Here is a 67,585-nt window from a genome sequence, read left to right on the forward strand (position 1 = left end):
ATGTGCAAGGCACTGGGTTTGATTCTCAGTATGGCATAAAAAAATAAATAAGATAAACATATTGTGTCCATCTATAACTAATAAAAATATATTTTTAAAAAAGAACACAATGCCTCTTTTGCTTCTGGAGCATCAGTGATACTGGTTTCCACATAATGTTTGGGAGATTTACATTAAATGATTATTTGTGACTTATCTGAAATTCAAATGTAACTGGGAATTCATATTTTATCTGGAAACCCTAACAATACATGACTACCTCAGAGCACATGTCATTCCTATGATGGTCCAAGGACAGCTACCCATCCGTAACAATAACCTATAACACACCTATGAGAGATTCAAATTCCTTTTCAGCTCCAAAGCCAAAGGAGGCTTATGAAGTCCAGTTTCTGGACTTTGCCAGCCACAGTTTGGACTGTTTACTTCAGGGACACTGATTAAGTCATATATTACAAGGAAGCCTCCCATTGCCCCTAATTCAAAACAGCTGGACCCGTTTTTCCTGCCAGCCTCGCCTCACAGTGGGAGCCTGGGGATGGGACAGTGTTTAGGAGGAGGGCAACTGGGGGAAGCTTTAATATTAAGCAAGGACATCCCTTAATGCCTTTGTGGAAATGCTCTTTATAGAGCATCAGGTTACAAAGCCTCAGTCAGGGGGTGAGGAAGGACAGAGTATAGAGGGGTGCTGGAGAAATCACCGCAACTTTTGAGGATCAAAGAATTCAGCCTGTCAAATGCTGTGATTTTTTTTTTTCCAGTGAAGAAACAAGCTCACATTTTCCCCCTGGGGGCTGAGACAGAAAAGGCAAGGTTCTACTAAAAAATTTTAAGATTTTTTTTTAAAGCTGTCCAAGTGTGTCTGTACATATATGCTTTGCTTCTATGTAAGCTTTTTTTTCCCCTTGAAATTTGGGGAGCCAGAGAACATTTTTGGGGGGAGTTATGTTGGTCATAATCAGATGAATTTGGCCATTTTGGAATGTTCACAAACTTTCATTTGGTGATCATAAATCTGGTGAATGTGTTTATTTTCCAAAGCTTAGTCTAATAACAGAGAGGATGTTTTACCTAAATCTATGAGGTGGTGAAGGGCTGGCTATGTGCATGCATGTAGCTGAGCCATGCTTCCTGTTTCTTGTTTGCTTTTCTTCTCAGAAGCTTACCTGCACCACACCGAGTTGGAGGAGAGGGACTAGGGTTTGGAAGGCAGGAAAAGGCTGAGAAACGGGAAGAAGATTGCAAAGAACAAGGTATATGCACTTCCCCTCTTTCACAAATATTTCAAGGTTTGCTTTTTGGAGAGAACCCAGATTGTTTTAACCTCATTTTCCAGTAGACAAAGGTTCTATGAACAGAAATGAAAGCGAAGTCAAGGTAAGCACACGGTGAGATGAAATGGACCGGTTCAGAGTAGTTCCACCTTCCTGTTTATTGACCATAAACATGACATTAGCTATGCCAGAGAAAGCGGAAGATAAAATCAAGACACAATCTTCATGTGGCTCCAGGCAAACCCTATATTTGCTTTTGCATGAGGTTTACAATATCTGTTCTGGCCTGATAGATGTTTAAAAAAAAAACAAGAGTCCTTTCAAAATGTAGAGAGAAGTTTTTGAAGTACAGAGTTGCCTGTCGAGATCCAACCTTAGATAGCAGCTAGCTCTGTGGATGTGGAGTGCACATCTATACTGAAGTTCAAGGGCAATGTTTTCATTCTTTTAAATGCCAGAATAATCTTCCATGGCAGGCCCCAAATCTTTGCCATACCCATGAAGAAGATACTGTTATAATGCCCATTAGATAGCAAGGAAGGAAACGGTGAAGAGGCTCCTGCTGAGCGGACCTGAGCTAATCTGCAGAGAGGTCAGAAGATGTGGGAGCAGTACACGGAGAAGGCTAGACTCAGGAGACATGGCTGCTCCTCAAGGTGCTAATGGGAACTCAAAAGATGAACCCAGCACTAACCTGCCCTCTACCCTAGAAGGCCCTTTTATTCCTTTCTTTTTTAAAAAACTGAGGTACAGCTCAAGCATGAATCTAAAGTATAGACCTTGATATATTTTGATAAATATGGCTCATCTAGCCAGCCCCAGATGAGAGCATAGAACAAGGTCTGGAGTTCTGGAAATACACAGCCCCAACCACAACATTCCATAAGTTACAACAGTTTCATACTTTTAAATGCCAGAATAACCCTAGTCCTTGGCTAGGCTCCAACTCTTCCCCATGAAGAAACAGCCACATTCAATTAATTATGATTTAAAAAAAAAAAAAAAAAAAAAACCTTAATTTTGAAACACCAGGCTATGCAAAACAACTGAGAGCTTTTTTGCTTTCACCTTTGAGTCGAGTCAACACCATCCATAGTAACAACAACTCAAGAGCTAGTCCTGTGGCAACCCAACCTCCCCTAAGCTTAGAAAGCTGCAAAAGGCTTTCTGGTGTGGAAACATAAGCATGAGTGATGAGCTTGGAAAAGTAGAGGTAGAATTTGCTAGGCTCCCCCATCCTTCAGAAGGTCTGCAAATGGCCCTTTCATCTGTTCATCACTGCTTCCTGTTTCTTTGGTAACTCTTGATTTTTTTTGTGATTCTTTTTCCCCTAATTCCCAGACTTTTGCCAACTTGGTAATAAAAGATGCCTAGGACGTAGATTACAAAATAATGTGGAGAGAAATGGCATGAGAATGCTGTAAACCCTGAACCACATATTTTATTAGCCAGCAGAGTGTGTGTGAACTTGCTAAGAACTTTGTGCTGCATCCTTGGAGAGTAGATGGTGGAATCCCAGATGCCCTGTTTGTTGTCTTGATGTCTCTTAAAATTCATACCAATTCAGAGAAGCAGTCTCGATTCTGAGACTGGAACCAAGGTTTTCTGTATCATTCAAAATTGGACATAGGTGTAGGAAAGGCTCTGAGTTTAGACCTCCCAAAGCTCAGTGGTTACTGAACTGGGGCAATGGAAAATGGAATACAACTGAAGCAAAATTGTACTGTTTTATTAAAAAGTAGCAAAACCTTAAACAGAGACAAACCTCAGGGTAGAATCTTTCATAAGTCAAATAATTAAATAATAAGTGCTCATTCAATGCCTTTTGTTCATAAATATTTGTTAAGTATCTATAGCACTCAGGATTCTCTAGAGAAGCAGAACCAATAGGATAGTTTTGAACATAGAAATCAATTTTAAGGAATTGACTCACGTGATTGTATGATTGTGGAAGTGCAAAATCTGGAAGCTATAGGTCTGCTGGGAAGGCTAGAAATTTAGATAAGAGTTGATGCTGTGGTCTTTAGTCTGAAATCCATGGGGCAGGCCAACTGATTGGAAACTCATACAGGGTTCCTGTGTCGCAATCTTGAGGCAGAATTCCTTCTTCTTTAGGAAATCTCAGTCTTTGGTTGTTAAGATCTTCAATGTGTTGAGTTGGATAAGAGGCATTCACTTTATGGAAGGTAATCTACTTAAAGTCTACTGACTGTAAATATTCATCAAATTTTAAAAATATATTCACAACATGTAGACTGATATTTGACCAGCCAACCTGGTATCATAGCCTAGCAAAGTTGGCAGATAAAATTAACCATTACAGGATCTAATGTTTCAATTCTATGTCCAGGGTCTTTGGATGAGACCCATGGGGGGAAAAAAGACACAAGGATTAGTAAGAAATAGCCCCTCCTCAGGGAGCATATCATCTAGTAATGCAGAGAAGATATAAACACCTTCCCTTCCCTTTCCAGAAATACAATCAACTAAATAATCTGAAAAACCCTTACCAATACAGTTTAAAATATGATTTAAACAATGATTTCCAGTGATTACATAAGCTAAAAGAAAGTAATAAATCTATAGAATGTAGAAATTTAGAAGCCAAAAATGCATGGAAAGCAGGAACTCTAGGAGACTACTTGTCAAACCCTGGTGACCTGGATTTTTACCGTGGTGACACCTTGGGATAGAGACAGGAGATATAGCTCAGGACAGAACAGATAAGGAACCATAGAGGACTTTCAACAAAAGTGGGATCCTAATTAGAGTAGGAATAGAAACAAGCTCCCTGTACACAGGGGAATATCAAGGAAATTTGACATTGGATGAAATCTTAACTCCTACTACTACTCAAGTAGAAAAGTTAGTTAAAAGTAGTTCCCAGCTATAATTTTCCATATACAACTGACAAAAGCAAGCATAAATCTTTTCTGGAGTTGTCAAATGCAGCCCATATTTCAAAGAATTCTCACAGATAAAGTGCCCAAAACATGACCTTACACTCGAAAATTATAAAACATATCAATAATAAAGGCACCAGAAAGAACATTTGGCATAATTGGGCCTATAAATACTTCAGATCCTAAAGTCACCTGATACTGAATAGAAGATAATTTTAATATATTCTAAGAAATGAGAGAAATATATGAAAATATGAATAAAGAACAGGAAATTACAAAAATGGAATTTCTAGAAGTTAAAAATTGAGTGAATCTGTTGTTAACTAGCAGAATGAACAGATAAAAAGAGAATTAGTGAACTAGTAAGGAGATTTGAAGAAATTATCCAGAATTTTGTTTGAGGAAACAAAAGAGAGAAAACATTAAAAAGTGGCTAAGAAATGATAAATTGAGAAAGTCTACCATAAGTATCATAGGAGTTCTAATTATTTTCATAATTACTGAAAAACCTCAAAGCTGATAGCCAGGAAACCAGTGAATCCAATTAAGATAATTAACAGAAAAACATATCTAGATATAGAAATGGAACCAAGAAATAGTAAACATGTAAAGAAAGTCCTACAAACATCTAGTGAGAAAAGACAGAATAAACATAAAAGAACAAGTAGTACTCAGTGGTAAATTGAAAGGCAGAAGACTGAAATAATATTTACAAAATATAGGGAAAAAGTCAATCTAAAATTTTTATACCCAGAAAAACAAATAAATCAATAAATCAAGAACAAATATGAAATAAAGACATTTTCAGATGAACAGTAAAAAAGAGTTGAATACCAAAGGATTCTCATTCAAGGAGAAATCTCAAGAATGTACTTTGGAAGAAACCGGTTTGAAATATTAGAAAGAATGGTAAGCAAATACCTTATGCAGAGTGTGTTAAGTATTGTGTCTATTTTGTGAAGTTAAAATAAAAACTAGAAAAAAAAAAAAAAAAAGAAAACCAAAGAAGAAAAAAAAAAAACAAAAAACAAAAAAAAAAAAAATAAAAACTAGAACAAAATATTGAACAGTAGTAATTAAATTAGAAAACAGATTATTGGAGTGAAAATGTTTTAAGTTCCTTATATTGCTCAGGAAAAGAAAATTATTAGGTTAATATAAGTTAAATTTATTCATTAAATACTTCAAGTATTCACTGAGAGAAAAGACATACAGTATAATGTATGAATGTGAACATTCAGAGGGGAGAAAATAGAAGAAACTCAATCCAAATATTAGGCAAGTATAGAGGAAAAATAAAGTTAACAGAAGAAATGTCAACTTGAAGGTACAAAATAAGGTAGTAGAAATAAAAGTATACTGGTAGTCAAAAATAATATAAGAAGGAAATCTAACTGTATATGCTGTTCATAGAGCTTCATTAGGACCCAGAAAGGTTGAAAGTTCAGATAGAAACATATCTATCAGGCATTAAAAAATAAGGTTGGTATAGCTGTTTTACTCTCACACAAATAGATTTTTAAGTAAAAAACATACTAGTAGAAAATAGGATCATTACAAAATGATAAAAAGTTTGATACATTAAAAGATATCACAAGTCTAGGGTTGGGGATATAGTTCAGTGGTAGAGCAATTGCCTAGCATGTGCAAGGCCTTGGGTTCAAGGCCCAGTACTGTGATCAGTCAATCAGTCAATAAATAAAGATACTGCAAGTCTAAACTGTTTTGCCCTCGATATATAAGACAAACATTGAGAAGATCTAAATGCAGACAAAAATAAGTGACATAAACCATAGGAGAATAAAGGGAAAAAATATGCTAAATCAGAGGAGGAAGGGGATACTGGTTAATAAATCTGGAAATGTATAGTAGAGCCACATTATATAGAGGGTGCTGAGAGTCAGGAATCTGGAGTCAGCACCACAGCAAACTGATAAATACTTAAGCAGGAAAGTGACACCACAGAAGTTGTTTTATAGGAAGAAAATCAGAAAGTCTGGCTACTATCTGTAAGGTAGATTGAATGGGGAGCTTAGCACCAAGGTGCATACCAAGATAGTCATAATATCTTGAATTTTGAGGCATGGGACAGGGGATGGAAGGGTCTCTCCAAGAGAATTCCCGTTCTATTGAATTTTGTCATTTCCACAGACCAAATCAATAGGACCTGCTGACACTGTGCCATTGGTGGGTTATTTTTGTCTTAGGAAGAAACTGTAGATAAATATGATTCCCAAAGGTGACCAGGTGAAAAGAAGCCTGGATCCTAGCTGATTCCTGGAACGTTCCTCTTTATAAGTCTCAGAAACTAAGACCAATAGCTCCATTTCATTTGGGTCACAGGTTATTTCTATGTGGGCCCTTGGGGATGATTTTTAAATGTTGATTGAGGAGCTAGGGATGTAGCTCAGATGTAGAGTGCTTGTCTAGTATACATAAGGCCCTGGGTTCCATGCTCTGCAAAAAAAAAAAAAAAAAATTAAAATACCACTTGAGGGCTGGAGTTATAGCTCAGTGGTAGAGCACATGCCTTGCATGTGGAAAGTACTGGGTTCTATCCTCAGCACCACATAAAAATAAAATAATGGTATTGTGTCCATCTACAACTAAACCATTTTTTTAATTAAATTGAATGAAGCACCAAGTATGTGGCTCCAGAACCATTTTAAAACCTTTCTACGTTTATTCTCCTTTAACCAATGTGCAAAAAGGAGCATAATCAAGTAGATCCCAGATCATGGGTATTCCGTGTCCAAAAATAGCAAACTTTATTCTCCCTAAATACTTATGTATCAGGTATTTCATCAAGTGTGTGTATCTAAATTATTTGTTTGACAAACTCCATGAGTTTTTTTCCTGAGGTCATGAGAAAATAGCAACCCTTAAACATGGTATTCCAGCAAAGCTCATGTAGGTTAAATACTCCTGAAATACTTGGGAGTGTTTTAGAGTTCAGATTTCTTTTAGATTTTTGATATGTGTATAAACATAATGAGATATCTTGGGGACAGGACCCAAGTCTAAACACAAAATTCATTCATGTTTCATATACACCTTATAGGTTCAATGTAATTTTCTATAGTGTTTTTAATAATTTTATGCATGAAACAGAGTTTCATAGTTTGAAATTTTCCACTTGTAGGATCATGTCAGTACTCAACATTTTTGGATTTTGGAGCACTTGGGATTGGGAATTTTCAAAAATAGAAACTTGTATACTTTTTACTAGTTCTTAAAGAAACCCACTAAGAGTCACATTGGATTACTAGTGGATTTCACAGATTTTCTGTTTGGTAGGATTATTATTTCTGTTTGGTAGAAATATATATTAGTTGTTGATGGATCTTTATTTTATTCATTTATTTATATGCAGTGCTTGGAATTGAACCCAGTGCCTCACACATGCTGGGAAAGCACTCTACAACTGAGTCAAAATCCCAGAATCCCTGGTAGGATTATTTATTAGCCAAGCCACCCACATGAGTCCAGCCTTGATTCTCAGTCTGATCCTCAGGAACAAACTGCACTATAAATACTAGGAGAAAAACTGGGTCTGCAGGAATGGTTTCCTCATGGAGCAGAAAAAAAAAAGCATTAAGTAAAACAGACTTGTTTCCAGTTCTAACTTATTTATGACTCACTTTGAAAAAAAATTGGAAGACTTTTGAATGAACTATGGGCTGGGACTCCTGCTATATGGAAAAGAAAATAAGAATTATTTTATAAACTGATGGCATTATTTTATTATGTCAAACTAATCATCCAAAGAGACCACTGGACCCTGATGAGGGATAATTATTAAAAGAAGGCCTAGCCGTCATCTAATCTAGCTTCAAGATTATTATTTTTGGTAGGTGTTCCAATGTTTATCCGACTCATGCCTAACAAGTTGTTCCATTTTATGCCATTTATTACTCTGAGATTCTCTGAACTCCAACTGGATATGCAACAGTTACAGTTCAACTCAATTCTGACACTACACAGCACAGACCCTTCAGATTAAGACCTCAGTCCCGTGAAGCTACTCTCACTTCAGATGCCAGACCCAAGTCACCAGCCACCCATACATCTAAATGACTGGTTATAATTTAAAGGTTCCTACAATTCCTGCTTGGGGTTTGATAATTCACTAAAGCGACTCACAGAACTCATATGAAGAGGTACATAAGGCAAGATCCAGAAGGATCCTGAGCACAGGAGCTTTTGTCCCCATGGATGCACCTGGATGCATTCACCAACCCAGAAACTCTCTGAATCTTGTTAAAGAGTTATTATAAACTTTAATCTCCAGCCTCCCACCTGCTCTTCCCTCAGGCAGGCAGGTGGCTCTCAAAGTTCCAACCCTCTACTCACTTGGTCTTTAGACTAACCTCATCCTGAGATTACCTAGGGGACCGTAAGTCACTCTGTTAGCATAAACTCAGATATAATTGAACAAAACTTCTTATGAATGACAGAAGGCACTCCTACCTCTCAGGAAATTTCAAGATCTGTAGCAGATTTGTGCCAGGAACCAGGGATGAATACCAAATATTTCTTATACCATAGTTACCCAGTTTTCCAGAGAGGATAAACGGGAGTCACATCGCTCAAGTGTAAGTATTTCAGTACTGTTGCCACAGTTGCTTGAGGAGGTGGAGATGGGTTTCTTAAGGCTTTTTCCCCAAGTTGAAACTCTTGCAACTGCACTGTAGGGAGTAGACTATTGAGTGTTGGTAGCTCACTGGCTTATGTATTAACATAGATTCAAAAGGTTCCTGAGGAGACTCTGCACCTGGCCCATGGCTGCTGCCAGGCTCTCTTCTAAGCATATGTAATATAGCCACATTTTCATTACAACATCAAACCTGCCAAACTAAGTAACAAATGAGATATTTTCCAAAATGATGAAAATAACCAGGAATGAACATTACAATGGGAATCTGTCTGCCACAGTAAACCAGATGTGTATTCAGGGAGACAAAGATTCTTAAAGGTAAAATAAGGAGGATTGAATAAGTCATTGTGATGCAATCATCCTTGGCTTTAAGGATCAATAACAAGGGTATCATCAATCCAGAGCTGAACAGATAATTGCTAGGCAGATGCCTTTGCAGTATTTTTATGTCACATTGTGAGGGCCTTTGTGCAAGGTTATGGCTCTGGCAGAGTTCCTTGAGATAGTTCTTGTTATCAGACATATATGCATGAGATTCCCTGCTTCACAACCTCTTGACCTCTTTGTTGTTGTTGTTGTAAGGTTTGACACGGTGACTCCATTTAGACTCTCAGGATAAATGCCTACAAAGGCATGTAGGTCTATATTCAACCAGAAGTTGAAACTACAATTGAGATACAGAAAACAAAATCCAAGCTCATTGTGAGTTAATATTCAAGGAACCATATCCATGTTTCCCTTTAAGGGAAACATATTTTATTTTTCAAAAGATACTCTATGAAATACTTTTATAATATGCCTATGAATCAAGCAAAGGTAAGCAAAAGACCTGGCCTACATTCCCATCTCCCAACAGGTAGATTTTGCCAAATTGCGTTTTGATGCGATATCATCAGCCTGAACCTACGATCATTACTTTAAAAATAGTAATGAAATATTTGCTATTTTCTAAAGGAAGTTAGAAGGAGGTTATTTTTAAAAATCATATAATGGTCTTTTTATAAAAATCTTGGAAGAAATTCCTGTTCTATTCTAGTGTCAAAAACAATAGTGCTCCACCCCCCAACCTTTTTTTGGTACCAGGAATTGAACCCAGGGGCATTCAACCACTGAACCACATCCCCTGCCCTTTTTATTTTTCATTTTGAGGCAAGGTCTTGCTAAATTACTTAGGGCCTCACTAAGTTGCTGAGGCTGGTTTTGAATTCACAATCTTCCTGCCTCAATCTCCTAAATCGAGGGATTACAGGCGTGCTCCACCACACCCAGCAAACAGTTGCACTTCTGAAGGTGGTATTTATTTTCTGAACAACAAATTACATAATTGACCTTTCATATTATGGCCAAGCATGTGGCCTGCCTATGAAGAATGTGAACTCATTTGAGCCCCAGTTTTGGCTTTTTTCTTATGTTCTTCCTGCTTTCTTTCTTTTCTTTGATCCTTACATAATTTTTGTTTATGTAAAATCCTTAGAGTTTGCCTTACATTCTATATTGAACAACTTTGGTCTAAATAAGTAAATGAACTAAAATGGTTCGAGATACATCCGAGTTTCCTCTGGGGGTCAGGCCCAAGCTATGCTCTGTGGGGCTTTTACCCCAAAGTTACACCTTTGTTTAATTTCTTCCCCTCCTGTTCATTCTGCTCCCACAGAGAAGTACTTCCTGCATGAATGACTCACACATGGATCTTTGTCTCAGGATGGACTCCTTCGCAGCATCTCCCTCACCTTCTACCTTCAGATGACCACAGAGTCCCACTGACTTTGCTTCCTGTGTATCTTTGGGCCTGACTGATTCTTTCCTTCCTCACTGTGCCCACCCCAAGGCAAACCCACCATCTCATTTCCATTGGACAGAAGCAGCCTGGATTCCAATTTCATCATATACAAATCTGTTCTCCACATGGTAGCCAAAAGAGTGTTTCCCTCAACAAAAACCTAATCATGCTATTTCTCTGCTTAGAATTCTTTGGACTTGTCTCTTGACCTTAAGATAAAGCCTAAACCTTTAACTGGGCTTCCAAGAGCCTCCTACAAATCAAGACTCATCTTTTCTGCAGCTTCCTGTCTTCTCACTCCTCCCCATCTGACCCTTCTCTCTCCAGCCTGCCTGACTTCTTTCTTAGCCTGACCTTAGGCCTGGGCTGTTCACTCCTTCCAAACACTCTCCCTCTCCACCTAACTCTCCACATCGTTTGGAGAAGCCATTGAATTAACTTGAGGCCCTGCCAGATACCAGGCCTTGAGATTGTCTCTGCGGCCTGTGGCTAAACAGACATTCTCAAGCTCTTAGCTCAAAGGCCACTTTCTCAGACACGCCCTTTCTGTCTGTCGACCCACACTTGGCTGTGACCCCTTGGGCTTTCCTGAGCTCCCTTAGCACCTATACCAATCATCAGGGTCTAGGCGAATTGCCTGTCTGACATGTGCCTCTAAGCTGTCACTCAAGTGCAAGCTCCTAGAGAGCAGGTGTGGGTCTGTCTTGTTTCCTGTAGCACCCCAGATCATAGCATAATAGCTGGATTATAGTAGGAGCTCAATAAAGAGCTACATGAAGGAATTCCTCTCGTGTTGGCATTATAAAGATAGCTCACATGGTCAGCACTTTTTGCTCCAGTCCCAGATGATGTAGACTCAGGTGCAAGAAGGAGCAGCCTTAACCAGCCCCTCACCCACTTCTTAAACCATCATTTGCAGACAGTTTAGGTTCAGGAATAACCTAAAATGCTTTTGGTCAGAAGGTATATTTTGCCCACTAATTTTCATAACCCTATTTGCTTGAGAGGAAATCTCATCCAGATGTCTCAGATTCATTTACATTAAACTCATCACCAGGTGACACTGTAACAGCTTTTGATGGCCATGAAGTCTTTTTTCACAAACCAGGCAGTTGCCTTTTGCCAGCTTTAAGTGAACGCAGGACCCCAGTTTGCATCTGGGTCCAAATTTAGATTCAGCAAGGATGGGGGAGTGTGAAGTTTGGCAACCCTACATTCTCCTGTCCCTGCTGAGGCACGGATGGGATTTTACAGAATTTGGAACGCAGATTTCCTAACGGTTCAGACGAATGTCACAACGCCATGGTTTCATCCACAGGAAGGACAATGAAACAAGACTCTTCTCTGTCTTTGTGATTTTTTTCGGCCCATTTTAAAAAGAAATGGGAGACAGAGTGAGGATAAGGAAGGAGTTTTGGAAGAATACGCAAACACACCCATGTGCACACACAGATCCATGCACATCCAAAAATTGTAACAACCTAATGATTCACTAGCACACCAGGGAATTTAAATGTGCTAAGTCCCTTGGCAGGCAAAGAGCCCCCTCCCCTGTTCCCTCTCCCTGTGCTTTTCTCTATCCACCCTTCCTCTCTGACATAAGGATATTTTTTTGGCACAAAAAGACGGCTCCTCGTCCCGTTGAATTAACTCAGCACTGCAAAACTAATTCAAAGTGATCTGTAGGGATATTTTATGGCTCATCAAATGTGTGTACAAGGGTGGATCTCCGAAACAACTGGGAAATGTTATCTCAGAGAAGTGAGTTGCTCCCGCCTCTGTTCCCTTCGGTCTCTGTGCTCTTAACATGTTGCAATTTATGTGTTTAAAAGGCTGTTTCCACTAGTTGACTGGTAAGCCCCAAGGACAGGAGTCAGAGCCTTCTGTACTTGACACTTTTCTCAGTCCCTGGCATGCAGTTGCTGCTTAGGCAATGTCTGATAAACGAATGGAGGAAGGGGACCCTTACACTCACCATAGTTTTCAGGTTACTGTACCACCGCCTAGATACAGGTGAATACATAATAGACATAAGAGATAGACATCGAGAATAAGAGGGAATGTGGAAAGAAAAGCATTTAAAAACAGCCTTTTAAACACATTTCTGTAAGTAGAACTGGAGAATTTAAATAACTCAAGCAAGTGGTAGCAATCCATAAATTTAAGCATTTCTATACATTACTCTTTGACAATATTCCATTTTCATGTTAGCAGGCATTTTAGGGTGGCAATTCCTTGAAAACTGACACTTCTCAGCCTTGCAATGATGCCATCATGATAACTTCCCTGCCTTTGGCACAATTGCAGATGCTCCGCAATTCCTTTAGTTCCATACTGACTGGAACCTTAAGTTAACAACATCTGTATGTAAAGAGGGAAAGGACATCATAATTCCCATAATTCTTTAAATCATGTTTTTTTTTCCACGTGCGATTAGATTTCCTAAGACATCCTGAAAGCGACATATTTGCTAGACCACAGCAGAGCTCTAACACAGAAGCGTGGGCCCCTGTCTGAAATGAAGGAAAGGATGATGTCATCCTCAGCCCACAAGGACTGAAGGGATTACAAGATTTGAAGTGGGATTTGGAAAAATCTCTGGTGCTGTGAATATTGGGGCTGCTGGCAGCCTCTTCACCTGGGAAGAAACGCCTTGCCCCCACCCCTCTGGTTATGATAACTGCCCTCTTGGCTCAGACGGTGACAGGTTACCTTTGGTCATTTTTTCCACTCCAGGTTTCAAGGGATTTGACTGTAGATCTTAATTTTTTTCCGCTTTTATTCCAATCTTTTGGACATGATTTGAGATCATGAGCAATCTTAAGTGTGCAGCACTATTAAACGAATGGTGCACTTGGCAACTGAGGAGCTACAATGGAGAAGCAATTACGGAGGCGAGGGGGTCTGTAGTCATTTGGGGATCACTTTGACCTTCGGAGGCCTGTACAGCTGTGTTTGGCTTACTAACTCATGTGTGACGGCAACCAGAAAGACTGCGAGTCAGATTCTTGCATCAAAATGGACCTAAATTATGGAGTATCTGAATTGTGAAAAGGGTCCTACTGGAGGTTGTGTAGAATTGTAATAATTAATAGACCTCTCTGGCCATGAAGGCACTTTCAATCCAGTGAAATCTGTCAAGAACACGTGGTGATTTTGAATTGTCTTAGCTTAGCCATTACCCTTCTCAGAATGCCCTGCTCTGTTTTCTTTGTGAGGGAGCCTCTGTGGTGCCAGGCACCCTGGTGCTACTTATACTGTCAACTGCTTTGTGGCTAGCACATGAGGAGGGGGCCAGCACCTGCACCCACAGTTCTCCCAACTCCTCCTTCAGCTTTTTAAATCTCTTGCCCTTGTTTGTGTTCAGCTTTCCTTCCTAACTACTGCTCTGACACAAGATATAGACACAATGGTCTGGCATTGATTTCTCTTCCTACTTCCTCAATTGTATATGGTCTAATCTCTATATTACCAGCTTCATCCCATGGCATTCATAGTGCTTCTACTGTTATAATCCAACCTTGATTGATATGGAAGGATTTTGGCCTATGTATTAGTCTGTTTCCTATTGCTATAACAAAACACTCAAAGTAGAAACTTTATAAAGAAAATAGGTTTCTTTAGCTCACAGTTTGGGAGGGTGAAAATCCTAGATTGGGTAGCCCCTTTGGTGACAGCCTCATGGAAGATAGCTTCACAATGTTGACAACACATGTGGAAGAGATTGCATGATGAGATAAGAAGCCCAAGAGAGATTCAAGGGCCATGCTTGCTCTTTTATGACAACTCATTCTCACAATAACTCATTCCACAAAACCAGCATTAATCCCTTTCAAGAGGAGTGCCCCAGTGCCTAACCACCTTCCACCAGGTCTCACCTCTAAAAGGTTCCATCCCCCTCATTGACTCACCAAGGACAAAACTCCCAATACATGAATGGCTGGGGGACACACTCAAACCACATCCAAACCGAAGCATTCGATATAAGGGGATCACCAGAGACTCCTATACATTTATGCCTAGACATTGCCTTGTTCATTATGGGACTTGGAAGTCACTTTATCCCCTTGACCTCATCTGTAAAATGAGTGCCTGATTTGGACCCGTGTTTTTAATTTAGTGTGTCATTAGACTCACCAAGGCTCTCATGATGGGGACAGAACCCCAAAAATGACAGTTCAGACCCATGAATTGAAATCTTCAGGGAGTGATCACCAGATTTTTATTCGACAGCAGCACCCCAGCCAGTTTACCACCAGGAAAAGCTGGGGCAAGGCTGACAGCCATGGCCGTGAAAGCTGGAATTCAGCCTATGCTTCACTCACTGTGTGTCCTGGTGTCCGGGAGGCACTGCTGGAAAATGCTGTGTGGACAGAGGTGACACAGAATGGGAGAGCAGTGTCTGAGATTGGGGCCTCTGATGACCTCATGGCTGTGGCTTGCTTGGTGCCTGGAAAAGTTTCTGTGCAAAGGTGCAAGATGCCCAGCTGGTAATGCCCTTCACAAGGATGCTCTGTGCTAGAGTCTTATCAGCCTTGACCTTGATCTTAGGCACACAGCTCCTGGGAATAAAGGAACTCTCTTGGTAGACAACCACAATATTTCACCAGCTCTGCTGCCCCTGAACCTACCTGCCTAAGGGAATCACAGTATTTGAAGACAATAACTTTAAACAATCGACTTTTTTGGGAGCTACACAAAGCTCCTAACAGTGCACTTTGCAACTGCAGAATGTAACTGCAGAATAAGCTGCATAATGTTGCTATCCCTGTAACTTTCCTGAATACAAAGAATAATGTTTGCACAGTCTGTAATCTAATAATGAGGTATATAAATAAAAGATTGCTGGCATAACTCTTTAGTCCTGCTTCTCCATCAGAAAGCAGTACTCCATCTGAGCCTAGCTATATCTTCACAATCTGTGTCTATGAGCCTTTATTTTTCTTTTCTTCCTTTGCCCCTCACTGAAATCTACTAGATTGGCAGCTCTGGTCACAGCAATGCTGGATTATATGGTCACTATGGTCCCATCTATATATGATATTCTATAATATGACACTGTGGAATCTGAATAGTTCAAGTATGAAAGCTTCATTACAAGGTCCTAACATTAAGTTTGCCCCTACTGACACCTTCCTGATAATTTCTCTTGGTGGTTATATTAGTCAGCTCAGGCTGCTTTAATAGAATACTACAAACAGGGTGGCTTAAACAACAGACATTTACTTTCTCACAGTTCTGGAATCTGGGAAGTCCAAGTTCACAAAGCCAGCCTGGTCAGGTTCCTGGTAAGGCCCTCTGCCTGGTTTATAGATAGCCATGTTCTGCTGTGTCCTCACATAGAGGAGATGCACAGGGAGACCATCTCCTTGGTGTCTCTTCTTATAAGACTGCTAATCCCATTATGAGGGTCCCACTCTTAAGACCTAATCACTTCTCAAAGGTCATCTCCAAATGCCATCTCACTGGGGTTTGGAGCTTCAAATATGAATATGGAAGGGGTACAATTCAGTCTATAGCAGCAGTAATTGAACTTTTGGTATCATTACAAAAGATCCAACAGAAACTTACTATGAAATTAACAATGCTTCAAAATTAACTTATATTATTAGTTTATATTATTGGTAATTACAACTAAAAATGTAAGTACACATGTAAAACCTTATTTAAAATACAGAAAGTTGGGGGCTGGAGATGTGGCTCAAGCGGTAGCGCGCTCGCCTGGCATGCGTGCGGCCCGGGTTCGATCCTCAGCACCACATACAAACAAAGATGTTGTGTCCGCCAAATACTAAAAAATAAATATTAAAAAAATTCTCTCTCTCTCTCTTTAAAAAAAAAAAAAAATACAGAAAGTTTCTGGGCTGGGGTGTGGCTCAGTGGCAGAGTGCTTGCCTAGCACGGGTGAGGCACTGGGTTCAATCCTCAGCACCACATAAAAATAAATGAATAAAAATAAAGGCATTGTGTCCACCTACAACTAAAAAAAAAATTTAAAAAAATAAAATAAAATACAGAAAGTTTCTTGTGCACATATAGATTTATGCTCTGCAGGATTTGATGACCTTGAGAATCATTTAAAAGCTTTGTCTTTTGAAATTACATGCAGAACTGTCAAGGAAATTAGTGTCATTACTTTGAGGTTATGGGTCATCTTTCTATGGGTCATAGAAAGGGATAATATCCAGGTTGGTTGCTCCCCATGTTCACCCAAACATATTGCTGAGTAATTTTAATTATTTCCAAAAATTATTACCAAGTAATAATCTCCCCAAATGCAGAAACTAGGCTGGCCTCAAACTCGCATTTTTCCTACCTCAGCCTCCCAAGTCACTGAGATTCCAGGTGCTTGGAAATACATAACACTTTTCAATTGTACACTTAAAAATATCTTGAGAAAATATACTTGAAGGGAATCACAGTATGTAAAGACAATTCTTTTTTTTTCTTTTTTTTATTGGTTGTTCAAAACATTACAAAACTCTTGACATATCATATTTCATACATTAGATTCAAGTGGGTTATGAACTCCCATTTTTACCCCAAATACAGATTGCAGAATCACATCGGTTATACATCCACATTTTTACATAATGCCATATTAGTGACTGTTGTATTCTACTACCTTTCCTATCCCCTGCTATCTCCCCTCCCCTCCCCTCCCATCTTCTCTCTCTATCCCATCTATTGTAATTCATTTCTCTCCTTGTTTTTTTTCCCCTTTCCCCTCACAACCTCTTATATGTAATTTTGTATAACAATGAGGGTCTCCTTCCATTTCCATGCAATTTCCCTTTTCTCTACCTTTCCCTCCCACCTCATGTCTCTGTTTAATGTTAATCTTTTCCTCCTGCTCTTCCTCCCTGCTCTGTTCTTAGTTGCTCTCAATATATCAAAGAAGACATTTGGCATTTGTTTTTTAGGGATTGGCTAGCTTCACTTAGCATAGTGCCATCCATTTCCCTGCAAATTCCATGATTTTGTCATTTTTTAGTGTTGCGTGATACTCCATTGTGTATAAATGCCACATTTTTTTAATCCATTCATCTATTGAAGGGCATCTGGGTTGGTTCCACAGTCTAGCTATTGTGAATTGTGCTGCTATGAACATCGATGTGGCAGTATCCCTGTAGCATGCTCTTTTAAGGTCTTCAGGGAATAGTCCGAGAAGGGCAATAGCTGGGTCAAATGGTGGTTCCATTCCCAGCTTTCCCAGGAATCTCCATACTGCTTTCCAAATTGGCCGCACCAATTTGCAGTCCCACCAGCAATGTACAAGAGTACCCTTTTCCCCACATCCTTGCCAGCACTTGTTGTTGTTTGACTTCATAATGGCTGCCAATCTTACTGGAGTGAGATGGTATCTTAGGGTGGTTTTGATTTGCATTTCTCTTACTGCTAGAGATGGTGAGCATTTTTTCATGTACTTGTTGATTGATTGTATGTAAGACAATTCTTTTTAAAAAGGGAGTTCAGCAAACATTTTGTATCTTAAGTCCTTCTGTGCTACTATAACAAAATGTCTTAGCCTGGGTAGCTTATAAACAACAATTTTTTTTTTTTAATTCTGGATGCTGTTTCCAGAAACTGTTCAAAATCAAGGCACTAGTAAATAAATTCAACTTCTGTTGAGGGTCTGTTTCTCAATTCATAGAGGACACAATCTCACTGTGTCCTCACATGATGAAAAGGGGCAAGCAGGCTCTCTTGGGGCTCTTTTATAAGGGCACTAATCTATTCATTCTAACCACCCCCAAAGGCACCACCTCCTAATACCATTACCTTAGGTTGGAAGGTCAACATGTAGATTTTTGGGGAGGGTTGTTTTAGTCAGCTTTTTTCACTGCTGTGACTAAAAGACCCAACCAGAACAACCGTGAAGAAGGAAAAGTTTATGTGGGGGCTCACGGTTTCAAAGGTCTCAGTCCACAGACAGCTGGCTCCATTCCTGGGGTCTCAAGGTGAGGCAGAACAACATGGCAGAAGAGTGTGGCAGGGGGAAGCTGCTCACATGATGATCAGAAAAGAGAGAGAGAGAGAGAGAGAGAGAGAGAGAGAGAGAGAGAGAGAGACTCACTCCACTGGCCAGATACAAAATATATACCCCAAAGCCACACCCCCAATACCCCACCTCCTCCAGCCATACCCCACTTGCCTTCAATTACCAATCACCACTCAATTAATCCCATCAGGTGATCCATCACTGATTGGGTTAAGGCTGTCATAACCCAATCATTTCCTCTCTGAACCTTGTCTCACATGTGAGCTTTTGGGGGATACCTCACATTTAAACCATAACATTCTGCCCCTGGCCCCCAAAAGCTCATATTCATCTGACAATGAAAAATACATTTAGTCCATTCTCAGGAGTCCCTATAGTCACAAAAGTTCTGAGGTTGCTCAAAGTTTAAGTCCAAAGTCTTCTCTGAAGCTCAAAGCAATCTCCCATCATGAACTCCCATAAAATTAAGAGCAACTTACAAGTATCCAATATATAATGGCACAGAGTAAACATTTCCATTCAGAAAAATTGGGGCATAGAAAGAACGGTAGGATCAAAGCTGAAAACCAATTGGGTATACAGGTTCTGTAGCTCCACCTGTGGCATCTGGAGCACATGGCATTGTGATTTTCTCTCCAAAGGGCTGTTGTAGCTCCACCCCTGTGGCCTTGTTGGTTGCAGCTTAAGTGGCTTTCTGGTTGGCGTGTCTCTGCTCTATTCCTGCAGCTTTCCTAGGATGATGTCCCATGTTACTGGCATTTCTTAATCTCGGGGATCTCCATTGCAGCTTTGACTTTGCCCTCACATCTCCACACTTCGCCCTCTCAGGGGGTTCATGCAGGGACTCTGATCCTGCTGCACCTTGCCAGGCTTTTCTTTGAAATCTTGGTGGAAGCCTCCATGACCCCCTCACCACAACATCCTGCATTCCTGCAGAACCAGAACCACAGGGTTGACACCCAGGTCTGCCACCATCTTGAGCAGTAGCCAAGCTTCCAGGGACCCTGTCTTCATCAACCTCCAAATGCCTGAGTGGCTAAGCACATTGAAAAAACCTCCTAAGCCCCTTTGTGCAAGAAGGGTGCCCCACTGGTCTCTTCTCAAGAGAATTTTTACTTTTACATCCTTGATTCTGAGATGGGTGTGTTCTTGCCAGCTCCTGAGATACCCTAAGCCACCTTTTTTATTGTCTCTGGGAAAAGTCTTCAGCATTTCTTTAGGGGAAGTATTAAGATATTTCTTTAACAACTTCAACTTCCTTAGCCCCCATTTTACTCCCACCTTTCAAGTCCAAGTTTTTCCAATCTTTTTTGTTTTGCTTTCTGCTCCTGAATCTCACATTAAACTTGCGTAAAAACTGTCAGCAATACCCATGCCACGTCCTGCATGCTATGCTGCCTAGACATTTTTTCTCCAGATTAAGAAGTCTATCACTTTTAAAATCAGCCTCACAGAAAGTCTCAGAATGTGGGGAAAATGCAGACAACTTCTCAACCAGAACATAAGACAAATGGCCTCTACTCCCAATTCCAATAATGTCTTCCTTCTCTTCGTAAGCCCTGTCTTCACTGTTCACAGTCCTATTGGCATTCTGGTCTTCTGAGCTCCCACCAGAATCAGCCATTTAGCCCCACTTACAACAATCTAAGCATTTCCAGTTTTCACTGCTAAGCATCTCAAAATTCCTCCCACCAATTCCAAAACACTCAAAAAGCTTCAGAACCACATGGTCTGGTTAGTCATAGCAACGAGCCCACTCTTGGTACCAATTACTGTTGTAGTCAGCTTTTTTCACTGCTGTGACTAAAAGACTCAACCAGAACAACTATGGAGGAGGGAAAGTTTATTTAAGGGCTCGCTGTTTCAGAGGTCTCAGTCCACAGACAGCTGGCTCCATTCCTTGGGGCTCACAAGGTGAGGCAGAACAACATGGCAGAAGAGTGTGGCAGGGGGAAGCTGCTCACATGATGATCAGAAAACAGAGAGAAAGAGAGATCTCCACTTGCCAGACAAATATATATGCCAAAGCCACACCCCCAAAGCCCTACCTTCTCAAGCCACACTCCATCTGCCTTCAGTTACCATTCAATTAAACCCATCATGTGATTAATTCACTGACTGGATTAATGCTCTCACAACCCAATCATTTCCCCTCTGAATCCTCTTGCCTTGTCTCACATGTGAGCTTTTCGGGGACACCCCACATTTAAACCATAACAAGGATAGACACAAACATTCAGACCACAGCACTTTGTGGTTAAACATTGACTAAATTGATTAAGTTAAATAAACATCTATTCTCCCAGCCTGAGTACTTTACAGGACATTAAAAAAAAAAAAACATTTTCCACTTCATAACTACAATTTGAAGGTTTCTGTGATTCCACATGTAAATCCCACTTTATATTCAAATGGTCATATAGTTTGGTAATTTTCTTATTCTTCAGGGGATCAATGTCCAGGTTCAGGACCACATAGCAAATCAGAGACTATAGCTGTCCCCAAGGCCAGGCAGAGTGTATAGGAGGTGAGGAGCTGAGAGGGAAGAGCAAGGTCTTCAGAGCCAGTCAGCACTGAGTCTGAATTCTGACTCTGAATTCCTCCCCTGCTGTGGCTAACATGCTATGGCAAACAATCGCCTGCCACCGTCCTTATCTATAAGACAGAATCGATAATGCCTACTTTAGAAAGTGCTGAGAATTTAGTTAGATAATGTAGATGTATAAGTAATATAATATTATGAAGAATACCCAGTATAGCCCCTGGGAAACACCAGGTACCCAATCAATGGTAGCTCTTAACGGATTCATAATTATTATTTTAAAAGAGAAGTTTCTATCCATCATTTGTAAATCCAAAACACATATCTGCTGCGAGGATTCAAGGGTCAGACAAAATTGAAAAGTACAGCTAAGAACCTGGGGCCAGGGAATCAGTTAGTGGAAGCAGGAAACATCAGAAACAGACCAAAGAGAAATTACTGTCCAGGAACTCACATTCAAGTGGAATCAAGTCTCCTAAATGGATTGAGGTGCATCAATCCAGGCATGCATAAGGAAACAAGGAGAAACCAGAGTGGGGGCAAGAAGTGGAGAGCAGCATATCCCATCCTGGACAGAGTCAGGGGTCTAACCCTCCCTCCCCTCCTGCCACATAAGTACCCTTTCCATTGTGAACAGGTAGATCTACCCCAGGATGATGCAGCGTTATGGGCCCTGGGGGGAGATCAGAAGGCTTTTTGTTTGCTGTCACAGGAGGAATAAAGCCCTTCTAAAAGGATATGGGCTATTCTCTATTGTTGGTCACCCTTTACAGCTCCCTGCCTTGTTCCTAGATCATCTTTACCTTCTCTGAGGCCCAGGATGCCAACCCTGTCTAGTGCCTCTCCCAATCCCCTCTGCCCCCTTGCTTCTTGTTGGATTTGTCCTCTTGAGACTGTGGATGAGAGAAAATGCAAGTCTGAGTATGCCTTTATTTCCTGCCCCATTTCCCCTTCTGTAGTGGCTTGACTAGTGTCCCCCCAAAGTTCACGTCCACCTGGAACCTTGGAATGGGACCTTACTGAGAAATAGGTTCTTTATGGATATAATTAGTTAAAATGAGGTCAGGCTGGACCAGTGTGGGCCCCAAATCCAATCACTATTATCCTCATAAAAAGAGGAGAGGATACACAGAGACAAAGAAAAGAAGGAAATGTAAAAACTGAAGCAGAGATTAGGGTGGCTTAGCCACAAGCCAAGGATTTCTGGGAACCACTAGAGGCTGGGAAAAGGCAAGGAAAGATTCTTCCCTGCAGCCTTCAGAAGAATTGGAGCCCTGATGACAACACCTTCATTTCTGACTACTGGGCTCCAGAAATGTGACAGAATCAATTCTGCTGCTTTTACTACCAAGTCGGTGGTAATTTGTTACAGCAGCTGCAGAAAACTAATACTAAGTGTCGACCTTTCTATCTTATATGCTCCCACCCAACACCAATTACAGCTTCTATTGGGCAGTCCCCTTTACATGGTGTCTTCATTTGGTTTCTTTCTCCCAAAAGGAGATGCTCAGAAAAGTGCTTGACTGAAGTTGATTTATTGTATGGGGAGTGGGGGAAGGCAGGAAGAAAAAGTGAGGAAAAGGAGAAGTGAGACAGAGGAGGGAGAAAACCCCCAAGAGAGGGGACTTAGTGAACAGTGACACCAGTGAGCCACCAGAAGCTCAATCCTACTGGACTCTCTGAGGAACCCTGGAGAATTCATCTCAGCATCTTCTGACCAGGAGTGGGGAAGTTGGAGCACTTAACCCCTGACAACCAACCTGGATAGTGAAGCTGTCCTGAGCGGCATTCCTTCCCCAGCATTTTAGCTCTGTCATATGCAAGAGCTGATCCAGTGCCAGAAACTGTGGAAAACACTCAGGCAAGGTAGCAGAGAGGACTGGCAGCTGGGTGGGAAGATGTCAGCAGAAAGGGAAGATCTCCTCACACAGATAAATTCAAATGCAGGCCAAGGGAATTCTGGGCAAAGCACCTCCAGCGTCTTCTGCACAGGGTACCTGCTCCTACTGGGCTTCTTTCCCTCTCCCCTGATGCACCAGAGTGTGAGTTGGACTTCCCATGGTTGTTGGTGCCCCGTTGCTTGTCTTTACCCTGCTCCTACCTCTACATTAAGTCATCTTTACAGTAAATTGTCTTCAGGCTCTCAACTACTCCTGTTTTCTATCAGAATCTGACCGAGAGTCTAACACAGGGATTCCTCAGAAGGCCTTTGGCTCTTTACACTGAAGCTCATGGGCTCCCTTAACACCGTGAAGCCCATCCATCACCGTGGGCCACGGAAACAATTATTCCAGGTGTGGAGGGACCTCATGCCTAGGGCAATTTGCTTTACCCTGGAGAATCCAACTTCTCTGTTGTTCCATTGTTGGTGATGTTGGTCATGGGGGTGCAGCTTATCTTTGAAAATTCAGAACACTTTTTTTTTGTTGTACCTGTAATAAGCTTAAATTTGAATTAAAAGTTTATCAAAGTAATCGGAGCCACATGGTAACAAGTAAAACAGTATAGAAAGGCTTCTCCAGTTTCACTCTCTAGGGGCAACTTATTTTAACTTCTATTTTTAGCTATTTTGGTGACAACATCTATAATTCTAGATAGGATATCTATATTACTAATTCTTAATTTACCAGTTTAAACATTATCTATTGGCCCTCCAGGGTAATAGACAAAAACAATCACATTCCTTCTCTTCCCTCCTGCTCCCAATAGTTAATATTTATGTCCTTATTCTTTTATGCATTAACTTTGAAACTTTACACTATACATAATGTGCCTATATAACTAATTTTATTCCATCAATTTGATTTTTATCTTAATGCTTTATTATGAAATATGTGTATAAAGAATCATATAATATCATATATTTTTGTAGGTATATTATATATATGTATATATACATATATATAATTTGTTGTATCTATATGTAATAAATAGTACTACCTTCTGTTTTAAAAGTGCACATAAATCTGAGCACAGTGGTACATGACTGTAATCCTAGCAGCTCTGGAGACTGAAGCAGAAGGATCACAAGTTCAAAGCCAGCCTCAGCCACTTAGCTAGGCCCTAAGCTACTTAGCAAGAACCTGTCTCAAATAAAAATTTTTTAAAAAGGGCTGGGGAAGTGGCTTAGTGTTTAAGCACCCCTGGATTCAATCCCCGGTTCCAAAAATAAAAAGTGCACGTAAATGGTATTATTACTATGAACGTTTTTTTAAAAAATATATTTTTATTTTATTTATTTATATGTGGTGCTAAGAATCAAACCCAGTGCCTCCCACATGCTAGGCAAGAGTCACAACCCCAGCTCTGATCATTTTATTTTATAATTTTTCTTTTTTTCATTAAACTTAATGTTTTTTTTAAATTTTTTGTATGTTAATACATGTGAGTTATTTTCCTTTCATTTTAATTGCTGCCTAAAATTCCTTCTTTGAATGTACCACAACTTATTTATTCAGGTCTTATTGATGGAAAATAATGATTATAATAATAACAACAACAATAACAACCAAAACACTGAGGGCCTACCATCTGCCAGGCATTTCTAAGTACTTTATATTGCTTAACTAATTAATTTGCCAGCAATTCCCATTTACTTGTGAAAAAACTCAGGCACAGAGAGGAAGTCTCATGCCAAAAATCTCAACAGTTAATAAGTGACCACCTGGATGCAAAGCCCCCTTTCTCAGCCACTACACAGTACTTTTTTTGTGATCTCGATTGATTCCTTTGAACCATTGCAAACACTGCAGCCTCTTGGTACTCATGTGTGAGAGGTACAGGAACATGGGGTACAGGCACCTTTGGTTTATCTAGACACGTTATCAAATTGTTCTTCAAAAAAATTGCTCTAATTCATGTTCCCATGAGCTTCCATGAACCTCAAACAGTATTCCTTGACCCCCTCCTTTATAAAAATGAGCTGATTGCTGTGATCCAAATATGGTTTCCTTCCAAGGTACGTGTACTAGAGGTTTGGTTCTCAGTGTGGAAGTGTTGAGGGGTGGGACTTCAACAGGTGGGGTCTCATGTGAGACAATGAGGTCCTCAGGGTTTCCGCCCCCAGAAAGAATTAATGTCAGTCTCGTGAAGTTAGTTTCTACACAAATGGGTTGCCATAAATTGAGGCCAGTCCACACAGTTGGCCTTTTCCTCATGCTGGTTCTCTTCTCTTTTCTGTCACATTGTCGTCTTACCAAGCGATGCTCACCAGAGGCTAAAGAGATGATGCTCACCAGAGGCTAAAGACCTGATCTTGGAATTTCATCCTCCAGAACTATGAGCTAAATAGACCTTTTTTTCTATAATGTACCCAGCTTTGCATATTTTGTTATTGCAACACAAAAGATTAATACGTCATTACCATCTTCCTTCTTTTCTTTCTCCTATGTTCTATCTTGTTGTTTCATTTTACCTTTTACATAAAGTTATTGACACATATTCTATATTCTCAATCAACATTTCTGTTTTGTCCGTATGTTGACTCTAAAAGTTGGATGCCAATGAGCAGTATATATTTACACATATAACCATTTCAATATTGTGCAATGCTTAGGCAAGCAATGCCTTGGAATTTCATTTCCTTCCCTGAAGGTCCTATATTCTCAAACCAGGACCACATCAAGTAAAAATTTCATATCATCAGAAACTAATGGAGCCTCCTTCTTTACATACAAAAGTTGCTTCAAATTATATGTTTATTGAACAGAGAGATTTTAATAGTTTCTTCTATTATTGGAATTTCTTACTGTCTTTTTTTTCTTTTCAGACTGTTTTCTATTATAATCTTTAAATATTATAGTCTTTTCTACTGAATGAGTTGACTTACCACCTACCCCAAAGCCTTCCATTTTGGATTCTTCTTTCCTGCCCCAGTCTGAGCTTGCTCTCTAGGCCAGCTATATTGCTCTCATCCTGGAGCCTTCTGTCCTTGCTTTCCTGGGTTGGAAAATGGTTTAAAATCTAGGTTGGAATGATTAGTTTATAGATTACATATCTTCTCTCTTTTTAGTTTACTCTCTTATTTTCCTGGAGTACATCCTTAAGTAACTTCCCACAGAAAGGAACATGAAAGATTGACTTTCAAAGTCCTCACAAGTCTGAAATGTTTCTACCCTTATACATCATTATTTGACTCGATATAGAATTTTGGCCAGTTCTAAGTTGTGGAACCCCCACGTGTCCAAAGGTGAAAAGGAATAGTATCTACATGAGAGGTCTTAGTTTTCTTCCAGATTGTCAATTCAAAAATTTTGGAGCAGAGCTGACAGATATTTTTTCCCTGAGTAAGTATCAACTGCCTGTGCTTTATGCACTAGGATGTTAGGAGATTGCAGTGTGTGCCAACAGGGGAAGTTGTCTAGTGTTCACTCCCGACTCTTGGCTATGCCTGTTTATTCTGAGCACATAGCTTCTTGATGGTCTTGTGAAGTACCCTGGCTCCAATCACATGCATGGACCTCCGGGAATATGTGTAGCCTCAACTCTCACAGTCTGTTTCATTAAATAGTCTTCTCCCACCCATTTTTCCATGCAGAAATCTGGTGACCATTTCCATCCCTACTGTGTTTCCTATTCTTTCAATTTCGTAGTTATATACTTAAATATTTTCATTTATTGGCTGTGTGGCCAGGGAAAGTTATTTAACCTTTTTAAACTTAATTTTCTCATATGCAATATGCAAATAATGGCACCTTGCTATGATTGGTATGAGGATTAAAAGAGTTGACGTATGTAAGGCACCAGAGCAGTACTCAGCTTTTGCCCAGCTCTATACAAGTTAGTTATCTTTACGATTATGTGGTGGGGTCTTGAGAGGAATAGAAAACAAGATTCAGGGGCCATAGTATTTAGATAATTTGCAGAGGGCTCTGGTCTCAAATGCAGGAAGCCCAGGAATGAGATTACTTGACATGCATAGATATGGTTTACTCTTTTTATCTCCCTGTCCCCTGAAGCAGTACTTTTTAAACTTTAATGTGCATCATAGTTCCCTGGGAACCTTATTAAGATGCAGATTCTGATTTAGAAGGTAGGAAGTAAGCTCCGTATCTGCTTTTCTAGCAAACTCCCCAGTAATGCTGATGCTGCCAGCAGTGTGTAGGTGTTTGTGTGTGCCTGTACAAGGGTGTGCACCACAAGTGTGCACTAGATGCCAATATGAAATATATTCTTCCTGTAAGTCACAGTTAAAAATGTTTGAAAACACTGTCCAGAGAAATATCTTGCAACTTTGCACTAAGCTGTCTCCATGAGAGATTCCTCCCATGCCAGCCTTGGGAATCAGAGATATTTTATTCAGAAAGCAAGAGAGCTCCACATTGCTCCTGATCACTCTGCAATAAAAGTCCCTCACAAATCCTTACAAATCCTCAGTTCTGTGTGTTGAGACCCCCCACAGTGCCTGTGATGGTACCTGGCATTATCTGAAGTCTGTGCTGGTTTTCCCAGCACTTTGGGGCTTCTGAGTTGGCGTCTCTTTTTTGCAGACCACCAGGGACCTGACATCCCCACCCCTTCCCTGGGGTATCTGGTTTCATTCTTTAGCTACTGGTTTAAGGTTTCTCTTCCTTGGAAGACAGGGACAGCTGGGAATGTGGATCTCATCCTGTCTGGGTTTTCCCCTGACAAGTGGCGGTAATGGCAGGATATGAGGTGCTTGAAGACCACTCATGATTCTATTATCACAGACAGCAGAGTCAGTAACGGAAGGAACAGGTGCAGGGGACTGGGTTTCAGTTTGCCGGCAAGTGGGAACAGCCAGCAGAGCAGGCATGATAATCAAGGATTTTAGGAAAAAAATCACTTGGGGGGAAAAGTGAATAGGTAGTATACAGCAGTGGTAAAACTATTTTTTATGATACTACTATGGTGGACACATGACATTATGCATTTGTCAAAATCCATAGAATGCACCAAGAGTGAATCTGGATCTCAATTATGCACTCTGGTTCATAATATTACATCCATATTGACTCATCAATTGTAAAAAGAGTACCAGTGATGCAGGATGTTATTTGTAAAAGAAACTGGGGAGGGAGCACGTGATAACTCACTATATTTCCTAATCAATTTTCATATGAATTTAAGCTACTAAAAATAGTCTATTAATTTACATTAATAAGTTAGAGATCAAAACTGGCTAATTTTGATCTGGGCTATTGTTATTATCCAAATAGATAAAATATAAAAAGTACAAAAAAAGGTTAAATCCAAATAAACAACAAAAAAGCAGTAAATAAATGTCTATACCATCCAACAACATCAAAACACACACACACACACATACACACACACACACACACAATTACTAGTATCCTACATGTATATATTCTCTTCTCCCCAACATCTTTCCCCAGATGTGCCAGCTGCTCTTGAGGTCTGTGTCCTTGCAGACTGTTTTCTATCCATAGATATATGTAAGGGGAATAATATATTCTCCAAATACTGTCATTGTGCACCCTTTTGGGTAGGCTGCTCTCCCTTCCTGAACTGCATCTACCATTAAGGTTAAATCACGAGACCTGGGACCAGAATGATGGGGACCCATGTGGGAAGAGGAAGTAGAACCTATGCCATCTCACCCAGGGAGGGTACATCAAAAGAAGAGAGCCAGACATTGGGTCAGAGGAATCCTTACTTCCTCCCATCTCTGGGCTGAACCTTGGGATAGTGAGAGTGTAAAGACATTGAGACAGACACAAAGAGACCCCAGACCACTGGGGCTAGTGATGCTTACCCAGCACCTCCTAGTGCTGCTGTGGTCAGAAGAAGTACCTCCTTCCACTGAATGCCACTCCTACATACACAGAGTGGGATGGAAACTTAGATGTTGGTTTACTGAAGTGGATAATAGGGATATGGTTCTTATTATAAAAAGTAATATGTGCACATGGAAATAATCATTTAAATGGAAAGGTATTTAAAAAAAAAAAGCAAAAATCACACTCCATTGCATTCAACCCAGCCCCATTTTTCATAAGTAAACAGTTTTCACTTGCTTTTAATATTTTTCTACATACTTCAAATAGCATGTTTATACCCTCTCCTGATTTACCAACTTTAAGAGGACACTATTGAATGTTGCTTTAAAAAATAAAAAAAAATTACTCACATTAAATTATCTTCTAACTTTAGCATGTTTTTATTTTTTAGTTCTGTTGGCTATTTTTGTAACTGTAAAAATATAGCTTTGGGGGGACTCAGTGGTAGAGACTTACTGAGCTGAGTTCTACCCACCCCCGCCCCCGCCATAGCACCACCAATTTTTTTTTATTTTAAAAATATAAGTTCTTTTGATGCAGCAACTGTAAATAAATATGAGGAAATATGTGTTCTTTTTTTCCTGTTCCATTCTGCTTCTACTAACTTCTGTCTGTATTACTATTTTTCTGTGACCAATGTGGATAGTGTTTATATTCTCCTTTGTAATTATAATCAAGTCTTACAAGCTTTATTTATAGAATGATTCTTAAAAAAATCAAAAGAGCACTGATGATAATGATTGTGCAAATAGCATTCACTGCTGATTGGGTAATATAGCTTAGCCAGAAGCAGTATATCGTAAAGGTAAATCATGGGGCTCAAAATAGCTCTGCCACTTGAGAGCTGTAAGACTTAGTATGGTTATTCAATCTCTCTGTGCTTCAATTTTTAATTTGGAAAAAAAACATGAGATAACAGCATCTATTTCCATAAGACTGTTGGAAGATTAAATAAAAATAATCTATCTAAAGTACTTAGCACAATGCCCAAAAGAGGATAAGAATTTCAATAAAAGCACATATTACTAATAATTCCTTGGTATCATCTAATAATTTTAGAAGTTATTATTATTAGGTGAGGTGAATGGATTCATTAGGAAAGTATTATAATTTTTGTGTTAGTAAACTTGTGTCAGGCTAAGGGGACTATTCTACATACCAAGTTGAAATGAATTATCCTGACACCTTCATCAGTTGAAAATCATCCCATAGATTAGCTTTGTTTTTTAGATCATGACTTTTTTGTATTTCCTGACATTTCCAATTGCTTTTCTGTTATCTTGTTCTTTCCCTTAATTTGAGAAGAGATTATAAAGTCGCTAACAAATTGCAAGAGACTTGGTTTCTGACTTTCCCGTTTTGGTCCCCTGTGACCTGGGTGTTTTCTATTTCCCAGAAAGAGCCTGTGTTCTACCTTTATGATATTTCCCCAACACACACCTATATTTATATTCTTTTCTCCCCTTCCCCTGCACTCTGCCATGCACATATAGTAAGCTTTTCATTCTGCATGTACTTACCCTGTTTTCTCTGTCTGTCCATATCCCACTCCCTTCTCCACAGAAACTGAATAAGGTGACAGTACCCATCACTTTGCAGCAGGGGTCATTCTTGTCCTTTCACCTTTACTCATCCTTGGGGATTCTTAATATACACCAGAGAGATAGATATCCTTTAGTGCTGGAAAGACCCAAATTGTACTCATTAATGCACTGGAAGTGATACAATATGAAACTCAAACTTGAATACATCAGATCCACAATCACTGTAAGGGACAAGGAAGGAGTATTTATGTTTTTTGATAAGAAATACTCGCTGACCATTCTGTATACCTTTGCAGATACAAATTAGGGAATGGGATCTGATTCAAAGCTCCTGGAATGTCTTAGGAATGAATATCCTTAGGGCACAGCTGAAGATTTTGCTTAATGCCAAACTTCCCTGATGACCGAAGGAAGGAGGAGGCACATAATAATAGACATAAGGCCTCCATAGGGAACTAGCGCCTGATGTTTCACGAAGCTTTCCAACAATGCAAATGGTGTCGGTTCTCCTACACTGACTGTGGTGTTCTAATAAATCAAATTATCAAAGCCTCATAAATGAAAAAAAAAGTGAAACAAAAACAAGTGAAGCAAGCATAGTTTGCTACTCTAACATCAAAGAATCCCAAACCATAAATCCATAACATTCACTTTCAAAAGCAGATGATGAAAAAATATGGAATGAGTTTCTTAGATTTAATTTTAAAGCAGCAAAAGTATGTGAAAACAGAAGAGAAATGCTGAAAAGCAGAAACCAGAGCAGAGGGCACTTCATTTTAGAATTTTTAGCTTCTCCAGGGAGCAAAAGAGCTTAGTTCCTTGATGGCTGAAAAACCATAGGCAGAGTTTGCAAGCTCTTTTTTGTATTGAGTCCAATCATTCAACTCCAGTCTGTAAATCAGATACCCAGGGGGTACATAACACATTATTAAATTTATGCAAGAGCTCTGAGTTCATCAAGGAAAATAAAGAAAGGTGCTAAATGTCACAAGTGATTTTGCTGGCAATCAAACCATCCAATGTTAAATTGATTTTTAAATCATACAGTCTCCTTTTTTTTTTTTTTTTGCAAAATCTCACTTGTAGTAGTAGACACTGTTCCATTATTATTATTATTATTTTTTTTTTTTGGTTTAACATATTTCATTCCTATTCTGATGACATTCCAGTTCCTTTTAGAGAATTGCTTTTCCCTATTGTGTGTAATCTTGGTGGGAAGTAGTGCCTTTCTCCTGCTCAAAAGCCTTGCAACCTAAGGGGAGCAGGTCAGTCTTCTCCCAGACTATCCGTGGAAGGGGCATATAAAAAGTCTGCAGCTCCAGTCAATGGGACAGCCTCTCTGGTCTGAGAATAGGATGCCAGCATATGAGTGGTAATGAGAATTTATTTTTCCTTGCTGATTAGTCTCAAGTTCCCATGAGTCCTTCCTGTTTTCCAAACCCATCATTGATCTGTCCCTAGTAGCCAACCAAAGCATCTTTCTTTCTTTCTTTTTTTTTCCTTACCTTAAGACCATTGGATTCTATTTCACTAAAAGAAAAAATTTTTTTCTTGAATATCTATCTACATGTTTGGCATTAAGGACCCAGAGACATGGTTCTGGCCCTCAGACTGACTGTAGAGAAAACTCTTATGTAAATAGGTTATTATATTGCAACAGAGGAGGCACCATCATAGAAATGAACAAAAGTCACAAAGGAAGAAGTCAGTCATCCCACTTAGGGAATAGAGCGATTGTTCCACCGAGAAGGCAAAGCCTGAGTGGTTTTGAAGGACAGGTAGGAGTTTGTCTTTGCAAGAACAATGGGGCAGGTGTTCCAGCAGAGGAAACCTCACACACAAAGACACAGAGGTATGGAAGACAAAGTCAGGAGTGGGGACTTCCAGGAATGAGGCTGGGGAAGAGCACTTGTGACAGGTGAGTTTGGATGGGGCTGAGTCTGCAACGTGGAAGGCTGTATTCAGTGCCAGTGGATTGGTATTCAGTAAATACCCAGTGGAGTGGGTGAAAAGAAAATCAAAACCATCTCCCTCAACTCCATGAGGTTTTAGAAACTAGTTGGGAAAAAGAAAAACTTAAAATAGAAAAACAGATGTTTCAAACTAGTCATAAATGACTTTTAAAGGGTGAGTTCAGAAAATGTAAAAGTACTGTCAGGGCCATATTTACGACTCAAAACAATTATTTCAAATCTCATGGGACTCCTATTTTGATAATTTGCTCTATCGATCAGAAGAATATCAGTGACACAATTGGGAATTCTTATTAACTTTAAAAATGTTGACACTAGGAAGTAGTTGAAAATTACCTTCTGCTGGGAGACAATTCTCCATGGATCTCTCAGATTTCTACACACCTTGCCAGCAGAGACACTGAGTGCCCTTTGTTTCAGACTTGCTATTTGAGGTGTGTGTAGTGGATGTCCTTGGAAGATAGATGTAATGTCCCCTACAGAGCAAAGGGCATAATATCAAACTCCTATTTGGCACTCAGCTCTGTGCTAGGCCTCATGGGAAATCAGAACAAAGAATAAAACATTCCACTGTATGTCAGGAGAGGTGACCGACACAAGAAACTGGAGTGAAAGCTCAAAATAATATAGTCAGGTGTTACATTTCATGGCAAACTATGTCCTTTTATTCATATTATTTTGGTATTTAGTAAGATGTTTTGAATGCTGTCAAATTTCAAAGGAGTCCAATATCAGTGAGGGCTCAATGATGCAGAGGAAGCCTCGTAGAGAGTCTTGTAATAGTTGGATGTCGTTTGTCCAAATGTTCACGTGCTGGAAGCCTGGTTCCCAGTGTGGTGGTATTGAGGTGGTGGATCATTTAAGAGGTGGGGCCTAATGGAAGGTAATTAGGTCACAGGGCCACCACCCTCACAAAGGATCAATGTTGGTCTCTGGGGAGTGAACCAGTGAATTAGTTCTCTCAAGAGAAAGTTCTCATAAAGTAAAGCCACCCCTTGGGCCCTTCTACACAGGGTTGGTTTTCTTTCTTTCTCTTTTTTTTTTTCCTCCATGTTGTGATGAACCTGTTCACTAGAGTCCAAACAGACGGGACAGCTGAATCTCGGACCTTTAGTTTCTAAAACTGTGTGCAAATTAAACCTCTTTTTAAAATAAAACACTCAACTTCAGATATTTTGTGATAGCAACAGAAAATGGACTAATCCAGGAACATCAGCTGGGCTATACAAGATGGGAGGTTTATAAGAGGGGGATAGAGGGAAAACATTGTGAAAGTTAGGAATGAGGGTTAAGGAGCAAGTTGGCACATGTCACTGCTTCCAATGTTTCCTATATTCATCCTCCAGGTGCCTAAACTCCCTCTCTGTGAAGTTTGGGTAACAAAGTCCTTGAGCTGGAGGGACATTATATGGATGCTATGCATCAGCAAATGTGAAATCTCTTTTGTAGTAACAGTGCTTAATAGATAATACAAACAGACTGATTAAATCAACAATTATTAATTGTCAAGTCTTCTTTTCTCTGAGCTAAATGTCTGTGGGTGCTATCAGGAGGCATAGAGAAGGTCCCAGTGCCAAATATTGTACTTTGTCCCAACAGTATCATTTGTCCATGCTCTTGAAGTGTCAGTTTCAGGATTCTTCACTTATAAACTGCCAGGCAGTTTAGAGAAGGCTTCTACCTTCCTTGGTACAGGAAGATACTATATTTATGTGTCCAAAAAAGCAATGAACACATTAACTCTTATAATCCTGCCAACCAAAATTCCTTTTTCATTTTAACATGATTCATTGCTGCATTTTTTCTCTATTCTGCCCTCATGAGTAGGAATTTAAACTAGAGCTTCAATTTTCTATTTCCAGATGAGAACTGATGCAAATAGCAGAGGATGGCTGAGCAGATTAGCAGTGTCATAGATGTAGGGGGTGGTCACCTATACTGGGCCCTATCACCCGACTGGGAAGACAGGCCATTATCAACATCATTATTGATGGTCTCCTGGGGCAGCTATCTTTGGCAACCACAAGTCCACCTCTTCCTCATAGCCCTGCTCCTGACCAGCATCTCTTTACCACTTGACCTCACCTCCCAACACAGGATAGGAATTTCCTTCCAGAACGCCTACAGATGCACTTGTCTCCACGGATGCCCATCCTTTCCCCTTCCCTCTGTGATCCAAGGCTGTGCTTTGACTTTCTTGGTTATCACTCCCACATCCCGAGTTCGCTCTCTCCTGTGTCTTTAACACTGCCTTGCATACTGGCTCTGCCACCTCAGCACAAATATCCTTTCTTTTTCATAAAACCCACCTGTTAAGGACTGAATGCTTCTGTCCTCCCCAATACATATGAGGAAGCCCCAGCCCTCAGCATGGCTGTATGTGGAGATGGGGCTTCTACAGAAGTAATTAAGAGTCAATGAGATCACAAGTGTGGGTCTATGATCCCACAAAATTAGTGTCCTTCTAAGAAGAGACACCAGAAAGCTATGCTTGTCTCCTCTCTCTCTCTCTCTCTCTCTCTCTCTCTCTCTCTCTCTCTCTATATATATATATATATATATATATATATATATATATATATATATATAATTATATATATATAATTTTCCCCTCTCTGCCCACTAGCAAGAAGGGGGGGCCTAGCAAGAAGGACACAGCATCTATGAGACTGAAAGTGAGAACTTACCAGGCTCTTACCATACACATGGTTCTAACAAGTTCTATTCTTTTAAAATTCAAGGCATCTGGGGCTGGGGCTGGGGCTCAGCACTGGCACACTTGCCTGGCCTGTGTGAGGCATTGGGTTCAATTCTCAGCACCGCATATAAATAAATAATAAAATAAAAGTCTATAATAAATGACATAAATAAAAAAAATAAAAGTCTATCAACAACTAAAATAATTCTAAAAAATAAAAATTCAAGTCATCTCTCTTGGGAAGTATCCCCTAACCTTAAATTTTAATTTGGATGTTGGCACACTCCACATAACCATTTTTTCACCTGTTTTTCCCTACTAGTCAATGAGTTTTTAGGAGGCAAGACCATGTCTCATTTGATTTTATATTCCCAGTAACTAGTACACTGCCTGACACACAGTAGGCTTTCAAGAGCTGACATGTGATAGGTCTCATGTAATAAAATGCATTTGGAATCCTCTCTTTTAGGCCAAAGAGATCTTTTTTCAAATCATAATCTATAAAAAGCTTGTAATTATGGTGGTCTATCCTGGAGGTGGGAAAATCCATTTATTTACGTGAAGTTGGGCAATAGAAAGTGCCACAAGCAGATGACAAACTTGTAGACATATCACAGAGTAAGTTTGGAAACAAAGACTCTCAAAAAAAAAAAAAAAAAACCCCAAAAACAGAGAATGTGTTGGCAGCCCTGACTTGAGAGAAATACTAAGGGAAGTTATTTAAGCAGAAGGAAAATAATACTAGATGGAAACATGGTAATTCAGGAAGGAATGCAGAGAAGTAGAAAAGGTAAACATGTGGGCAAAGTATAATGACCATCAACTGCTTAAAACAACAATAATAATGTTTTGTGGGATTCAAAGTACGCAGAAATGAAACACATGACAATGGTAACAATAGCCAAACCAGGGTAAGTGGGTGTCTTAGTGTGTTCAGGCTGCTGTAACAAAATACCACAAACTGGGTGGTTTCTAAACAACAGGAATTTATTTCTCACAGTTCTGGAAGCTGGGAAGTTGATGATCACAGCAGATCCAGTTCTAATGAGGGCCCACTTTCTGGCTCACACGGGTCTTTTCTTACTGGGTCTTCATACAGTGGAAGGGGTGAGGGGACTCTTTCAGACCTCTTTTATAAGGACACTGACTTCATGCATGAGGATGCTGCCCCCATGATCATTGACTCCAAAGGCCCCACCTCTTCATGCCATCGCCTTGGGGGTGAGGATTTCAATAATGAAGGGTGGGGGGACATACATATTCAGACCGCAGTTATAGGCTTAAATGTCATTAAGCTTCTTTCATTGTCCAAGAAATACTAGTGGAACCAGTTGACAGTAAACAAGGATGCATGATTATAATCTCTGTGGAAACCACAAAAGAATAATTGAAGAATATATAATCAACAAGCAAATAGGGTGTGGAAAACGGAATGATTTTTTAAGTACTAGATTAGAAAAGAGAGAAAGAAGAATAAAAAACAGATGGGACAAATAGTAAATGAAAAGAAAGAAGGTAGATTTAAACCCAGATGGGCAGCCATGGTTGGCCTCTTGTTCAGCCCACTAATTTCAGAAAAGCAGGAAAGCCCACCTGGGGAAGCAACCCAGTTATCATGGAGCAGGTGTGCAGAGGGAGGTGGAAAGGAGACGCTTTGTGCCCTAAGAGAACACAATGGAGGGATGTATTGTCAGATGAACTTTCCAGCCCAAGGACACTCCTGAACATGGAATCTCTGAGAGTGAAAAACCTCTGGTATCCTTACAGTAAACTCTCCTTCCTGAGCTAATTTCAGGCTGTTTTGTTCCAACCTTCTGTTGCAAACAAATGACCCCTGACTGAGACAGCGGTCATGGTCAATAGGAACCGAGATATATGGTCTCATTAGACTAGCCTCTGGGGAGAGAGAACTAGTGTCTTGGTCATGAAGCTTCTATCACAAGAATGCTTTTATATTCCAGGTTCCTGTCATGATCATTTCTGTGTGGGGTTTTTTTTAATGTATTCTAAAATACCAGATAATCACTCTTTAATTTGAATAGAAAGGTGGCATTGCTTATAATTAACAGAATATTGAAATGTCTAAAGTAAAAATGTTTCATGCTAAGAAAACAAAGGCCTCTTGGTTGATTTTTCCATCATAACCATCTGGTTTTGTAATTAATGTCTTGCCAATATACAAATTTTTTTTCTATGTAATCTTTTACATTCTTGCTGCATTTTCAATTAAAGTCTCTGAATTAAAACTTTGTACCATGAGTCAGCAGTTAAAGCAAACATGTTTTTTCCATTTATCTTCCTTTGGGAAAACCCAGTCCCAAATGCAGAATGCCTGCCATCCTTTAGTTCCTTTCATCAATCCAGATGTCCATAATTACTTCAGGAGGTTACCACAGTGGTTTGCCCTGCCATCTGACACCATTTTTCCCATGATTACTACAATGGCTTCCCTTGCCTTTCACTGTTTGCTACAAATACTCCTTTTCATAGTGAAAAATATAACCTGTGGTCTGCAAACGCTGGATCTGAAGACACCTCATGTTCCTGAGTGGCTTCACGCAGTGAGTGCCATTTCACATCCACACCGGGACAGAGAGACTATCTCTTAACAGTCCATTTTGGATGTGGTCATTCTGTTCTGAACTATCTTGCAGAAAGTCAATATTCTAAGGAGGGAAGCTGAAGTTCTAAAGGTCATGTACACAAGAGTCATGAGGTGCACACAGACATTATTAATGATAATAACCTCCAAAGTGTGGCCCCAAAGCCATCATGACCCTCATCAACATTTGGTTGGCCTTAGACAAATGGCCAGTGGGCCGTCTACTGCAGATGGATTACTAAAGATGTTAAGTGCAATAGTGTCTTGTTGGCTAAACACCTGGGTCAGAGGGTCAGCAAGGTCTGCCCCTCTCAAAGAAACCCTCCAAAAGCAGCCCATCAACAGCACACCTTGAACACCTAGCTATGCTGTAGACATTTCTTCCTGCATGCACCAACACCTACACACCTACACACACACACACACACACACACACACACACAAACCAATTTGGTGATGATAGTATAATATAAAACTTCATCAAAAATGTTACCACAACTCAATAGATTGGCCCACTTGCCATTTAAAACTCTACTATAGGACATACCTTATTCTAGGTATGGCCTAAAGTATTTATTTGCCCACATTTATTTATTTGCCCACGTTCTCTCCAGTTATCTCCTCATAACAACTCTGCAGACAGGACATTTTTAATCCCTACTCAACAGATGAGGAAACCTAGACTCAGAGCAGTGAACTTGCCCCAAATCCTATGGCTAGTTATGTTCTCTTGCTGTGATGGATTTTTAGACAGCAAAATTAATACTGTCTGAGAGTACTTGCTAAGGATTTCAATAAAGAAGAGAAAATCCTGAAATGATAATGGAAAATAGAAATAACTTCTTTTTAAAAATTAAGTCCAAATAATATGAGTTCAATTATCTGCTGCTTAAAATCTTACTATGTCATACAATAGAATAATACTTAACTAACAGAGTTACCTATACAGAATTCTGAGCTAACATGTCATCATTTCAGGCACACACATGTAAAATATTTTAGGGAAAGTTTCTTACTGTTCATATCCTTTGAACATCTAGCTCCCTGCCAATGACCTTGAAGTAAACTGGGTGCAAATGAATCTAACCATGTAGATTACATTCTTCTGGAATATATACAAGTTTGTAAACTAAGGGGAAAGAGCTTAGGAAAAAGTATATTTGGAGATTTGAACAAAACCAAATTACTCAGGAAAACATATAATACATATAATCTGCAAGAGTTCAACAAACTCCCAAACCCATCAAAACCAATGGCTCCCAAACAATCCAGGCCAGGCACACCAGAGAGAGTGAGATGAGACTTGAAAAATTCAGACCCAATGTGTTTAGTACTGTATATGTGGTTTCCAGAATTTTATCCACAGGAGCCAAAAAAATCTTTAAAGTTAAAAAAACAAGACCCTATTGGTAGGGCTTGAGGAAAAAAAAAATGAATAAGTGCATAAAAACTGATTATCTTAACAGACTTAGTCAGGAGAGATGTGGAATATATAAGAAATAATAATAATAATAATAAATCCATACTTTCTTCCCACTGTTATTGAAGCTGCTTGGGGAATTTTTTTCTTCAGTCCAAAGGACAGTCAGTCTTTCTCTTTCCTTTGTGAATCCTTCCAAAGTTTTCTGGGGACAGAATTATATTCACCTAAACCCTGACCTCAGGCCATAGAATCAGGCTTCTTATTAATAATAATATTTTTTGTTGTTTGATTTTAGAAATTTATTAATTCTGTAATTTGCCTTGTGTTGAAAGCTATTGCATTTATATCCACAAGCTTATGGCTTGAACTAATTGTTTAGAAGTTTTTTTCTCTCCTAAATTACAGGCTCATTTACTTAATCAATGAATGAATAATTAATTTTAGTGCTTTGGCAATAAACAAGGTATCATAAATAGAGGGTGTATTAGCCAGCTTTCCATTACTGTAACAAATACCTGAGGAAAAACAACTTAAAAAGAGGAACTGTTTAACTTGACTCACAGTTTTAGAGGATTCAGTTCATGATGGATTCACCCAGTTGCTGTTGGGCCTATGGCAAACTAGCACATCATGTCAGGAAGTGCCGGTGGAGCAAGCTGCTCACTTCATGGTGGCTACGAAGCAAAAAGAATGACCCTGGTGTACCACTCTCCTCTTAAAGAGCACACCCCCAATGACCTAAAGCCTCCCATTAGTCCCCGCCTCTTAAAGGCTCTATCTATCACCTCCCTATAATGCCAAATTGAGGACCAAGTTTTTAACACACGGGCCTTTGGGGGACATTTAAAATCCAAACTATAATAGACGGTAACTGGGGGTGAGGTGTGGGTGCTACTTTAAATCAGGTGGTGGGATGGCATCTCTTGAGGAGGTGACACTTCAGCAGTCAGTCAGCAGATGAGGATTCCAGCCCCAGGGAATAATAAGTGTGCAGCCTCAAGGCAGTAGGGATCTTTATGACATCAGAAAAGAGAAAGGTCAGAAGGTGGTCATTTTTGCAAAATTTTCACTTGCAGTTATTTCAAAATTTTGTTTTTAAAAAAATTTTGTTTTTAAAAAAGAGCAGGTTGGCAACTCTTTGGAGAACAGATTAACAGGGTTGAGCATGGAGGCAGAGATACTATTTAGGAGGCTAAGCAGATGTTCAGGTGGGAGAGAAAACATGGATCTACCTTTTGGGAAATGATATGAATACTGAAGTGGAAGAACAGTGAAGTTGACCCCAGAGCCCAGAGCCTGGGACCTGTTACCTAAAGTTTTCTTCAAGGGCAGAGAGTAAAGGTAGCTAGAAAATTCATTTTATTCAGAAGGCAATACCATAAATTATTATTTATATTCTATGTGGTGAGTATATTATTATTTGTAATATATCAGTCCAATAATCTAAATTGGGCATTATTAACTCCATTTTGCAGACAAAGAAGTGGAGGCTGAGAAAACCTACAAAAATGACTTGCCCAAGGTCATGAAGATAGTAACTGATGAAGATGAGATTTGGTGAAGTCCCTGCTTTCTTTATAAAAAAAAAAAGGAAGAAGGAGGAGGAAAAGAAAGGATAGAGGAGAGTAAGGGAGAAAGAAAGAACACAACAAGGGCCACCGGGTTGGGAAATGATGCAATTATTACATGAAAGATATTGTAAAAATTATATCAGTGAAATTTCACCGATTGGGGGGGGGTACTCAATATATATTAGAAATTAATTTTAAACATTAACTCAAATTTTGGCTGACTGCATATGATGATGAGAGGTGGAAGAGAAAAAAGCTACTACAGTCAAACTTTCAGAAAGCAATAGATTAATCAGGTCATGGGCGGGGGCAGGGAGGAGAATATCAAGTAACAACCAAAGAGAAAGGAGTGGGGAAGGGAGGGAGGGAAAAGTGTCCCCCTTCCACAGCGGGAAATCAAAACCCTTTCTGAAGAGGCCCATTTCCAGTGCAGTCTAAGCTCCAGGCGGCCTGGAAAGGCCCTCCACTTCCGACGCCTCAGGGAAGGGGACTACATTACTGGACACAGTTCAGTCTGCCCTTTGACTGCCTCTCCCTCAACTGAGGAGAATTTTGCAAAAAAAGAAAAAAAAAATTAAGAGCTTTGCCTCGTTCCTGTTACTCTGTTTTGTAAAGAAACAGTGACCCCGCGTGAGATCTCGGAGAGGTCAGGGCCGGGACACCGGCTGGTGGGGTCCCCGCTGATTCCCAAACACAGGCCACCGCCCCCACCCCCCTACCCACCCCCGGGGCAGGGGCCCCAGGAAGCGCCGCACGTTGCGTTGGGTTGGTTTGGATGGGAAGGGGCAGGTCGTCTGCGGAATCCCATCTCCTCGGTGGCTGGTGTTTTTGTTTTGTGCACCGCTGGTGTTTTCTGTTCAAACTTCACAAACGTCGCGGGGTAAGGGTCCCAGATGCGGCAAGTCCCGGGAGACCCGTAGGGTAGGTCCTGGCGGCCGGGCAGGGTCCCCGGCCAAAGCAAACGAGCCGCGGCGCTGGCAGCCTGGGGACCGGGGAGGCGGTCTGCCGGCCGCTCCCCCGGGAGCCGGAGCCTGAGCCGCTGCACTGCCGTCCTCGGTTTGCAGCTGCCGGTGGCCCAGAGCTGAGCCGCATGCTCCTAGGCTCCAGCTCTACTCCCAGTCCCCAACCCCAGCAAGAAGCTGAGCAGCCCAGTCTCCCGCCCCTGGAGAACCCTGCCTCTTTCCCCAACTGGCAGAGGCAGAGAATAAACCAACTCGTGTCCCCTGGGCAGGACAGCTCTAACAAGTACCCTTGGGGTAAACCCAGTGGGGAGTAGAAACAAGTATAAGAGATACATAGGATACATACTATTCATTATCTCATTAGTAGAAATCACATGTATCACGTACAACGTACTTTGTCTTAATCCTCTCAACAAATTAACCTGAAACTCAAAAGGGCTGTCATCTGTTCAAGGTCACACAGCTAGTAAGGAGGATGTTGAGAGTCAAACTCAGATCTCAGTTCCAAAACCCCTGCCCTCTCAATTTGTATTCACGAACTGAGTTGACAAATTGATTAAGCATCTACTAAGTGCCAGCAAAGGACAAAGACGGTCAGAAGGTCAAGACTCTGAAAAGATGATGGGGATCTTTGCTGCTTCACACTTTATATGGAATTCAAAATGAAATTTGGTTGTTTCTTTTTTAAAGATTATAGCATTTGCAAGTCTGCTGAAATTAAAATAGCATATTTGACTTTTTATTTTTCTGATTGAAAAGTTCTAAATATGGTCACTGGTACTAAATTTCTCTGTCTTTTAATGCACACAAAAAATACTTACCTAGGTACTGCAGGCCTGGGTACGATGGAGGACAAGATGGATGTTCCATCCTTCTCTTGAGGGAGCTTGAAGCATCAGTGCTGGGCATTACACCTACAAGCATGCAGCAGTCTAAAGGGGATGCTGGTGGCCAAGCTTCACCCTTCTCCCCAGGGATCTGGTCTCCCAACACCCACTATGTTGTCAGACCCCAGAGTACATGGGAGGCCAGGGAGCAGGGTTGACAAAGCTTGTGCTCCCTGGGGTAATTAGGCCCAAGTTGCCCACAGGTGCTACACAGGTGGTCTCAGCCCCCAGCAATGACCTAGGAAAAGCCCTTGGGAGTCCTCAGCTGCAACCAATCCTCCAGGCTGCCTGCCTTCTTGAAAGACTCCAGATTTCACTTATTAAACATATTAATCTGAAGTTAACAATTTGTGCTTGTTTCACTAAATGGCTGGGAGAGAAGAATGTAAGGGAAAAGAATTTGATCTGATGGGAAGGCTTAACCCTGATGGACTAAGTGGCCTCAGGATCCTGACTTTTAAAATAACTGGAAGTGGAGGGACTGTTCACAGAAGTGGAGAGTCAGAGGGTAAACCTAAGTGGAGTTAAAGAAACACAAACAAAACCCATCCCCTTCTCACCCAGACCTGCCATGTGACTCTGAGGACATTGCTTACTGCAGTGACAGCATTTTAAACAGCTGCCCAGAGGGGTTTTAAATAGACTTGATGTAATTCAATGATTTATGGAGCATGGGTTACCAAAATATTAAAGTTCTGAAATATCCCCAAACCAAGACCATGGCCCCAGCATTACCCACTCCGAACCAAGCAATTCTCTGCTGTTGGACTGTCCTGTGGCGGCTCCTTCAGAAAAACTGTGGCTGCTCTGAAGGAGGCGCCAGAAAAAGATAAACAACCTCTGATGAATAGAGACGACCTTCCACATAAAAACACTCTCCCAGTCTTCAACGACCTAGTCCACAGAAGGCACCAATCTTCAGGAAACAAGCCAGGCAATTATTATTAATTGGTATATCCAATCCAAACATTTGGGGAAAGTGAAGGGGACTATAACAAGAAATTAATCTGGTTAACGAAGAGCCCTTAAACCTCTACTTTATAAAATAAGACCCAATTATGCAAACATTTTACAGCCCTAATCAATAGTCCCCTCAAATGCAATGGTCTGAAATTGCACACAAGTCTGGAATTGGAGATCACTGCCATCCTTCCGTTACATTCTCTTCATTACACAAGAACAAGCCTCCTTTTTTTCTAATCCTTGTGTGTTCCTCCAGCCTCAAAGAGAACACTCTGAACCAGAGGCAGGTCTCAGAGAATCCTGACAGTTTTGTTTATTTCAAAAATGATGAAAGATGACAGGCTATCGTATTTCGACTTGTAACTTGATCGTTTGCTTCAGGACTTCCTATTAAGATTAATTTGGAGACAGGGAAGAACAAGGAGAAGGAGGAGGAAGGGGAGGAGGAAGTGGGCTCAGAGAAGGCAAAGAAGAGCTATTAAATGCTCTTCCTAAATGTAAGGGAACTGGATTGGCAACCTGGTATGTTCTTTTTACTTAGCCAAGGGCCAGGAAAATGCTGAATGAATCTCTGTGTGGGTTTTTATCTTAATGTCCCTTATATTTTAAATGAATATTTTGCTGAAAAACTTTACAGTATAACCCATTGATGATAATTCTTCAGGTGTGGATGAGAGCAGTAAGAAAGATCTTCTGTGTGTTCTGTATTAACACCACATCATCAGCACCATCAACACTGCCACCACCTCCACCATCATCATCACCACCATCACCATTATCACCACCACCTCCATCATCACCACAGCCACCATCACCATTATCACCACCATCACTTTCACATCATCACCATCACCATCACCACTCTACCACCTTCACCACCACTACCACCTCCAATATCACCACTACTCCACTTCACCATCATCGTCACCACTTCCACCACTACAACTTCCATCACTACAACTCCATTATCACCACTACCACCACCACCTCACTCCAAATAAGGGTGCATAATTTCTCTGGGATAAACTTTGTATACCCAAAATAGTTACTTGCTTTCTTCCAAAACCAATTAGACTGTAGCCTTCAACTTTTCTATTTTGAAGGAATTCAATTTCATCCTCAAACAAAGTCCCTGAAACTGAGTCTCAGGGAGAGGGATTCTTTTGTGAAATTTGCCTGGTTGGTGCTGGGTTTATAGTTGGGAAAAGCCAAGATAATAAGGCAACAAAGAATTCCTCCGTCAGGTGGACTTGGGGGAAGTCATACAAGATTTTCTGCTCACAGACTTGGGCACAGAAGACAAAGTACTGGGAACTTTAACTTCACATAGAAACCAAACACAGAGAGCTCTTTTGAAAGATACTCAAGGTCAGTGGACCCAAGCCTCCTATCCTCACCAGCCAGAGCCTTAGATGGGACAGAAAGAAGGTTTTATATCAAAGGCTAATGTCCATCTATTGAGGGTAAATTCCTGGAACACTGTATTGAAAGGGATGTGTGTGTGTGTGTGTGTGTGTGTAAGCTCAACAAGAGCAGAGAATACAAATACCCTCCCCCTTCTCGCATGAGTACATACATACACACACACACACATATTAGTGATTGGTTATAACTGTGTAGAAAAAGGAGGAAAATGGAGAACTTTCTACCACTTACCTTCCATCTCCATTGCTTCCCTCTCTTTTCCCAGATAGCCCATGAAGCTAGTAATTCTTCACTTACACTTATCACATCCGAATGCACTAGCCTCAGAGGCTTAATACTGTCTTCTGAAAACTTGAAAGTCCATTACTAATACATAGGTCATTGGTTCACATTACCAAACCAGATAAAAGCCTTATTTAAGGCCTTGAACACTACCTAGATGCACTCTCAGTGTCTTCACTACGCCTCTTAGCTTGAATTGGCTTTAATCTCTGAGTTGGTCAGCTTTCCGTCACTGTGACAAAACACCTGAGATAAACAGCTCACAAGGAGAAAAGATTTATTTTGGCTCACAGTTTAAGAGGTTTCAGTTCATGATCAGCTGACTCTACTGCTTTTGTGCCCATGGCAAGGCAGAACATCATGGTAGAAAGGGCGTGATCTATTCACATCATGGAGGCCAGGAAGCAGAGAGAGAGGGGCGGGGAGAATCTGGTCCCAATATCCCCATCAAGGGCATTCTCCCAATGACCCTACTTCCTCCAATTATGCCCCACCTCCTAGAGTGTCCACCACCTTCCCCCATAGCATTGCAGGCTGGTGACTAAGACTTTCTCAAATGGTCTTTGGGGGATATTTAACATATAATCCATAGTAATATCTCCCAAGTCACTTTCTGTGTGCCACTAGCATGGCTATTAGAAGCATTAGAACTCCACTCATGGCCTCAGGACTCCACTAGCTTTAGTTGGGGGAAAAATATTCTCAGGGAAGTACTGTGATTAGCTGAGCTTGAGCCATGGATCTTTCAATGCATCAATTATAGAGGCAGAGGGGGAACATAACAGCTTTAGTCAGATGCTCATCCCTCAATTCATTATTATGGCCAGAGAGATGAAGTCCTACAGGCAGAAGACTGCTCCAGCTCATGGCCTATGGCTGGATCAAGAGGCGAGTAGAGGAGGATGACTTGATACCTGCAAAGAAGTGTTAGCGTAGAATAGCTATGGCTAAGTCCCACAGCCACAACAATATGAGCCTACTTCAGAAGTGGTTTGAGGGCTGAGGATATAGCTCAGTTGGTGGAGTGTTTGCCTTGTATGCACAAGGCCCTGGGTTCAAATCTCCAGTAAACCACCAAATTTAAAAAAAAGAAAAAAACAGAAGGAATTTGAAAAGTCTACAATATTATATTGCCCAACTATTGATAAATATTATAATTGATAAATATTGTCAATAAATAAAATACTTGTTCTTGGCCCTGAAGACCCTGCCTGTTCTAGAGACTGTTGTGGCAGAGATGTTTCTAAGCTTTAACCTAAAGTGCAAACAAACAAACAAACAAAAATCAAGGATAGAAGTAGGGAATATTTATAATACAGATTCATGTTCCCAACCTGGAGATTGTTTTGCTATATCTAGGGCCCAGGATTTTATGCTGTTAAAGTCCTTTCCCCAGGGTAATCTTGACATTGCAGTTTTACAGAGTATACTTCCAGAAATACAGGTCCAGCACCTTGTTGGATACCATGACCCAAGGTCAGATGCATGGCCAAGTGCTGATGAGAGTGGGAGTGGGCACAGTAAGAAGATTCCAGCCGTTTCCAGCTACTTCACAGATGTCTCCTGCTATTTAATTGCAGGTTGAAGATAAGAATCCTCCTACACTCAGGACTTTGGTCCTAAAATGCCTTTTCATCAAAGTCTTAAAAGCCCTAGGCATCCATCTCCTAGCTACCCTACTGCTTCAGGTTCCCAGGAATTCAAACTTGCCTTCCTCCCTACACAGAATACTGTGGTCCTCTACCCAGATTCCCCTTTAGGGCTCATGTCTCATTCCCCCAGCTGCTGAGAATATGGTGGGTGAAGACCCTTAGTTGCTACCCTTGGACAGACAGCACTTCATCTAAGGTCATATTTCCTAGCAGCAGTCTGTACGCAGTGACAAGTCTCTCCATGCAGAGGCATAAAGGAGGCCTGGCTCCTTTCCTCGAGGCAGTATACCTCTGCACATCTATGCTATTCCTGTTGCCATTGCAAAGCCCTGCTTCCAGGTGTGGGTCTTGAGGGCCTTTTGTGATAAACCTCCTCCATGCAATTTCCATTTCACAGTGGGCTTCCCCGGAAGCTGACCTAAGACCCAGCCCAACCACAGCACCCCATCCTCCACAATGGCAGCCTCCTTCCTCATTCCAAAAGTTACCTGTTACTGTTTTCAAGTAAAAATTAGTTCAGCTCCAAAGATGATGGAGATAATCTAGAAGACCTTCTAGATTGTAAGTTTTCATTTCAGGAGAAAGGGAATGATTATAAGGATGGACTTGTAGGGACAAAAGTTTGATACTTTGATCCTGGCCAGTCAAATCATCTCAGAATAGTTCAGGTTCTGTTCATATGTGAGCCGTTGCTTTCCTAGGAGGCCACAGGAGGCAGTGCAGGACCAGGAGTTTGAGGAGTCGGGTGTGTGTAGAAAAGGCAGGGAACTCTATTTTTCTTGGAATAGACAGGGATGGGGAGGACCTTGGGGAACTGAGGACAGGCCAAGAACAAATAAATTCAGCTCTGAGAAATGTTAAAAGACAAAATTATGAAAAACCTAGTTTTGTAGATCTTTACTAGTTTTATTTGTGATTTTAGAATTGAACAGTGGTCTGGACCAAAAAATTTTTCAGAATGCTCTGTGCCCCACCATATGGACCAAGAAACACACAGGAAACGGACATGAGGCAGACATATAGCCTGATTGATTACAGCTCACTTGTAATTGGCAAAGATTCTGTATTTTTTACAAGAGTAGAATACAGTCTTTTTATGCATCGAGCTAGCTTAAGTTCACCATGTATGGAGAAACACTTGGACCAGACTTAACAGAGGTGCCATAATGTACAGATGAAGCTCTAGCAAGGACTCTGGAGCCCTGGAACCTACTCGTGGCTTTGCCAATTGTAGCAATGTGCAAGAGCCTCCTCTATGAAATGGGAGTGACTACCCAAATTTTCTCTCTCAGAATGAGATAATGCATGCAAACAACATGGAAAAGCTACTCTGCCTGTAGTCCTAACTCTTCCATGATTCTGAACCCTATACTCTCTGTCAACACTCCTAAAACCATGTAGAGCTGGAACCCAGTACTTTCTAAAACATTTTTGTGATAACAATTATGCCACTTATTGGGCGCTTACCTGGTACACTTCTTGCTAATGCCCTCCATAATAGATCAGGGAGGAAAAGCCCAGTAGTTCAGGTACATTCTTGGTGACAACCTTGTGAGATGTTTGTTGTTTTACAGAGGAAGAACATGAGATGGGAGAGCTTTTCAACTTCCTCAGAGTCACATATTTAGCAAGGGAAGGAGTTAGGACTTGAACCAGCTGTCTGTTATCAATGCTCTTAGACACTAAGCCAAACTGTCTGAAGAAAAAATGATTCCGATGACTACTTAACTATGTCATTTTAGGAGAAAACTGGGTTTTGAGTAGCTGGGTTGTGTTTCCCCTAGGTTTGGATAAAGGGTTAAAAATGCAGGGTCCCGTCCAAAACACACTAGTAACTTTCCCCTTTTGTTGCATTCCAAACACATATGTACTTTCCGACTGCTCCAGGGGTTGTAACATCCTTGCAGAGGCTGCGGCTTATGACCTATCATCACCTTCAAGATCAGCCTAGAAAGTAAGAAAAATATGATGTGAGAATTTTTCTCTCTCAAAGCCAGTCTTAGGGAGCTAGCCATTTTTAGAGGAAAAGCAGGATTGTTGAAGGGCCAATACACAGCGGGTTTATTTTAACCCTATGTGATGCAATAATAATAATAATAATAATAATATATTTATATAAAGTTCTGCTTAAGAAAAGGCTGAGGACAATTGGGAGTTGGCTGGCTTGGGTTTAAGAGGTGGTATGCAGCAAAACAACCAGCTATAGTTCTTTGGGGGAAAAGAGGTCTAAAAAGAAAAGAAAGCTCCCTAGGTTTAGGAAAGGGCAATGAAGCATATGAAGGTGTGTGGTATTATGCCAGAAGCAAAAGAATATTCCACTAAAATCACAACCCTAGTCATATGTTATTACTTATGCTCAGGTTGACAATGACTGGCACGGGGCATGAAACAAGAATGTCTGGTTCATGTAGCATCACTCTATGCTAACAGGAAATCATGTTCTTTTGATTCTGTTGATTGGTTTCCTGCTGAAGGCCATCCATGACAGAACAGAGAGTATACAAGACTATTGTCCAATTTCCATTTTCCCCAGTGCTTCTTGCTTTTTCTTGCAGGGGAAGCTGGCAGCCTTCATTTGATATAATAGGGCCCCAGTCAGGCACAAATAATGCCTGCAAGATTGGTTGTAAATGTTGCATTTAGCAGGTTGCTTAGGGAAGGAAGAAATCATTGAAATGCAAACGCATACACAAGTTCAAACAACCCCAGATGAAGCTCCATTTGTTCAGCAGCAAATGCATAGACTTGACTCATTCACTGCCATGAAGATCAAGGGCCTGCCTCACAAGGTAGCAGACCTGCCTCCCACGGAGCCCCTTGGACATGTTTCAATAGACTGGCAAAAGGGAGGGGAAGAATGAGCCATGTGAGTATTGGATGAATAAGTGAGTATTGGCTGAGTTTTGGGTCTCTTCCTTCATGGTTTCTAAGCCATAGCTTCTTGGAAAGTCACAGTTCTAGTAGAGTGGTTGGGCTTGAGCCATGTTGGTTACTCAGCATCATCTACCAGCCCATGTCCGTGGGCATGTGTGGGATTCTCAATGATCATGATTGGAATGTTTTTAAAAATTTTTTTAGTATTTATTTTTTAGTTGTAGTTGAACACAATACCTTTATTTTATTTATTTATTTTTATGTGGTGCTGAGGATCGAACCCAGGGCCTCGCACTTGCTACTGCTGAGCCACAAACAGTCCCTCATGGTCAGAATTTTATATTGATGTATATCATGCATAGTTTCCATTGATTTGACTTCAGAATGAAATTTTAATCTCTTCTTTGTTTTTCTATTACCTTAGCATATTGTCTGTAATAAAGTAACTCATTGGAAAATGATAAAGAAATGTACTTCATGTTAATAATGGACTTCAGCAAAATCATAACTGCCAGGGCATCTCCATCGTAAGCATTCCTCTTTGTCTCTGACCAATCAGTGGCTGCCAGGCAACATATAGAATCTCTCCTTCTCTATAACCAGAGACATGATCAGCCCCAGAGGCTCATCTTGAACATCTGTCTTATAGCTCCCCACTGGCTGGGACCATCATGCTGCATACCCTGTTTCAAAAATAATTGTAACAACAGTAATTATTTATGTCTAGGTAAGAAATAATAGGCCACATCACACAGCATATGGAGGGTTAAATTATAGATATTCACTCAATCATAGATTCTGCTGAGTCTGCCTTAATTCATCTCTGTGGGTGGCCACCCAGGTAAGAAAGATTTCTTTCTTAGTCCTAATCTACGAAATCTAAATCCCTTTTGTCAGAGCTATAGGTACAATATCCCTGTTCCCCTTATAATATGCACACACTTACACTGATCATACACACATACTTCTCTGCAGCCATCAAAGCTCTGATTGACTTTGGTGGGTATTGGGGAACCATGGGGGAAGTGGCTAGGGCCCGTGGTAGAGCCTTAGAGAGGATAACTAAGACCTCTCCAGCTGGATGAAGTTTCTTGGGGATGTATAGGAATAGGAGGGGGAATCTGAGCCAAGCCCCCTCCTGACTACTGGTGGGGCTGGGGAGTGACAGGGAACCTTGAGAAGCCAGCCAGGTAGATGCAGTGAGGAAGAAGGGGGTGCTGGGGAGGGCTGGTGGAGCTGCACCTTCCTCATCTCTGGAGCTTACCAGGAAGAGCTGGTGACAGTGGGACTCCCTCTGGTTGGCATGGCTCCCTCTCACACACTCCTTCTCCTCTAGCCCCAGCCTTGCTCAGCCTTTAGCAGAAGGCTTCACATTGCCATTCTTCATGCATGTTTCCCTTTCTCTCCCTCCCTCTCCCCCTTCTTCTTCTTCTTTGTCTTCCTCTTCTTTGCTCTTTCTCTTTCATATTGTTTTGTTACTGTCTTTAATAAAGACCTTGCCTCAGGGCTGCCTGGCCCTGATGGACTGGTATGCAGCCCTTACCGTAAGGTCAGCTGGGAGAATAGGCTCTGAAGGTTTGGCCAGAAGGTAGGGTCAAGAGAGCAGCCAGATGGCCTGGGTGTCTGTGTCTGTGTGTGCGCGTGCGGAAGTCAGTGAGTGCTGGCTTGGGTTTAGAGAACACAGGGCAGCAAGGAGGCAAAACTGCCCTTATTCTCAGCAGGGGGCTAGCCAGGCAGCCACACTCCCAGTCCAGCCTCCCTCCATCTGGGCACTCTAGTTGCAGGAGTCAGCTCAGTGCCTCATTCTGGCTTCTTCAAGTTGCTGGGTGAGTCTGGGATCCTGGCTGCCCTAGCAGCTCGTGGTCTTGGTCCAGGTCACCTTGGGTCTTCTCAAGTACCCACCTACTTCCTAGCCATGCCAGTTCCATTCTTGGATAATGCTCTTTCCCAGATGTCCCAAAGATCTGGTCTCCATCACCTGGCTTGTGGGACTGCCTCTCCAGGGCTAGTTAGTGACAAGCCCAGCATAGAATTCAGAACCCTGGCTCTTGAGGAGCTTCTTGACTTTTTCTGTTCCTCAAAATTGCCTTCCTTTGCTTCCCAAATGACTGCTTTTTTGGCTGCAAGTGTTGCTTTTTGTAAGAAATATCCTGCAATTCATTAGTCCAAGTCAAGCACAAGCAGAGCTAATCTAGTGAAAAGTGTTTTTTATTTGTTTTGCTTTTCTATTGGTGGTTTGAAATCCTACTGGACTCAGGACATTTCTTTTCCTGTTCCCAGACTCATTCTTGGAGTCTATGATTTAACTGAGATCTTCTACATTTACATTAAGGGACTCTAAACCCGAGGCTTAAAACACTCAATAATGGGGGATCAGGAACACCAAGGGGTCCCCTCTCCCTCCTCCTTTTCCAGTCAGCTTCACACCCCTGCATGTTATTTCAGGAAAGAAGAATCACAGAGTAGAGCTGAGCAGCTGCAAGAGTCAGGACCCCATGACCAGTGGTTGGGTCCCACTCCTGTGCTCTCCCCTTCATGTGCATCTAAGGGTTCAAGTTTGCAGAGTCCTAGGCCTGAGCATTCTGAATGTATTTCTGGTAATAAGTCAAAAGGGTTAGATTCCAAGATGCCATCTGGTTCATTGTTCCTTTGTTGTTTTTCTCTTGTCGATTTAAACCCCAGCAGGGCAGGACTTAATGTCACTCCCCATGGCATCTCTGGGAACTAGAACAGAGCTGGAACTTTGAAGATGCTCAACAAATATTTGTGAAATAAATGCATGAGTGAAGGCTCCAACTCTTACACTCTAGATTTCTGTAATCACTGTGAGAGTTAAAGGGGCAGGGATCATCTGGGCAGTCCCCATCCCCTCACCACCAAAGTCACCAGTCATGAATTTCCCAGCTCCATTCAGAGATGATTCCTACCTCCTTAATGTCCTTTATTTCTTGCCTTGTTTTTCTTTCTGTTCTTGCATGTCTTCAACTCCCCTACTAATAACACAAGTGACCCATTTCCTCTGCTGTTTCCAAACCACTATCCATGCCATCATTTTCCCTTAGTTTGCCTCTGGTGAAAAAAAAAAAAAGAGAGAGAGAGAAATCCTTCCAGAAATGTGACTCAGAGCTAATCAACATAAATGTCATCCAAGGCCTTGGGGAATTTCTGGACCATGAGTCACATCCCCTGTACTGAGAACCTGGGCTTTAGTCAAGGCAGAAAGTTTCAAAACCAATACCCAGAGACACCCCGCCCCCACCTGCCCCCACCCAGCCCCTTGCCCATGGGCAGCAGGAATTTCTCCTTTTCCTTCTTTGTTGTTACTGCCCGTGGTCACCCTAGGTGAAGGCTTCTTTTGCCTCCTTCCCAGTGCATTGCCATCTCTAGTGTGATGGACTTCAGGAACCCAGCAGGAAATGCCCTGCTGAAACCTCCTCCCCAGCAGCTGTGGCTACCACTGTCGATTGCAGACCTGGAGACATAAGCCACAGCCGGTTTCGCCATGGACTCAGGGCCAGGGCACCTCAGACTTTCCACTCCAGCTGGAAACAGGACATGAAAGATGCAGGTTAGAACGGAGCCAGGGCTGCTCCGGTTAAAGGTTTCATTCATGAATGAAAAAACAAAAACAAAACTAAACAAACAAACAAACAAAAAAACACCCTTTGGTATTTAGACTACTCTGCTTTCTTTGTTCTTTCTCTTTCCCTTTTTCATTTATAGAACAGGTCGCAGTGCAGGTATTTGAAAATAGGAAGGGAGGGAGGGAGGGAGGCAGAGAGGAAGGACGGGAGGAAGGAAACTTAAAGCTCATCCAAGCGTATACAAAGGTGACACACACATGCCATCAAAATGGAAGGGAATTAAGTCTGTACTTACACATGACAGGCAGGGACAGGTTGAGAGATTTTTATCCAGGTCATGGGAAGGTCACTGACAAGTTTTTGAGGTCTCCAGTAAATAGGAAAATGTTGGGGCAGACTGAGCTTCCAGCAACCTTGAATGAGAGGAGCAGGGCACACAGGGCGAGGCACATGTGCTAGAGCCAGTCTGTTCCGAGGTTCAAACTATAAGAAGCCAATGAATGACCCACGAAAAAGGAATAATCCCAGCTCAGATGGGCATTAACAGATCCTGGTGGAGGGAATGATCGAACTTGCAAAGAAGCCCAGGGTATGGAGAGATGCTCACAGAATAGTAGCCATCATCACTGAGCTCAGTATTGGAAATGGCCAGAGTCCCTTTCTGTCACCCAGCTGGGATTTGATCAAGTGCTGTCAGAACGCACAGGACCAGAGGGAAGAGGAGGCTCAGCCATATCCAGGGCATTTGCCCTCCTATAAGGATAGTAACAGGGACAGTGAAGAGCCACTGACCTCCTGACGGGGACTTTCTCATCTAGCACTCAGGGGATAGAGGAAGTTTTCTTATCTTGTGCCTGCCTGAAGATGCTTGATTTGTAAGTCAAAACATGGCTATGCATGTATGGAAACATTAAATGGTACCCATTCAGATGTATTACTTTTTGTGTTTTTATGTATCAATTAAAAATAAATTTAAATTAAAACATGGTTTTGTCAGAATGAAGGAGAATTTGCACTTTGCCTAGGGAGGCTCCATTTCTTGCAACCCTGCAATACTAAAAAACAAACAAACAAACAACAACAACAAAAAAAAAACCCTGTGAACTACTTAGCAAAGAAAGAAAAATTTCAGGCTCACAAACTTCCAGGAGATGTTAGAATAGGCTTTATGGACTGCTAGGACCAACTACTTAAACACAGAAGTAGTTCCAGAATCATGCCCAAGTGGTGGGATACTACTCAGCCTCAGTTTCTCTCATCTGTAGAATGAAAATATCAACTTTCCCATTTACCTCCTAGAATTATTATCATGGTCAATTGAGAAAATACCTGAACAGATGTACTACCTACCATATGAGGCACGACATACCAAAAATTTAACACTTGTTTCAAAAATGTGTATTTTTTCCAAAAAGATTAAAACATTAGAGAGCAATTTGAGCATAATGCAAGTTTCTCACAGGCAATTTCATCTGTGAGAAAACTAGGTTAACATAGAAAACTGCACTAGGCTGAACAGAGCCTTGTCAGATCCACAAAATGCACATCTGCACACACTTCACAATCTGCCCCGTCGTTACCTTAGAGAAGTGTTATTCTAATTATCCTTACCAAGTGAGTTGTCCTACAAGATTGTATTTTGCTAGTTGTTAACCTCTCTGAACACAAACATATGTTCCTATTTATCTAAACACTACCCATTAGGCTCCACCTCCCAACACTATTACATAAAGGACTCAGTTTCTAGCACAAAAATTTTAGAGGACATATTCAAATCCTGGCACCCTGGGAATAAAAGAAATGTCTACAGATGGAATAACCTCAAGTGCTGAGAAGTCAATATGAATAGGCCTGAATAAGAACCAAGAAGAAACAGAAGAGATAGAAAGATCAATACTTCTATGATTAAAAACCAAATAGTAAAGAATAGAAGGAGAACATCTCTCACAAAGAGGTGCTGTCTGTACACAAAGACCTTGATGGAAATGCCAAATTCCACAGATGTGTCACCTTTTGTACTGCAAGTGGCTGGTTTGGTGGTTCCAAACATCACAACATCCCTACAGTTTCTGATGACTTTAGCTGTTGGGTTAAGCTCCAAGTGCAAATAAGAAAGCTGAGAAAAAATTTCCAGCAGGGATGCAGAAGTTAAAGAAGAGTGTACACTGGATCAAATTTTCAACTTTGGTGAAACAGGTACCTGTTATAATGTATGCATCCAAAGACCCACATTTCAAAGACATAAAAGCAAATTTCAGAATTATAGGACTGAAAAAGATTGACAAATTTGATAACCTTCCTCCTACCTCTTCATAGTAACTCATAAGTTGCAATCCTGCCAACAGCTGGTTCTGCACACAAATTTCAGGTCTTTTTTTGTTTTTGTTTTGTTTTGTTACCAGGGATTGATTGAACTTTGGGGCACTCAGCCACTGAGCAACATCCCCAGCCCTATTTTGTATTTTATTTAGAGACAGGGTCTCACTGAGTTGTTTAGCACCTCATTTTTGCTGAGGCTGGCTTTGAACTTTCGATCCTCCTGCCTCAGTCTCCTGAGCCACTGGGATTACAGGTGTGTACCATCACACCCGGCAAATTTCAAGTCTTTTGCAAGATAAAAAGCTATATTTATTGTAGCATTTTTATACTTCTAAATTATTTAACATGCATAGAATTGTGCTACCATTTTTATTAGACTTCTATCTTTTTTAATGCCACTGACAGTTTTCAGGTACTATATCCTGGCCCTATTTTTCTCTCATCCCCCTGTGATTAGTTATGTTTCATTTTGTTTGTTTTATTTTGTGGAACTGGGAATTGAACCCAGAGGCATTCTACCACTGAGCAACACCCCAGTCTTTTTCATTATATTTTTATTTTTGAAACAGGATCTCACTAATTTGCCCAGACTGGCCTGAATTGAGATCCTCCTGCCTCAGTCTTCCTGGGATTAAAGGTGTGCACCACCGCACATGGCTGGCCCTGTTTCCGCACATGGCTGGCCCTGTTTTATTGTACAATTTTGGGTAGCACAGTGAGTCTTATAAATGCATGCATTGTATGATAGCAGAACAGACTGTGGTATAAGGTAATATATAAATAAAATTGCTTCAACATGTAACATACCTGGATCTTTTAATTTCTACATGTTTCTCCCTCAGCCATTGGCTGGCTACTATAGGCTATAGGTGTGAACCCATAAATTAAACTTGTCTTTCCTCACTGGCCCCCCATACCAGAACCTCCCAAACTCCTCTTCTTTCCCTGAGACCTTAAGGCTGAATTAAAGTTCTTGACAACTGTATTGTGCAGCTACTTTGTGAAGGACTCTCCAGAAATTCCCTGTGTCCTCCAGCAATGCGCTCTTACCTCTTCAACTCCATGAATCTTGTCCTTGCTTACTTAAGACTGCCCACTGGAACCCTGAATCTCCCTGTGGTTTTTATAGTCCTTCCCATTGCACAAGCACTTTCTCCCTTTCCCCATGATCATGTAGCACTGGCTGAATTGCCAGGACTTCATCCAAGCTGGGCCCTTTCCTGGGAAACCAAAGAGCAGCCTGGAAAACTAGTATAACTCTTGTGTGACCTAGACTCACACTCACAGATGGAGCCTCAGTTGTGGGCTGGGCAGTCTCCAAGCTACCCTTGGGCTGTTCTGGAAGCCTCAGACCTCCTGCAGGACTAAGAAGATCTGCCTCTTCAGGAGCAGCTGAGACCAGCCCTGCGGGAGGTGAGGAGAGTGAGATGGGAATCAGGCCCATGGCTACCTAGAAAACCACTTTTTAACCACTGCCATTTGCGAAAAGCTTTTCCTGGGGAATTTTATTATTCTTTCCTGACTACCTAACACATGTCAGAGTTTGGAGAGTCAAGGAAATACCCCACTGGGTAAGCTTTATTTTACTTTCAAAAAGGAGTTTCTAGCCCTTCCTGTTTCAAAACTCCAGTCGCTTTGTCTATATAAGAACACCACTGTGTGGCTAGTTAAGACAACCCCAGAATGAAAGGTGTAAATTATGTCAGTCCAATGAGGTAGAAACTTTGAGACTGTTTTACTACCAAAGCGTCTAAAGGTGGCAATCAACAGAATCCTCCTGAAATCTGATAGACTTTAACCCCCGAATTTCAAATGAAACCTGTGCGGTTTAGCAGCAGTTTTTAAGGGGATAGCACTGAAGTTGATGAGCCTTTAGGACAACTGCATTTGATTCCCACTTCATCTCCAGATCTGTTGGCATCTGGAGATTTCACCTCTAAATCGCTGGCCTCAGTCACGTAAAGCAAACAGCCCCGGGGGGAAAGTGAAAAGTCCATGTTTATAGCCTGAAGGAAGTGGGTGTGTTGGGAAGGGGGTTGTGGAGGAACATTTGAACAGAAGTGCATTACTTTTAAGCAAGGCCAGACGTCCTCACTAAAAGTCAGGGACTTACCTAGTGACATTCCTGCTCCAGAAGGTATGGGAGTCCTGTGGGTAAAGGAGCTCCAGTAACAAGCTGAGTTTGGCCCTTGTCGCTGCTATCAAGTCACCTGACCTTCCTGAAGCCACTTTCTGTCCTCTACTTTCTTAATTGTGAAATAAGCATCATGGAACACCTGGAGACGAGAAATTACGGGTACAGAAAAGAAAAGATAGATGGAGTTTCAAAAGAGAAGTGCCCAGGAGCCTTTGGAATACAGGAAAAATCCATGAATCATTGAAATACAAAATAAGCATTCCTGAATAACTTGGCCCATGTATCTGGCCTGTGCCCTTGACCTCTGCCCTTTCCTGCAAAAGTAACTTAAAGGCAATGCACAAAAACCAGAAAAACTGGCACAAATGGTGTAAATTTGCCCTGGCTTCATGTCTAGTTCATCCCCTAGCAACTGTCCTAAAATATTAACACCCCGTACCAAGGGACTGCTATATTTCCCTCTGGAGATGAGCCACATTCTCCCATGAATGCATATTTACCACCCCCCCCCCCCAATATGATTAGAATTGTAATTTTTGACCAGATAACCACAGAGAATATTTTTGAATGAAACTACGCATTATTCTAGACTGTTCACAAGGCAGTTTCAGATGCTCAAAACAGTAAACATTTACTGAGTGCTTATTGTGTACCTGATGTTTCCCATGAACTCTCCATTGGATTTTTATAATTTTCCTAATCTGACTCAAAAATTGCATATTTTACCCACCAAAATATCTTTTCCCTGAGATAGCCCATACTCTCCCTTGAATGTTTATCTGCTTTCCTATAAATAACTCTGTGTCTGTAACTGGAGCATACTTAGTTCCTTTCTGTCATATATGGCAAGATACCCCTACCTGAGTCTAGGTCTCCCTTTTTGGTAACTCCTTGGACCTCCTGTGACAGCCTACTCATGAGTCAGATTAGGAATCTTATAAAAACCCAATGGAGAGTTCATGGGAAACATCAGGTACACAGTAAACACCCAGTAAATGTTTACTATTTTGAACATCTCAACTGCCTTGTGAACAGTCTAGAATAATGTGTAGTTTCATTAAAAAATATTCTCTGTGGTTACCTGGTCAAAAGTTACAATTCTAATCATAGTACCTCCATCATAGAGTTACAGTAAAGATCAAATGTGTGAATACATGTCAGGTACCTAGTAGGCTCTCAATAAATAGTATCTGTTATTGACCACCTCAAACTGTACAGGATTAGTTCTAAGATAACATGTGAAGAACACTTGAAAACGTTTGATGTTTCATAAAAAGATATAGCCCTCATACTTTTCTGCCTATTTGGGTCCAAGTAATAGGTTTTGGTTCTGATAAATGACTTGCTTTAAGCTCTGAGTTCATGAGGTCATACTTGAAAGAATCACAGCTGTGTGCTGGTTGTTTGTGTTAAAAGAGGAGGGGGAACACCCAGAGAGCAGAGACATGTATAAAATACACTTATACCCCCAAGAATTTGCTGGACGGCTCCTTCCCTCTGCAAGGGGCCCTAACCCAGGGCAGTGGTAAGCTCCAGCCTGCTCCTACCACCTGTGGGTGTTGTTTTGGCACCCTTCCTCTCAACTCCCCTTTGTGTGACTCACTGTTCAGGTTGGCAATGGTGGGGGTAATTACACAATGAAAGTTGGCTAATGCTAAAGTTTATGGATCTTTTTTTCAGCCATTGTTTAAACATTAACTATCACATATTGCCAGAAAGTTTGCTTCTTCTTATGAAAATCCTCTTTCCAGGGAACTTACAGACTGGGGACTGTCTGCCATTCCTGCTTCTGGCTTCCCTATGAGGGCCTGTTATCATCAGGCCCTCTGCAGAGCTGGGATCCTTCTGGTGGGCTTCCCACCTTTTGCCCAGGAGAAGAGGCAACAAGAAAACTGTCTCCTTGTCACTTTATCTTCTCAATCAGCCCAACACTAACACACAAGCTGCAAAGATGTAGACAAATTTCTTTATTCATGCATTAGTACACTTTAAGAAAGATGTTGTAGTCTAGCAAGGTCAAAGGCTGAAGTGAAAGTCAACTTTGGACTTTCTCTATGGGTCCAGAACCCATTTCCATCATACACTGCCGCAGTCTGGCTGGGCACAAATGCCCCAGTCTGGCTGGGCACACAATCACGAGCCACCACACAGCTTGTAGATTCAAACAGCAACTCTTTATTCCCGATCTCACACCAGCCGTCTACAATCACGTTCTGGGGAAATCCATGTTCTCTGCCCAAATCCACGTTCTCTGCCCAAATCCATGTTCTCTGCCCAAATCCACCTCCACTGGGCTTCTATCTCCAAAATATACTGTCTGAATCCCGTGAGAACTCAAGGGGAACTCAGGCAGCAGGATACGCCCTATTCCCAGCAGGAATAATCTTAAACCTTAAACCTGGAACCTAAACTGGGAACGCCCTAAACACGATTATCTTAAAACCACCGGGAACACCCTAATCTGCCTTGGTCCTTGAGCAAGGTCACCTACATTCAATGTCGCTGCAACATGTCAGCAACATGGGGTACGCTGGCAAGGAAACTGTCATACCTACTTGGCTAATGGCTCCCAGCAATACACACACACCCCAACCCCAGGAAAATGCTCTACCTGCTTCTACCCATAGGAAGAGATCTCACTGTAGAATGCTTACAGAAAGCTGCTATTGGAAGGAATTTGTCTCCTACAACCTTCAGCAGTGTGGACATTAATGACACCTTTAGCTTCAGAGACAAAGATGATGTAAAGGGATATCAGTAATTTTGTTGATAAGGTTGGATGCAAATTCTAGAATTCAAGATTAGTTTGCAACATTCTCACCAGTCACAGAGATACAGGATTGTCAATTTCTGTGCTATTAACCTCTTAAAGTAAGTACATCTCTAAAACACAAATAAAATTTTTTTTCCAGAAACAGTACAACTGAAACCAATGATTTTCAATTCTGATTACACCTTAGAATCACCCAGGGAAGTTTTTTGTTTTCTATTTTTTGTTTTTTTCTAAATGCTGATGCCTAGGCTCTATGCACAGCTAGGTTTGGGCCCAACCACTGTTAGTTTAAAGACTCCCCAGGTAAGTCTAATCTGCAGTCAGTGGAAACCACTGGTCTAAATCCCACCTGAGGGTAGCATCCTCAATGACCCAAGGACTTCTCACTAGGCCCCACCTCTTATAGGTTCCATTATCTTTCACCATCCTGGAGACACAGGCACCTTTGTGGGACAGACCACATACAAACCATTGCCTAGTACAATGGGCCTCCATCCTTACATCAAGATACTCTTAATTATCAAGGCAAAGAATTGGTTTTGATAAAAATTTTAAAGTACAAGCTCCCGTCTTGTTGAAGTACAGGTCAAGGAAGGGAAGAAAAAGATTACCTGTCATTCTATCATGCATTAATCATTCCAGTTTACCTAGTGATTCAAACATGAACTCAAAACTTGCTAACTGCTAGAAGACGGCACAACTGATTGAGTTTTATCTTTTTTTTTTCTGTCTCCCATTCCTCCCCCCTTTAAAATTCAATGATCAAATTATGAAGAGAACCAGTAGAAAAGAATAGGAAAAACTCCTATTTATTCAGGAAGTTAATTAACTTCCAGGATCACTCATGGTTACAGGTAACCATCCACCAGTTTGCATCTGCCCTCACCTGGAAGATGGAGGGATTTTCACACTTACTGATACGCTTCCCAGGAACTGATGAACATTGGCCCCAGGGCACCCCAATCAAGATTTTCTCTGTCCTAGTTCCATTGACAACTGCCTCTGGGAATTTCTGAAACCAATGATCCCTGACTACAAGGAGTTTTTCCTCCCAAGGCTTTGGATTGGAATTCATTGAGTTCTTCATTGAGTTAATTAAGGTCTCCATAGGCTCCATACTCTTCCATGACCAGAAAAATCCAGAATCAGAGTGAACTTCCCTGTTGGGAGTTGGGTGAGAAGAGAGAATGGGATTTGTCCCAAAGAGCCAGAAATGGAAAGAACCAGAGAGCTGAGATTGAGCAGTATCTGGAGAAAGAACATAAAAACAAAGATTAAAACCCCAAGGTCAAGGAGAGTAAGTAGAGCTGAAATGGGGAATATTTGCTACATTCAAGAATGGGATCCATTCACAGTGGGTACCATGGCAGAGGCTTCTAACTCAGTTAGAAAACACTGGGTTGGTGGAGGGATAGGCCAGTGTCAAAAGGAGGGTTGGAGGCTTGTCCAATATACACCTGGGCTATTCTCAACCATCAGTAGAATCTCCCATCTCTCTGAAAATTGATTTCATTTCCAGGAAAAAAAAAATTAACAAAACTTTCCTATCAGTGTGACAGTTGAGGTATAAATGCTGAAAACAGATTCATATTTGTAGAGACAAATCCAAGTGTTTTGTTGCCCATGTAAAATTTAAACACAACACCAAAACAAAAACATCTCAGTTTGGAATGCAGTCTGTTTGCATTCTCCAAATGTTTTGGAATGGTTTGTCAGATATTTAAACCCAACCCAAAGTATGTTTGGCTAGTTCTTAATTATTAAAATTTTGGGTAAATTTGAGGAAAATTGTCTCCATATATTTGTGATTCATTTGCATTCAACAAATCAAAGCAATCTGTAAATGCTACTTCAAGAAATCTTTACAAAATCAAAAAACAGAATGTTCTATTTTACAGAGTAAACACATTTAAACACCAAGTTTTTCTCATTTAGTGGGATTTGCCTCCACCAAAGGGGTTAGACTTGGCAAACTACAACTTTCTCTTCCTACCAGATTTATTCTATCATTTGCTAAAAGCCACAAAATTATGCTTATAGGTGACATTTTTTAGTGAATTCTTTTTTTTTTTTTTTCCTTTTTTTTGGCAGAACTGGGGATTGAACCCAGGGCTAGGCAAACAAGCCTCCGCCATGGAGCTACATCTCCAGTCCTAAATGTATTCTTGATTTGCATACAAATCCTTTTGCTCATATCAAACCAGTGTAGAAATTTTAGGAAGAGTTTCTGTTCTTTGTGTTATGATTTCAATCTCTATTTCTCATGGGATTCTATAGCACAGGGTTTTTGTTTTTGTTTTTGTTTTTTGTTTTGTGTGTGTGTGTGTGTGTGTGTGTGTGTTGCTCCCTTAGAAATATGCTGAAGTACTTTATTCATTGACTACAGTGCCTGAAAAAGCAAAAATTTATTTATTTCATAAGTTGTAATGACCATGCAAACTGCCTTGTTATGTTTAAAGAGAAAGTACATAAAACCCCTAAATGGTTGCTCATGATACCTAGCTCATTAACTTTATTTATTTATTTAGTCCTTAGTCATTACAGCATTTCTACTGGGAAAGGATAATATGTGAAATGCTGGCATTGCAAATACCAGTGAGGCTAAGTAAAAAAAATCACATTAGTTGACCAGATGACCATAAACTCTTGATTTTAGTCTCTTGGTTCCAGCCAGGAATCCAAACACAAAAACAGTGGCTTAAATTCAAGAAATAATAAAAACTCATATGAGAAGAACAGTCAAAATCTGGAATGAAAGGAAGCACAAGAAAGGTATGGAGACCAGATTCTCAATCAAGGGTACATTCTATTAAAATCAAATCCCAGGGGGGCTGGGGATGTGGCTCAAGCGGTAGCGCGCTCGCCTGGCATGCGTGCGGCCCGGGTTCGATCCTCAGCACCACATACAAACAAAGATGTTGTGTCCGCCGAGAAATAAAAAATAAATATTAAAAATTCTCTCTCTCTCTCTCTCTCTCTCTCCCTCTCTCACTCTATCTTTAAAAAAAAAAAAAAAAAAAAAAATCCCAGGGGCTGGGATTGTGGCTCCGTGGTAGAGTGCTTGCTTTGCATGTGTGAGGCACTGGGTTCAATCTTCAGCACCACATAAAAATAAACAAATAAAATAAAGGTATTGTGTCCAACTAAAAATGTATATTTAAAAACTCCAATCCCAGGTAGTAGACTGATTTATTAGTTATTGCAATTGGTTGTGTGTGTGTGTGTGTGTGTGTGTGTGTATGTGTGTATAGGACTGAACCCAGGGCTTTGTGCATGCTAGGCAAGCACTCTCCCAACCGAGCTATACCCCCAGTCCACCACCTCCACTAATTCTTCACCTTTTTCTGCATACACAGCTTGTCATGAAACTTTGTAAAACATAACTTAGATCCTTTAAAATGAGTGTTATTGAGTCATAACAATATATAAAAGACAATAAAATCCACCTGTTTTTAAATGTATCATCTGATGAGTATAATAAATACATACAGTTGTAGAATCACCAGCACAATGCAAATATAGAACATTTCCATTGCTCTAAAAAGTATCCTTTTGCTCCTGTGCAGCCAATCTCATTTCACCATCTCCAGTCTCAGGCAATGACTACTCTGGTTTTTGTTACTATAGCTTTGCTTTTTCTAGAATTTCATATAAATGGAATCATACAGCATGTAGTCTTCCACATCTGGCTTCTTTCTCACTTAGAATGCTTCTGAGACTCGCCATGCTGCTGAGCGTATCAGTGGTTCATTTCTCTTTGATACTGAGAAGTATTGCACTGTAAGGAAATACTATGGTTTATTTATCTATTCACTAGTTGATAGATATTTGAATTGTTTTCAGCTTTTAGCTACTGTAAATGAGATTGCTATAAACATACATGTTCATATCTTTGTATGAACACATGTTTTTATTTCTCTTATGTAAATACCTTAGAATTGAATTACTGGGTCATATGATAAGTTTATATTTGGTTTTTATAAAAAACTGCCAAACTATTTTCCAAAAGTCTGTACCATTTCACATTTCCCATCAGTAATGTAAGAGAGTTCCAGGTGCTCCACATTCTCACCGACAAATGGCATTATAAGTATTTTTAATTTGAGTAATTCCAGTGCGTGTAGCAGTACCTCATTATTTTAATTTGCATTTCCCTAATGATGAATGATGTTGAGCATTTTTCTCCATCCTTATTTACCATTTGTATGTCTTCCTTGGGGAACTGGCTGTTGAAATTTTTTGCCCATTTGTTTCTCATTTTCTATGGAGCTGTTAGAGTTATTTATATATTTTGGCTATAAGCATTTTATAAAATGTATGTTTTACAGACATTTTCTCCAAGTCTATGGATAATGTTGCTCAAATCGTCTATATTTTCACTATTTTTTAGTCTGTTTCTTCTGTCAATTTGAGAAATAAATATTAAAAATTTTCTAATATCATATATACTTGTCTATTTTTTCCTTTTAGTTCTGTTTCTTTATTACCAATTTTAGGATAGTATTTACAGAAAACTTACAAAGATACATACAACAAAGAGTTCTTCTATACCTGAACCCAGTTTCCCTGTTGTTAACATCTCATGTTACTATGATTCATTTGTCAGGCTAAGGAAGCAACTTTAACTAGAACTATAGTTTATTCCATTTTACTACTTCTTTCCTAATGTCTTTTTTCTGTTCCATATCCAGTCCAGGACACCACATTACATTTAGTCACCACATCTCCTTAGTCTCTTCCGGGCTACAATTTCTCAGACTTTCCTTGTTTATGATGACCTTGACGGTTTTGAGGTATACTGTGCAAATGTTTTGTAGACCACTCCTCAGTGTGTGTTTTAGTCAGCTTTTTCATCACTATGACCAAAATACCTGACAAGAACAGCATAGAGGAGGGAAAGTTTATAAGTTCATGGTTTCAGATATTCAGTCCATGCTCAGCTGACTTCATAGCTCTGGGTCCACGGTGATGCAGAACATCATGGTGGAAGGGCATGGCAGAGGAAAGAAACTCAGAATAGGGCCACCAGGAAACAGAGAGCATTCAACTCACTAGGGACAAAATATAAACCCCAAAGTCACATGACCAGTGATCCACCTCCTACAGGCACACCTTACCTGCCTATAGTTACCACCCAGTTAATCCATATCAGTGGATTAATCCATTCATCAGGTTACACCTGTCATGATCTAATCATCTCACCTCTGAAAATTCTTGCATTGTCCCACACATGAGCTTTTGGGAAACACCTTTTACTTCAACTATAACAGTGTTGTGGTTTATCTAATGTTTTTCCCATGGTTAGACTAATATTCTGGGTTCTGTGGAGGAAAAGACCATAGAGGCAAAGTGCTGTTCTCATCACATCATATCAAATGTTCATGCTATCAAAGACTTATTGCAGCTGATGTTAACATGGACCACAGGGTTTGGCCATGGTGAAGTTACCTTTTCCCTCCTTTGCATATTTTAAGTAATTCACTAAGCATAGCTGCACTCAAAGGGCAAGTGGAATATATATATTATTTCAAATTCTTCTGCAAGAGAGATGTATCTCTTTTTCCTTATCTATTTATTTATTCAATCATTAGTATATCCATGTTCATTTGTGATTAGGATATAATCCAATACTACATTATTTATTTATTGTTCAAATTGTTCCAGCTTTAGCCATTGGAAGCTTTTTTAGCTTGGCTCCAATTCTATCAGGTGTTTCGTGTTTTTAAAAACTCTTATTAGACACATACACTTTTAGGATTATTATATATTCCTGATGAATTTTCTCCTCTCTCATTAAGAAACATCCCTTTATATATCTGGTATTATTTCTTCTCTGTGAATCTATATTCTGAGTTCCTGAGACAGTATGTTTAAAAAGACCAGAAGGGCCAGGCATGGTGGTATATGCCTCCTGTAATCCCAGGAGGTTGAGGCAGGAGAATTACAAGTTCAAGGCCAGCCTGGGCAATTTAGTGAGACCCTGTCTCAAAGTAAAACTAAAAAGGACTGGGGATTCAGCTCAGTGGAAAAGTACCCCTGGGTTCAATCCCACACTACAAAGGTGGGGAGAATATAAAGGAAAAAAGGCCAGGAGGTTTCTGGAAGGTCTTTTGCCCTGACAGATGAATTGAGATCAGGGTTATCCTGGTTACCTCAGTCTGAGAAGCTGCAAAGCAAAGCTTGAATCACCATCATATCAGAGCCTGTCCAAGGAGAAATCCCATTGGCAAGAAGAAGCTGAATTGCTTGAAAATGTTTTCAAATATCACAGTCTTGAATCTCCTCAAACCAACAGGAAATTAAAATTCATTTCAAACTCCTATATCAAGGCTCACAAACCAGAATGAGTCAAAAATGAGATGATGAAATGTCAGGGCTGATTTGTGAGGTTTGGACTGTGAACTTTTTGGTTACTCCCTGTCTTTTCTCTCCTGTCTTTCTCAGTTTCTTCTAAACTTTTCACAAATAATGTAAATCATGCCTGGCTGTCTGTGCCCACGATTCCCACACACATTGAGGACATAAAACTGTCCCAATGTCTTTCTGTCATTTTTTTCTTCACTCCTTTATTTTCCTCTTCTCTCAATCTCCCCTTTCTTTCCTCCTTCTCATTAAACATTTAATTTTCAGGCACTCACTAACCCTCAAGTACAGTATGGTAGTTGCTTTCAAACTTTTTATTATAACCAATAGTATGAAACACATTTTTACATCAAATCCAGTGCATGTTTGTTCTCTCTCTCTCTCTCTCTCTCTCACACACACACACACACACACACACCGAATTTCACTAAATAATCCTTATCTTTATTATGTGCATTAGTCTTCTCATACTGCTATAACAAAATACTATGGACTGGGTAGTTCAAATGACAGGAATTTATTTTCTCACAGTTCTGGATGCCAGAAGACCCAGCTGCAGGTCCTTCAGGGTCAGTTTCTTATGAGGGTTCTCTGGCTTGCAGACAGTTGCCTTCTCACTGTGTGTGTGTGTG

The 67,585-nt window shown here is 40.7% G+C and overlaps 2 long non-coding RNA genes across 2 annotated transcripts; both read right to left on the reverse strand.

The window, feature by feature from the left end:
• Positions 1-26,044: 26,044 nt before the first annotated feature.
• LOC139704166 (uncharacterized) lies at positions 26,045-43,360 on the reverse strand. The gene is made up of 6 exons (XR_011706214.1): positions 43,317-43,360; positions 42,516-42,608; positions 39,723-39,835; positions 30,442-30,601; positions 28,897-28,956; positions 26,045-26,096 (listed from the first exon to the last, which is right to left on the reverse strand). It is a non-coding gene; the product is annotated as an uncharacterized lncRNA (long non-coding RNA).
• A 4,543-nt stretch (positions 43,361-47,903) lies between these two features.
• On the reverse strand, positions 47,904-53,763 carry LOC139704182 (uncharacterized). Its single transcript, XR_011706222.1, has 4 exons — positions 53,657-53,763; positions 53,250-53,319; positions 52,705-52,846; positions 47,904-48,850 (listed from the first exon to the last, which is right to left on the reverse strand). It is a non-coding gene; the product is annotated as an uncharacterized lncRNA (long non-coding RNA).
• Positions 53,764-67,585: the final 13,822 nt, after the last annotated feature.

The sequence above is a fragment of the Marmota flaviventris genome, chromosome 2, assembly GCF_047511675.1.
Source record: "Marmota flaviventris isolate mMarFla1 chromosome 2, mMarFla1.hap1, whole genome shotgun sequence".
NCBI classification, from domain to species: domain Eukaryota; kingdom Metazoa; phylum Chordata; class Mammalia; order Rodentia; family Sciuridae; genus Marmota; species Marmota flaviventris.